The sequence below is a fragment of the Hevea brasiliensis genome, chromosome 12 (assembly GCF_030052815.1).
Source record: "Hevea brasiliensis isolate MT/VB/25A 57/8 chromosome 12, ASM3005281v1, whole genome shotgun sequence".
Lineage (NCBI taxonomy): Eukaryota > Viridiplantae > Streptophyta > Magnoliopsida > Malpighiales > Euphorbiaceae > Hevea > Hevea brasiliensis.
In genome coordinates this window covers 56,290,528-56,362,616 of record NC_079504.1, presented here as the reverse complement: position 1 = coordinate 56,362,616, position 72,089 = coordinate 56,290,528, and the positions used below count along the sequence as shown (strand labels likewise).

Below are 72,089 nucleotides of genomic sequence, written 5' to 3'. Positions count from 1 at the left end.
CCCAATTAGTAATAAGATTTACCTTAAATGAACCTATAATCATATGTTACCATGCACTAGAATCTCTCTATTACAAAATCCCAACTCAAGCCGAGTCATGGTTTATGTCAAACTCCATTTGCTATGAATATTATGTTCTCTTTTAATTCCAGCTTGATTAAAAGATTTTTCTCATCGTAAACTCTTTTCGAATAAATCTATCTGTCTGGCCAGAACTTGAAACATCAAGAACAATTAAATGAACATAGATTTTAACTCTATTTACTTAGAGGAACATATTCCATCTTGATCAACACCTACCTCCATATATAACTAGCAGAGCCAACACATGCCCATATACCCATACATAGTACAAGTATGAAAGCAGTATCAAACTCAAACTACCTATATACAAGATAATTGTGCTATCTCAAGTCTAAAGATTATATGCACTGATATGATTTATGACAAAACATTGACAAGAGTAAACTCCATGTGCTTGTCATAAGTGTCACTGGTTCGGCCTACTTATCATTTATAAGTGCCTATCAAGTTTGTTATATGGCATAAGACTCACCATTCCATCTTATTTATATCTCATATAAATAACTTGGGAACAAACATGAATACAATCTTTCTGGATAAGTCATGTCCTTATTATGAAGTATCCTCGATTGTGAACCTATTTATGATACTTTGTGCTAGAAATATTGTCACTCATATTCTTAACAACTTAAGAATAATATTTCTAACAAAATATCAATGGACCTTTTCTATTACACATAAATATATTATGTAAACGGAAAAGTGGAAATGCCTTTTATTATTAAAAATATATACAAGATACATACTAAATGATATGCTCTAGGGCATACTACTAACAAACACTTCTCCATAGAAGGAATCAAAATTCAAAACTAATTACCCCCACTAGTCGTGCTATTGAGGTGTTCAAATATATGGTCATGACACTGTGGTTTCAAAACTTATCTTAACAATTTGCTAAACGTTGCTATTTCAAATATACACAATAACTTTCACAATTTAAGTCAAAACATCATAAATAATGTCACAATTAAACTTTCAACAATTCCAAAGCACAAGTAAAATACATATTTCGTTCACTTTATCAATGAATTTTAAAGCATGGAGATGTTGTACACAAACCTCAAGCGAGTCGTCCCTTAGCCTCGACTCGGTTCCTCGGGTTCCTTCTCGATATTCTTTTCAACTGAAACACACAATTTTACAATGTTTCATTACTAGAACTTAACACAAATCCAAAATAAATTTACCTTCACATTTACCTAGTTCTAACTTGTTAAATTCGACGTTCTCAAAATTTTTGTGTTTCGGGTTACTATTCACTATACTATTCAAGTCAAATAGTTGACTTTCTAAGGCTTAATAGGTATGGGAACTCCAACTTCACCCACATACCACATTTTGATCATTAAATTTGTTGGTTTTGGTCATTTTCTCAAAGCTTAAATCCTTTTGGCCAAATTTTCAGTTTTGGTGCTCCAAGTTGCACTTTTCCATTGGCTCTTTTACTGTTGGAATTTGGCAAAACTTCCTTCATAGAAAATGTTCCTTATTGTCTTAAGTATATTCTCATTTTTAGATCACCCCAATTGGAGTTTTTTATCTCAAGTTATAGCCAAAATACAATTACTGTTTACGTGCACTGTTCATGCCGTAATTTAGGTTCTGACAGATTTTTTATCCAAATTCATTCAATAATTTGACCAAGTTAAGTCCATAATTTGGTCTAATTTCCTTCATAAGAAATGTTCTACTATGTCTTAGGTTTCCATCGGTTCAATAATCGCCTAAATCGGAGTTTTCTAGAGAGAGTTATAGCCATTGGAACTTTACTGTTCAAATGGAAATCTGCAGTTTTGCAGGTTCAGTAACTCAACTTTGCTCAATCATTTGATTAGGTTAATTGCATAATTTGGGTTGGTGTTCTTCATGAAAGTTTTAGATCTATATCTTATCTAACTACTGGTAAAATTTCAGGTCATTTTGACCTTCCTAGCTCGAGTTATGACCAAATGAACAATTACTGTTCATTTGGTCAGTGTGTGCAGTGGCAGCCTGCTCTCATTTCACTTTGGTCAATTGGTTCACTAAGTTTTGGTCAGTTTTTGGCCATGGTTCCTTAATGAAAATTGTGCTATTTTATGTCTATTTTCATCCCCAATTAGTGGCATATCAATTGGACTTGTAAAATTTCCGTTTTGGTCCTTCAAAGTTGGCTTGGCAGCATGACCATTTAACCTACGAATTTGACTCCCATTCTAATAATTCCCACACATCTCCTTTGGTCATTATTGACCATTTTTCACTTCATAATAGGTCAAAGTCATCATTTATGCATTTCTCCTAAATTTGCCTCAAAATCCTAGGCCTCCAAACCCTAATCTCACTTAATTGTTATAATTAATCACATTTATGCTTTTCCACCTTACTACCATACTCATGCAAGTTTACTAACACCTTTAATTCATTTAAAATACATCCACTCTCATACATCCATGGCTGGCCTAAAATTCCCTCTCTTCCTAATCATGCAATATTTTTCAATTTCTTCATATAATCTCATTCATTTCTACCCTAAATCCATCATATATACTAAAAGAAAAGTTGGATTAGCTTACCTTAAGTGAGCAGAATTTGTCTATCCAATTCTTCAAACTTTGCTTGATTTATTTACTCCCAACCTTCTTATCAAAGTTCAAACACAAGTTTTAGTTATGGAATGTAAAGATTTCATGGCAAGATTTAGGGTTTAAAGGAAGCTTTAGGTGGCTTCAATGGAGGTTTTCATGAAATAAATGGAAGGGATGGGAGAGAGAGTGGACGGCTTGAAGTTAATGAAGAAGACAAAATTTTTTTTTCTCTTTTTTCTTTTTATTTGTTAGTAATTATCCCTTTTTGAAGACTAAAAATCCTAATTACTAAATAAATTAATTAATTTATTTATGACATCTTACATGATGTCATCACCTTTGACTTTTCCATCTTCTTCTTCTCTTTTTTTTTATTTATTTATTTTTCTATTAGTTCTTTAATTTAATTCTCGATTCCGAAATTTTCTTTTCTCTGATTTTATTTGACATTTGGGTCAGGGGTCAGCTCTCGGGGTCAATTGACCAAATTGCCCCTCGCCGGTTCATCCCGGTTTGCAAATAATTCCATATTTCTTTCGGTTCCCTGACCTAATTATTTGACTGACTTAACAGTTCTTTTTCGTGATTTTCTCTTTTCCACTGTGTCCATAAGGGTCCTAAGGACGCAGCGTCACTTTTTACGGTTTGAAATTTGAGTTTAAAATGACTTCGCAGTCATTCCCGAGAAGGTCACCCATCGCTGTGACTCTCGGCTCGTTTAACTTCTTTTGTTCTGTTTTTCTTATTTATACTTAACTAATTGAACATTACTAATTATTTGTGTTTGTGGCTTATCTAGTTGTCTTAAGTGTGGTTCTAATCCCCTTAACTGTCCGGACCGATACCGGTCACCGGAACAGTGAAATCTACCAGGCTATGCAAACGGGGTGTTACAAAAACACTTTTCAAAATTAAGTTTTCATTTTTGAAAAATTTATTTAATTTTCCCTTGATAAAAAATTAGGTAAAAACTAAGTTGAACAAGATATTCTTAATACCACCTAGACTTGAGCCAACATAATTAATAAAATGAGATTTACAAGATATAAAATAAGTAAAAGTTACATTGTAGGTTCCCATAAATGTTTGCTTCCTTATGTTGCTCTTCCATAACCTTGATTTGAAGCAATTGGGCAATTTTGAGTCTATGGCCTACAAACTCAATACAAACACTTCCAAAATATATTAGTAGCACACTAATTGTTTATTATCATCAAAACATGGGTTAAGACACCTAGGTCAAACAGAAAGACAATACATCAGAAATTTACCAAAGAAGGAGAGGTGGAATGTGAGAATGACAAAATTCACTCCCTGGCATATATAGGCCTTGGCATTTAATGCTTACAGAACTCGAAGCATTTCATCGGTAAGTGGAGAATTTAATGCTCCACCATTATTCGAGGTTCACTGACATAGGGCAGATGAGGAGAAGAGATAGGTGTAACACCCTTATTGACATAGCCTGGTATATTTTACTATTCCAGTGACCGGTGTCGATTCGGACAAGTAAGAGGATTAGAACCACATCTAAGACACCTAGATAAGCCTTGAACACAAATAATTAGTAATCGCCAAATAGTTAAGTATAAATAAAAAAACAAAATACAAGAAGTTAAATGAGCCGGGAGTCACAGCGATGGGTGACCTTCTCGGGAATGACTGCGAGGTCAGTCTAAACTCAAATTTCGAACCATAAAATGTGATGTCGCGATCCTTAGGACTATTTTGAACACAGTGGAAAATAGAAAATCACAGAAAAGAATTGTTAAGCATATCAAATAATTAGGTCAGGGATCCAAAAGAAATATCGAATAACTTGTAAACCAGATTGAACCAACGAGGGGCAATTTGGTCAACTCACCCCTAGAGCTAACTCCTGACCTAACTGTCCAATAAAATTTGAGAAAAGAAAATTTTGGGATCAAAAATTAAATTAAAGAACTAATTAAAAAAAATAAATGAAAAAGAAAAAGAAAAAGGTTTATTTACATCATGCATGACATAAGCATGATGTAATAAACCTAATATTTAAAAAATTGAATTTATGGGATAAATCCTAATACTTAAAAGATAAAAATAAAAAGAAAAAAATTCATTTCTTCTTCTTCATGCAGCCGCCCCACCTCTCTCTCTTTTCTCTCTCTCAAAACTCCATTGAAACACAACTCCAAGCTTGTGCGAACCCAAAAATCAGCCATAAAACTTGTAGATTTCTTAAGTAAATCTTGTCCTTGAACCTTGTTCCATCTACTAATAATAAAAAAAAAAAGAGGAAAGAAGTGGAATTTGGGAAGAGGGAAAAGCTCTAATTTAGGTAAGTGATTGAATTTGAAAATCTTAGTTTATTTGTTGTGCATATAGCTCACTTAACTTAGAAATTGTAAAAAATCAAAACAAAACAATTGTTGGGATAGTAATATGGAATTTCATCCAGCTAGGGTTAGGGTTTGAAATGAATAAGTTTGAGGTGTTTGAATGGTTATTTGAGGTGAATGAGGTGTATAGATCTTGAATGTACACTTTGAAATGCATTAGATTAAACTTTATGTAATTTAGGGTTTTGAGCATGTGAAAAAATTGGAAATAAATTTGAGAATTGGTCAATTGATGTAGTTGACCTTATTTGATTTGAGAAATGGTCAATTGTGACCATTTGTGGTGTGTATGAATTGTTGGAAACAAGTTCCAATTCGGATTGGTTAGGATCAATCTGCAGGCAGCTTGACCTAGGTCCTTTTCGAGACCGAAACTAAAAATTTACTAACTCAATTGGTGTGAGGCAAATTGGGAATGAAACTAGACACAAAATGGACCATTTTTTATTCGGGAATCATGCCCAGAAAGTGACCATAACTTAGTGAACAATTAGGCCAAATCCAGAATTGGGCACACTGTCCTGTACAAAAATGACCAAATGAACAGTAGTTACATAAATGACCATAACTTGGTCTAGGAATGTCCAAATGACCTGAATTTTATATCGATAAAAAGCTGAGACATAGGCCTACAACTTTCATGAAGAAAACAAACCCAAATTTTGATCATAAGCTGTCCAAAAACTCACCTGCAGTCAGTGTATAAAAACTGCCATTATCCAGTAAATGCCCAAAATTCTAGATAACACCAAATCCGGCCAGCCATATTCAAATGGCCATAACTAGGGTTACAAAACTCCAAATGGAGTAATTCAAAAAGGGAAATAAAGTTAAGATAATAAGAAACAACTTTTATGAAGAAAACTTAGCCAAATTACCACAGCAACTTGACTAATGGAACAGTGTAAAATAGTACACCAAATATGAAATTTGGAATTTCACCTAAGAGACTTAAGATTTGAGGAAAACAACCAAAACTAACAAGTTAGGTACCCAAAATGTGGTATGCGGGTGAAATTAGAATTCCCATACCTATTAAGCATTAGAAAGTCAACAAATTAACTTAAATTGTCACACCCTACTCCTCGTAAGATGTAATATGTTCCCGTAGTATACCTAATGAATTACCGTACTTCACCTATCGGTAACCCATTAAATATACTACAAGGGATTTTAAAACCATTTTCTTACATTTTGGAAGTGGTGAGCATTTTGTTAGGAAATTAAAACATTTGATTGAAGTTTGAAAACTAGTTAAGATTTTTGTCCCATTTTATTTTTCCGTAATTTTTATAAAAATTTCGGCAGAGTGCCGTCTGTATTTTGAGAAAACAGTTCTTCAAAACCTGAAAATAGAAACACTCCCAATATGTTTCTCAATCACAACTCCATTTGCAACCACCAAACTTCAAATCAACAGCAATAGCAACACTTTAATTCAAAATTCAAATTTCAAATCAAGAATTAATATTTCAAAACATTTCATAACTCATGCACATTGCATTTTAAATCATTAATTTACAATCATAAGTTAATTTATAGATGCAAAATCTCAAAAATAATATTATTACAATTTTATCTGTACAACTGCTCAAATTACATAGATTCATATGCATACTATCACATTTACATCAAACTAAACTACCAGGATATAGACAAATACCCGTACAAAAATTCTTCAATTGTGCTCCTCTCTAACTGTGGCAGCTCGCTCTGCTGCTATGTCCTTTTCTTTATCTGCGACAGTAAGTTAAGCTATCGCTGAGTATATAAATACTCAGTGGTGCACAATAAAGCATAAAATGCATAATATAAAACATTTATGAACAAATCATCATTCAAAAATTTCATAATCGCATTTCACAATTTTTTTCTCAAATCATATTTATAACAAATCATAATTTTCAAAACTTAATATAGCACAACTTGATCAAACAATTTAATAAACATAGTGTTGCCAAATAATAACACAACTTAGGCCATGACACAAAATTTTTGAACATGTCGTGTGTACATCACGACAAGGCAAACTCACCCCACTAATCGAAATCAATGAGGGAGGTGGCTAGCTAGCTAATGAGTACTCATCTAAACTCACCCCTCAGACTGGGAAGCCAGAGAGGGAGGAATATAGTCAAATATCAAACTCACCCCACAAGTGGAGGAGGAACATATTAATATTGCCATGCCAAGTGTGAATTAAAAACAATTTAAATCAAGTTATTCAAACATTTCATATTATTTACAAATCATATTTCATTCCAAACTTTTCATTTACAAAGTAGGCAACACACTATTTTTCAAATAATATTTTCAAAGCCATAATAATCAAAATTATTCACAACATTTATTTCAAGAATTGTCAAGTAGAAACAAAGAATTTTAAGTTTGTTGTGCACAAACCTGACGTGAGTCGCCTCTAGGCCTTGACTCAATCCCTTATACCTTCCGGGTCTTTTTCAGCTGAAACACAAAATTTATAGTGTTTCAATATCTTATTTCACAATAAATTCAATAATTAATTCATAAATACTTAATTCTAGCCCAAATATGCTTAAACTAACATTCTTGGAATTTTTCATTTGGAGTTACTATTCATGATACTATTCAAGTCAATTTGTTGACTTTCTAAGGCTTAATAGGTATGAGAACTCCAACTTCACTCACATACCACATTTTGATTACCAATTTTGTTGGTTTTAGTTGTTTTCTCAAAACTTAGGTCTTTTAGGCAAAATTGCAAATTTTCAGTTTTGGTGTCTTAAGTTGCACTGTTCCATTGGTCATTTTTCTATTAGAATTTGGAAAAACTCTCTTCATTCTCCTTTTTGAATCACTCCAATTAGAGTTTTGTAGCTCAAGTTATAGCTATTTGAACCATGGCTACCGGATTGGACTTAACCCAAATTTTCTGGGCAAATTTTGGTTCTGGCAGTTTTAGGTTACCAATTTTGGGTGGCCAAATGACTTGATTAATGGCATAATTTGGGTTTGTGTTCTTCATGAAAGTTTTAGGTATATATCTCATCTGTCCACTGGTAAAATTTCAGGTCATTTAGACCTGCCTAGCTCAAGTTATGGCTAAATGAACAAACACTATTCATTTGGTTAGTTTGTACAGGGCAGACTGAGAATTTCTGGATTTGGTCAATTTGTTCACTAGGTTTTGGTCACTTTTTGGGCATGATTCCTAAATGAAAATTGTGTCATTTTGTGTCTATTTTCATTCCCAATTGGTCTCATACCAATTGGACTTGTAAATTTTTAGTTTTGGTCCCTCAAAGGGACCTTGGTCCTGCTGCCTGCAGCATGACCACATAGAATTCGAATTTAACCTCAACTCCAACAATTCCAACACACTTCATTTGGTCAAAAATGACCATTTCTCACCTCAAACTAGGTCAACCACATCATTTCACCATTTCTCCACATTTTGTCTCCCAAACCCTAGGTGTCCAAAACCCTAACTCACTAAGTTGTTGCATTTAACCAAATCTAAGCATATCAATCTCACTACCACATTCATACAAGCTTGCCTAACATATTAAATTCAATCAAAACACAAGCATATGCATAGTAACCCTAGTTGGCCGAATTTTTAGTTTGGTCCTTCAACAATTGATTTCATTTCATTTCTTTAACTTCTAAGTTACTTTAAGCTACAAACACAACTAATAATCTAAAATTTTCAAATTAGAGTTCTTACCTGCACTTGGATTTGAATTCTCTAATTTCCTTCTTCTTTTCTCCTTTCTTTTTTTGTCAAGTCCTCTATCAAGGCTTGAAATCAAGGTTTAATGTTGGAGGTTTAACTTTCTATGGTGGAATTGTGGATTTGATCAAGCTCAAAATGAGCTTTAATGGAGGTTTTGGTGAGGGAGAGGGAGAGTGAGAGTGAGGCGGCAACTTAGGGAAAGAAGTAGACTTTTTTTTTCTTTTCTTTTTATGTCTTAGGAAGACCATAAATTATTATAATTAAATTTATTAATTATAATATTTATGGCATCGTGCATGATGTCATGCATGATGTCATCTCCCTTCACTTTTTCATTTTCTTTTTTTTTTATTTATTTTTTTATTAGTTCTTTAATTTATTTCCCAACTCCGAAATTTTCTTTTCTCTGATTTTATTTGACAGTTAGGTCAGGAGTCAGCTCTCGGGGTCAATTGACCAAATTGCCCCTCGCCGGTTCAATCCGATTTGCAAATAATTTAATATTTCTTCCGGCTTTCTGACCTAATTATTTGACTGGCTTAACAACCTTTTTCCATGATTTTCTCTTTTCCACTGTGTTCGTAATAGTCCTAAGGACCGTGGCGTCACATTTTACGATTCGAAATTTGAGTTTAAATCGACCTCGCAGTCCTTCCCGAAAAGGTCACCCATTGCTGTGACTCTCAGCTCATTTAACCTCTTATGTTCTATTTTTCTTATTTATACTTAACTATTTAGCAATTACTAATTATTCGTGTTCAGGGCTTCTCTAGGTATCTTAGATGTGGTTCTAATTCTCTTAATTGTTTGGACTGACATCGGTCACCGGAACAGGGAAATATACCTAGCTATACAAATAGGGGTATTACATAAATAGTATCGTGAATAGTAACTCTGAAATGAAAATTTTCAAGAACGTTAGTTTAAGCATATCGAGGCTAGAATTAAGTATTTATGAATTAATTATTGGATTTATTGTGAGATAAGATACTGAAACACTATAAATTGCGTGTTTCAGCTGAAAAAGACCAGGAAAAGGATAGGGCAAATTGAGTCAAGGCCTAGAGGTGACTCACATCAGGTTTGTGCACAACAAACTTAAAATTCTTTATTTCTACTTGACAATTCTTGAAATAAATGTTGTGAATAATTTTGATTGTTATGGCTTTGAAAATCTTATTTGAAAAATAGTGTGTTGCCTACTTTGTAAATGAAAAGTTTGGAATGAAATATGATTTGTGAATTGTATGAAATATCACTATGTTCTTCCTCCATTTATGGGGTGAGTTTGACTATATTCTTCCCTCTCTAACTTGCCAATCTGAGGTGAGTTTGGATGAATACTCATTAGCTAGCTAGCCACCTCCCTCATTGATTTCGATTAGTGGGGTGAGTTTACCTTATTGTGGTGTACAACACGGTATGTTTGGAAATTTTGTGTCATGGCCTAAGTTGTGTTATTGATTGGCAACACTATGATTATTAAATTGTTTGATCAAATTTGTGTTATATTAAGCTTTGAAAATTGTAAAATATTTAAATTGTGATTTGTTATAAATGTGATTTGAAAAATTGTGAAATGTGATTGTGAAATATTTGAACTGTGAATTAATGACAAATGTTTTATATTTTGCATTTTATATTTTATTGTGCACCACTGAGTATTTTTATACTCAGCAATAGCTTTCTTTGCTGTCGCAGATAGAGACAAGGAAAAAGCAGTAGAGTGAGCTATTGATTTTGGGACTACACTGAGGCTTTTGTATGGGTATTTAGTTATACCCTTATAGTTTATTTTGATGTAAATAGTTTAGTGTCATATGTGTTAATGTAAAATTTAGCAGTTGTACATTAAGTTGTAATAATATTATTTTTTATTTTTCTTTTGTAAATTAATATTTGTGTATGTAAATTTAATTTAATGAAATGTTTATGAGTTATCGATTTGTTTTGAAAAATTTTTAAGTTGTTAAATTTGAGTTGAAATTTAGTTGAATTGTACTGATTTGAGGATATATTGGCGGTTGGGGTTGAGAAATGAAATGAACTATTTGAAAGTGTTTTTCACAGGTTTTGAAAAACTGTTTTTCCAAAATATAGATGGCACTCTGCCGAAAATTTTCTAAAATTTACGTAAAATAAAAATATACAAAAATTTTAACTAGTTTTTAAACTTTAAGTAAATATTTTTAATACCTACTGTAAAAGCTCACCATTTTCAAAAAGTAAGAAAATTGTTTTAAAATCCCTTATAGTATATTTAATAGGTTACCGATAGACGAAGTACGGTAAATCACTAGATGTACTACGGGATCATGTTACATCTTACTGAGGGGTAGGGTGTGACAATAGGAAAGAGATCAGAAAGCGAGAAGAGTTCGGAAGTGGAAAGAGTTGGTCGAAGAGATCGGAATAGAAGATCTCAAAGTTACCAGCCTTAATGAAAGATCAGGTAGACCGAGAAATGGCCAATAGAGATCGGAAGATTTAGGGAATCGAGTCATTTTCAATCGTGACCCTTAATCTATAAAAATTAACTCCCCTCACCATCGGATTTGAGTTGGTTAAAGCATTTAGGGTATGATCCAATCTCCACCATCCATCCCATTCGAAAGGACGAACCCTAACCATTGGATCTGAAGCGGTTAAAGCATCCCAGTACACCTTAATCCACACCAATGATCTCACTTGTAAGAATGGGTTTTGGACCTTCAGATTAAAAGTAAATAACTGATTCGGCACTTTTCACTCCCAGCCTTTGGATCCATTCTGTAAGGCAAAACCCCTAACCTTTGGATTAGAGAAGAAAGGAAAGAAATTCTGAACTAGATCTCAAAAATTCTAAACTAAATCTCAAAAATTCTGAACTAAATCTCAACCCTCAATTTTGATTTCCTTTAATTCCTGGACATTAGATTATGTCCTTCTCTGTCACACCCTACCCCTCTGTAAGGCATGACATGATCCCGTAGTATACCTGATGAATTACCAACTCCGTCTACTGATAACCCATTAAATACACTACAAGGGATTTTAAAAACTTTCATACTTCTTTTACAGTGGTGAGCACTATTTACAGGTGTTAAAGACTTTGGTGAACTGAAGTGAAACAACTAACTCATTTGATTTATTTGGAATATCTGTAAAAATTTTGGCAAGGTGCCATTTGTATTTTGGACAAAACAGTTCTTCAGAAAACCTGTAAAAAGTACTTCAATTATTTTCCAAATCTCAACTCCAACATTTTTCTCAATACAACACATTTCTCAACTCAATTCCATAGAAATTTTTCAAAGTCTGAGATAAGGAAATATAATACAATTTTTATAAGTCAAATAACTCATAATAAATTTACAACTTCAAGGTACAATTTGAATTTACAACTGCTCAAAACCAAAAACAAAATGTACATACAGTGTCATACATTCTGATTACAAAATGCAAAATATTGGTATACTCATTATACTGTAATCCCTCATGATGTATTAGCGGCCTAGTCTGTCTGTCTCTCTACTGCGCGATAATAAAAGCTATCGAGACAATGTCTCGATGGTGCACAACATTAACCAAATACAATTTTAATTCACAATTCATAAATCATATCAATAGTGGATACTTAAAACCATAGTTAAATTCAAGACAATGAATGTCATAAGGAATTTAAACTCCAATTCACAAATTATCAAAATTCATAATAACACAATTTAGTCAAATAGTTTAAGAATACCGTATTGCCAATTCATGCACAATTTGATCAAATAACTGAATAATACCTTTTTGCAAATCAATAACACAATTCGATCAAATAACTGAATAATATCGTTTTGCAAATCAATAACACAATTCAATCAAATAAATGAATAATATCTTTTGGCAAATCAATAACACAATTGATCAAATATGAATAATATCGTTTTGCAAATCAATAACACAATTGATCAAATAACTGAATAATATCGTTTTGCAAATCAATAACACAATTGATCAAATAACTGAATAATATCGTTTTGCAAATCAATAACACAATTGATCAAATAACTGAATAATATCATTTTGCAAATCAATAACACCATTCGATCAAATAATTGAACAATACAATGTTGCCAATCAATAACACAATTTAGGTCATGACACAAATTTTTCCATATATGCCGTGTTGTACACCACGACAAGACATACTCACCCCAATAATCAAAATCAATGAGGGAGGAAGCTAGCTATCTAATGAGTACTCATCCATACTCACCTCAGAAGTCAAAGAGGGAGGAACATAATCATACTCACCCTGTGATAAGTCAAAGAGGGAGGAATAATCACACTCACCCCATTAATGGAGGAGGAACATAATATCCGTGTCATGCCAATTGTGAGTCAAAACAATTCCAAACATTTTATTCAAATGATCCGTAAGAATCCAATAAATTTCCAAAGTTATAATTTCATTCACAAAATGGCAACACAATTCGTAATTCACTTCTATTTCCACAAAACCATTTGCTTTTCAATCAATAAGTATCCATCAATATCATTCAAACAATTTTTCACGATTTCAAACCATTCACAATGTTTTTCAATCAATAAGTGTCCACCAAACACATTTCCCCAATTTAAAACAATAATATACAAATAGTCATAATTTATTTCAATTGAAAAATTCAAAAGAAATAGCCGTTGTGCACAAACCTCTGATGACTGTCCCCCTAGTCTGGACTCAGTGTTTCCTTCCCTTTTGCTGAGTCCTTGTTAACTGAGAAACACAATTTGAAGTGTTTGATTACTAAATTAATCTCTATCGATGGTGTTTGGTAAATAATGTACTGAACTCAATTATTCACTTAATCACCTAATATACCGACCCTCGTTGCGTTTTAGGTAAATTAGGTTTTAGTGTCGTTAATATGTCACATTCGATAGGGTTTTAGGTTTGGTACGTTTTACCAAAGTCATTTTCTTGTTTAGTGCATTTTAATGCAAATTCTTTGGATTAGGGACCGGTTTGACCTAGCCGGACGATCTAGTTTCCTCGGTTTTCGGGTCTCGGTCAAAACTACAAACTTGGAGATCTAGGTCTTATGGACCGTGGTACAAAATTTTAGGTCAATCCGAGTTAAGTAGACCAAGTTATGGTCATTACACTATTGCTGGTCAATTGGTATCAAATTAGGTCAATTTTGGGTCAATTTGGTCAACTCTGGTTCGGCCAGTTTTTGGACCCGAAATTGTGCAAGTTGTTTGACTTTCTTATGGTCATTTCTGGGCTTTGGTGTCTTCATAAGACTTGTAGATATGGGTCTTAACTATTCATGGTTAAAATTTCAGGTCAATTGGACCTGTTTTGAGTGAGTTATGGCCTAAACACTCACTGCTGCCCAATTGGTCATTTTTCAGGTCCTAATTGCACCTAATCCGAATTGGTCATAGGTCACCTTGCAAGCAGAATTTTGGTATGTTTTCTCAATGAAAGTTGGCACATTTTGTGCCTAGTTCCACCTCCAATTGGTCTCATACCAATTGAGGTTACACATTTAAACTTATTTGCTAAAATGTACACTGCCCTTGGTTACTTTGCTTAACACACATCAATCACACACATTTACCTTGCAATTTGTTCACTTCCCTACCAATCTGTTTTGGTACATTACCAAAAGCATATTCTAGTTTACATTAACATTACTTTGGGCAGATTACAATTACCCTCAACATACCAAATATAATTCACATTTACAAATTCTAAGTACCATTACATACACACCTAACCATTACAAATCTTACATACACTTTACAATATCAATCTACATACATATCCATCAATCCTTCTAGGTCAATATTCTGCCTACACTTCCATGAATACATACATTTACTCAAGTGTTCCCAAGCTACCGAAAATTGTCCTTCAACATCAAAGTGCCCTACAATTTACCAATTCCCATCCAAGTGCATAAATCACCATATATATGTGAAATAATTCACTAGGATATTAAATCACCAAGATCAACATTATTTCTTATCAATTATATGCATAATAAATCATTAAATGCGTGACCCCATGGCTGTCCAAAAATAGCTATCTCAATAACTATTTAAACTTTAAAATTTCCTTCACCAAACTAACACCCATTACATGAACATAAAGTTTAACAAAGGAATTCTCAAAAATATAAACTTACCTTTGATTGTAATTTGCTAAACCTTCACCAAACTTCTCAAATTTGGTATCAATATCTTTCTTGTGATGTGTAGACCATTTTTGATGAAGGAACTCAAGTGATTAGAAGTGAAATGAGTGGTTAGATGAGCTTGCATGAAAAATGGCCATGGTGGTTCCCATTTTCTTCAATTCGGCAATGTTTATGAAATGAGGAAGATGAACATTCTGATGGGTTTAGTGGACTTACATCAGCCACATTTTATGTTTAATTTAATCCTTTAGTGGTCCACTTACTCATTTAATTATATAATAATGCTTAAATGTGTTATTTACACATTTTTCACTCCATTTTTGGCTATTTACTTTATGTACCACCAAATTAATCTTTCATTTCATTTTCTAAGTGTAATATTATTTATTTTTAATGGACATTTAGGTCAAAAGACACTTCGGGATGTCAAATGACCATAATGCCCCTGTTCAGGTGGCATTCCCGATTTTGGTTTTGTCTATTTTTCGATTTCTCACTTTTCTTTGTACTAATTATTTAATTTTTCTTTAATCTTTCTAATGAGATTTATACTTCAATAAGGGTCTATTTATGTCCTAAAAATGTTTTCGGTTCATCAATGGTCCACGCCGTGACTTCCCGGTGCGGTCACCCATCGCTAGGTTTCCCGGCTCACTTATTCGGTTACATTTCTTTGCTATGATTTTTCCTTTGTTTTTCTTGTATTTTCTTTTCTTGTATTTCATTATTTATGTCTCCTCTCTCATATCAAGGTGTGGTTCTAGGCATCCTAGCTGTCCGGACAGCACTGGTCACCGGAACAGCAGAACGCACTACCGAACTTAGGGGTGTTACATTCTCAATCCAGACTCTTCATCTTTTCCTCCCCAAATCCTGACCCTCCATTTTAAGACCTCGTTTCCTGTAAATACCTGAATGCTATAATGTAGAAGAGGTGGGAAGTCGCTAATCTTTAGTGAGAGTCTCTTAATTTGAATATTGCTCTAGCTTCATTGCCATCGCTCTGAGGTTCTTAAATTTTCTAAGGAACTTTAGAAACAAGTTTTCTAAAAGATAGTATTACCAGAACTCTTAATACGGCGACCAATATTTTCAGTAGATTCGTGCACTAGCTCGGTGGTCCAATCTTAGTTGGTCATCAAGGTCTTTTCCCTGTCACCTTCGATATCTCAAAAGTCACTTTTAGTCACCTTAGCTTTAGCGGTTCTAGCCTTGTGAGACATCGGTACTGGCTCTCCCATCACTTTAGCCCTCCATAGGTAAATGACTTAACTGATCCCTCTCTGATTGAATATGATTAATCTGTATTCATGATGTAAGAACTTTTAGGATACAGTATCATACCCAACTTTCAGGATAGATTAGTATCCAACTGACTTATCTCACAAGTATTAGCTTTGTCATGCTATTGTAACTCGTACGTCATCTCAAAAAAATTTTACTTTTATTAATGTAAGAATAAGAGTTCGGATGGTATAAATATTATTGGAATTTCAGGAAAATAATAAAGAGTTTGAAAGAAAGTTAGGTAAATATGAATCATGACATGGAGAGTTTGGATTCAACTAAAGAGGGGAAATAATAGGGGTGAATTGACATAGTTCAGGTAGATGTAGAAGGTTCGAGTAATTAACAAGAGGTCGAAAGTCAAGAGTAGAAGAGAAGAGTTTGGACAATAAGCTACGAAATTGAAAACCAAGAAAAAGCTCAGACAGTAATAAAAGGATTGGGAAATAATGCGCGTAACTTATCACATTCTTTATATTACCCCAGTCTTTTAGAAAGAGATCAGGAAAGAGTTTTTCTCTTAACCCCTGCATTTCTTATACCTTTATTAAAACTTGTTTTTCAAAATAGGGGAGATCGAGAGAGAGTCCTTTCTTTGAATTCTCATGGTTTTACATTTTATAAAGTCATTTGGTATAAATTGGGGAGATCGGGAGATAGTCCTTTCCTAGAAAACCCTGGCGCTTATCTTTACAAAATTCTACACTATTTAACAAATTTATCAAACACGCTTCAATGTTCAGCTTGTGGGAGAGTCCTTCCAAGAACTCTGAAGTTTATATTTTGGACTCAATGGAGAGTCCTTCTTGGAGTCCACACACTTATATCACTAAGGGAAAGTTCTTCCCGTCAATTCGGCCTAGCTAAACAAAATTCTATTGTTGTAAAACATAATATGAAACAGCATGGGTGAAAAGTTTATGGATAATTATGCTGATGATGAGACATTTCTTCTTTAACTGAGAGTCCTCATTAGTGAATGGAACTTTTTAGGTTTTAAATTAACGCATCCCTTTTGAATTAGAGTCCTAATTGAAAGGAATGAAAAATTCATACCCGTATCGGTTCTTGTATATCCATTACACACATCGCACCCTCAGTTATTTGAATGCCAATGATGAGGTACATAATGTGTGAGCCAAGAGTCCTCCTTACTCATTATGAACCTCTAGGGATCAAATAATACCTCTCCAGAATTAGAGTCCTAATTCAGGGAGGGAGGAATTTAATAAACACATAACAAACACAATATGAACTCACTTCGGTGTCATCCTATTTACTTGTGTTCTTGGGATGCCTAGAATAGTAAAATATCAAACGGTCCTTTAACAAATAACGAGAATCGACATCGTAATTTTAACCCCAAAATTTTCAACCTTAAATTATAAAGAGCACATTGTCAAATCTACTAACCCTCATTGAGGGACGATGTGAAGTGCCTAACACCTTCCTCACACATATACAGACCCCGAACCTATAATCTCTGTTTTAGAAGTGGTTTCATAAGTTTTTATTTTTACAAATGGTTTCCTTTAATTTCCCTTAAAATTAAAGTAACGACTCCTCACTTTTTTGCTTCGGTGAGAATCGTCTAGTGACCGCAAAACCCTTACGATAAAATAAAAGATCTCAAAAGCAATTAAAGCATTATCTGTGATAAGATGACCAAGGACAAATTGATGAAAAATAAGGTGAGGAAGCACATTTTTCAACCTATTAGCAAGGACTTTAGTGATAATTTTAAAGACCACGTTACACAAACTAATAAGCTTATGATGCCTTGATAACTACTGATAAAAAATATGCAACTGAATGAAGAAAATTATTATCCTCATTAAATTAAGAATGAAACAAGCCAACTGCCTATCTCGACTAAGCATAACAAACTTGCAGATTAAGAGTAGCTAATTAATAACTTTAGTAAATTAAGATGTGGTTTCGCATTGTTTTAATTTAGTTTGTGATAAAAAAAAGTATCTTATGATTTCATGCCATTAAAAAAGTGAATTTTTTTCCCTATAACGATGTCAAATATTTTTGATGTTTCATTAAATATTGAATTAAAAATAATTTTTTAATTAAAATGATGATCCCATTCAAAATTGAAAATAAAAAACTATTCCTCTCTCTTATCGCTCACCTTTCATTCTATTCTCTCTCCTCCTATAGTTAAGAACACCACCCTCTATAGCCCCTCACTTTCCCCCTCCGTCCTGAGTGGTTCTAAAACTTAAATGAAACCCTCTGCAACCTAGCAAATAGTAGATATCCCTTATAGTCATAGGCAATTGAAACCCTACAAGTTAGATACCTATAATAACCAGAAACACGACCTAATTTGGTTCGCAATCTTTGATTTTGCCTTAAGGGCTTTTATTTTCAGATTGAACAATAGAACTTATTTGATTGCTTTCTAGGCTCTTGAAATGGGATGAAAAAGATTATTGGGTTTGTGTGGGTTTCCTAGAGATCTTGCAATTGAGTTTTGATCCAGAGGAAATGATCCTTGACATCCTGCCATTATTTTATTTTTTTTGTTTTTTTTTTTTTTTGGAGTGTCTAGTTGTGAAGGTTTTTGCTTACTTAAAAATATGGTATGTCATAAAGGACATTGAAATGAAAGAATTTAGAATTGAGGAGATGAGATTATCCATGGGGACATGTGGAGCTAGAGTGTTTGATCGACAAGAAAATTCACTCTTGAGAGAGCTTAGAGAATATTAATATCTATCCAAAACAAGAATAAACTGGAAGGATTTTAATGCAATGTTATGCAGAATATTAAAATGTACTACACATTTGATTTTGAGTGGGATCCATAATTATAATTAAAAAACATTTTAAATTATATATTTAATGTAACATGGTAAATTTTTGCATTTTCTAATTTTTAATGTATTAAAAATTATGTAAATTTAATTAAATTTTTTCAAAATTTAATTTTTAATTTTGAAATTTAATTTATCTATTTCAATAATTCATTTTAAATTATTTAAAAACCATGTGACATGTTTTAAATGTTTTTAATGTTTAAAATATTATTTCAGATGTCCTTTTTTTTTAATTTAATTTAGGTCTTGAGGCAAAATGAAAAGACCAGTTTAAGAGTAAAAGACCCGAGTTCAAAAGGTTTTGTTAATGAGGATTTAAATTGAATTGAGAACCGATCCAACCCCAATTGAATTACTTCCCTCCCTCCTTCTTCCTTCAATTTTGGCCACACTCAGCCCCACCAATGCCGCCACCTCCTCTCCTCCATGGTGACCATTAGTGACTATCCAAGCTCTCCCTTCGAGAACAAAAATGCACCAGTGATGTAAAAAATGACCACAGGTTTAGATTTTATTTTTCGGCTAGATCTCCCTTCGCTAGCCACCTTAGCGCTTGTTCTTAGACTTTACAGGTTCACATCATCACAGGCTTTTATTCAAGACCAACCTCGCGTGCATTCATTTCCCAGTTTGCACGAATGAAGCTCCGAATGTTTTGGGCTTACGGACAGTTTTGATGAAATTCCTTTTGAATGGTTAAGCCAATCCAAAATCCAAGACCACCAACATTCTCCACTTCTAAGATTAATAATATGAACTCTCAATTTACTTATTTGTTTAATATTTATCTTGATGAAAAGGTGCATAGTATTTAAAATTATATAAATTCCATCTCTATTAATATATTAAATTCAATCACATTTAATTTGGGAACAATAAAAAATCCCAAACAAATAAAACCAGCTTCAAACTTAACTAAAGAATAAAGAAAAAGATTCATAAAACAAAGTACTTGGAGGCTTTCGCTTATTAATAAAGAAAAAGATATGCCTTAGATCAATAAGGGAATTATGGAACATAATATACCGACTTCGTTGCATATAAGGCTAGTCAAGCAAAAGAAGCATAGGTTCAAGACAAGAAGTAATCAAAGAATATTTTGTTGAAGTTGAATACCCAAAATGGCCAGCTAACATGATACCCATACCAAAGAAGAATGGAAGGGTCAGAATATGTGTCAAATATAGAGACCTTGATAAGGCTATCCCGAGAGATGACCTCCTTTTGCCTCACATCGGCGTACTGATACATAGTGCATCATAACAGGCCATGTATTCATTTATGGATTGTTTCTCTGGCTACAAGTAAATCCTTGTGGATTTAATAGACAAAATATAGACAATATTCATCATGGAATAAGGGACTTCCTGCTCTAAAGTAATGTTGTTTTGATTGAAGTGGAATGTATCAAAGGATGACAACCATGCTATCCAATGATACGAGTCACAGAGAATTGGAAGTGCATGTGGACAACATGGTGGTAAAATCAACAATAAGGGAAGGACACTTTGTAGGCTTAAAGAAGTTCCTTCAGTAAATGATCAAGTACAAGCTCCACCTAAACCCAAGCAAATGTGTCTTGGGATTATAACAGGGAAACTATTGGGACATTAGATAAGCCAGAGAGGAATTGAAATAGATCGAGACAAGGTTAAAGCAATTCAAGAAATGCCAATGCCTAGGATTGAAAAGGAGGTTATGGAGTTTTAAGGAAAGTTGCAATACATCAATTGCTTCATTGCAAGGCTCACCACAACATGTGAACTAATCTTCAAGTTCTTGAAGAAGAACCAACCTACGGAATGGAATAATAGATGTCAAAGGGCATTTGATAAGATTAAGGAATACCTCATGAACTCTCCAGTACTGTCACCATTGACACCTGGATTACCTTTAACAATATATTTGTGAATTGAGGAGGTAGCCTAGGGGGCAACGCCTCAAGATATGGATAATTTGGAGGAAGCAATTTATTACGTTGGAAATAAGTTGCTCACATATGAAAAGTACTTGCTGATTGAGAAGACTTGCCTTGTGTGGGCTAGGAGGTGTCGGCATTAGTGGGAAAGCTAGCAAAGTGGTTAATATCGTATGTAATGAAGAAGACCATTAACGTATTTAAAAATCCGATAAGGGATTAAGAAGAAATGGAGATAGGATTTCTTAATGAAGGGTTGGATCTAGTTGAAATACAGGAATGAAAGATGGGTTTCAATGGAGGTGTCAACAAGAATGAATCTATTTTAGATGTGTTTTTCATGCATTTAATATTTTATTTCAGCAGTTAAAGCATTCACAATCATGCTTAAATTACTGTATAAGAATGCTGGGAAGCCTTGAAGTGTTCAGGGTTTCAAAACCTTAAATGGAAGCATGGCCAAAGCACAAGCCCTTTGATATTGGTATATTTTGTTTATTCGCCCTAATTTGTTATTTCTTTCATGTATGGAACTAATGCCTTGATTTGTTAAAAGCAAGTTTATATTTTTTTAATGTCTTTTGGGTATGCTTAATATCTGTGCCAATCGGCAAGTGTAAAGTGCATCCATTTGGGTAAATCTTGTGCGATAACTTGGTTATAATAAGTTCAAATCAAACCATAGTTGTACTCGGGGTTTATATGATTATTAACTGAAGCACGAGGTGTCCGAATGAAGTTTGGAATGTGGACCAATATGACAGGACCAATATGACATATAAATGTGAAGGATCCTGAAACTGACCCCATTTTGTTAACTGCTTTTATGTCACTGCTGCACTTTTATATTCATCAACGTCTGACTCACATTCCCTAACCGCTCCCAAATAACTACTAAGTCCACACTGATTCTAGAAACATACAGAACTAGTCTTCAGAACTCACATGTCTGTACATTTGCTCGACTGTCACCTTAAAAATGAACCATGCATCTCAGCTTTTCAAGTCGTAAACCAAGCTGCACCCTAGTTATAATTACTTTGACCTTGAACCCAATATATTAATATAATCCACGATAAAAATTAATTATGGTGCAAAAAATTTCAATACCATTTGTTCGATCTAAAGAAGTGCTGCTCTAAACTTGGTGATCAGGCTGCTCTAAACAACTCACCACCGCATAGCATTGAAGCACCCCAAGATTCTAGCTTTAGGTAGGAAAGCATCTCCAAGTGCATTTCATGTATAATTGAATATGTTACAGGAATTACTCAAGGTATCATGCTGTTGAGTTCTGCATTTATTGGGATAGTGAAATAAACTTCAGCCACAATTAGAGATGATGTTGAATTCTAAAAAGAAATTTATTAACTCAGACTACAGAGAAGCAGATTTTATATTACATTTTTAACTGCATTCAGCAAATTTAACGACTAGGAAACCAACAATCACTCGATCCCAGCACCAGTAATTAGACTTTAGAAGCATCTATAATGAAGCATCCCCGATCGTCCGCTTCATCCACAATGATATGGCAGATATTATTTGTTCCGATACAGTTGACATCTCTCTCTCCTTATAGCAAACTGGAATCTTTGGTCTTGCTTTACCCCTCTGGATTGCATTACGAGATTCGTCGCTGCAAGCTTTGGGTACAGCAGTGCCGTTGTAGGCCTTGCAGATGTAGCTTATAAAATTTTCATAGTCCTGCAGCACAAGAATAACGATAATAGATCCCACCAATCAACCTTTTTAATAAAATCAAATCAACAACTTAGAAAGAATGGAGATAAAATATCATCTGTTGCATTGATATATTTGGATCACCCTAACCTTGATTGCTAAAGTACAAAATTGATAAACAAAACACTTTTCTTTTGACATAATTGACATGATTAAAGAAACAAACCTCATAAAGTGGTTGCCCATCCACCACTACCCAAGGCACATATCGATGAGGAGGCTGCAGGGCATTTGTTTCAGCTGCATATTGTAATTCAAGCTGCATGAAGGGATAATTTATAAATCCAATTAATCATACATTAATAAATCATACTGAACTGTAAAGAAATGGTTTTTTTGCGAACAGAATAGTAATTTAAATTTGTTGCAAAAGTTAGTGAACCAACCAAGGAATACAAGGACTCTATCCATGAGTGACAGAAACATCAAAAGAAGACAAGATCAACATAAACAAAATTTTTCAAAATAAGTTAAGATGCATAGATTTGCACTATTGCATGAACTTCTCCAGGCTACTTGATGCAAGGAACTCTTTCCTTCTGGGTTTTGTAATTAGATAATAAGGTTGAAGGTATTTGATGTATTGTGAGTGGTTTTGTCACGAGTTCTGAAATTATTTTACATGATTGTAAAAAGTACCACAACAAGAGACTTTTCCAGAGTTGTAAAACAGTTAAAAGCTCCCCCTAAAACACATTATTTCCACAAAGAAAGCCTCTTCAAGCACTAATATCCAAATATGAATCAATTAACATTTTTTCATATGAGTAAACTTTCCTGGACTAAAAGGGAATCTAAGCCAAGATTAACATAAAAGGTATCAGCACAAACTAATTAACTACATATGAGATTTTAGCCCTTCTTTTACCATTTCAATTTCTTTTCACCATCCATCTACATAAGTATAAATTGGACTGAACATCATCAAAGCTCAATTTGCTCAGCCTGAAACATTTGGGTTGAGTTAATGTGGACTCAGGTTGAACTACATTTAGTTGAGAAATGAAGCCTCCCAAATAAAGATATTTATATGAGTTTCTAATATTTATTAGTGCACATCTCTAATATGATTTTTTGTTTCTATGGTTAACATTTTATAGCATTTTTCAATTTTATATATATAGAAATATATCTTTATTCATGCAATATTTTTAGCTGATCCCATCTAATTTGAGATTAAAACTTGGTTGATTTGAGTTGAGAAACAAGATATAGAATAAAAATGAAGACTGACTTTACTTATTTTTACTCTTCTCCTATTATGAGATAGAAAAGTCAACTTTATATTCTTATTTTGTGCAGCATAATTTTAGAATGAACATAATTTTAGGGAGAATTATATACATACTAGGAGATTGATGGAAATTTCCTCTTCCAAAACTACATGGTATTAGAGCCATGTATGGAAAGGAAAATTTCTCAGCCCCCTCTGTTTTAGATTGAAAGCCTGAGTCTCTATTCCTCAATAAACCCACTGTAAACTCGGGTCACCTGCATAAGGTGACATTCCAACCTCACCGCCCACCTAAGGAGGTTGTCTAACCATCGAACCTACATGCAAAGTCCAGTCAAGTGACCATCACGCACTGCTACCAGTTTCTGCTGTCGTCCCACTCATCGACGCATGTAGTCGCATCTGATGTCACCTTCCACTCCATTTTCTCTCATTGATGTCACCTCGAGGTGAATAGTGCAGTCCTGTGACCTGCTTTATGGTTTGGTGCCTTCTAGAAGATGTTTTATTGCTGGTAAGCCACCGTGTTCTAACAAGTCTATGTTTTCTAATGTTATGGAAAGTCAATCATTATATTATTTCTGTGTATATTCTGTATTCTGTATTCCTATTTAGGATTTCTTATTTAGGATTTCTTCCTAATTAGTATAACACAATTATAGGAATCAATTGTATATAAATACCCATGTACAGATTAATTGAAATATATGAGAATCATCTCTTTCTACATGGTATCAGAGCAGGTCATCTATCTAGGGTGATTATTTGTTCTCACCACCCAGCTCAGGAGAGACCTTGGCCGCCGACCGGCCGTTTCGACTCCGATCAACATTGCCAGCGTCGCCTCAATCCCCTCATTCCACCAGTGTGTCTTTGTTGCACGATCCAAAGACACCATTAAAGGACTTCTGAGGTTTGGCTCTCAGATCCTATTTCGGTATTTGCTTGATTTGTGATTTTGGATTATTTTGTTGCTGTCAGCACTTTGGATTAGCGTTTCGGTTAGTTTTCTTTGTCTCAACAAATGGCAGACAATAAGAATGTTATTTCTGATGTGATTCCGATGATGACTAAGATCACGGAACACAAACTTAATGGTTCGAATTATCTGGAGTGGAGTAAGACTGTTAGGGTCTATTTGCGTAGCATTGATAAGGATGATCACCTTACTAAAGATCCACCTACTGATGATACACAACAAACTTGGCTAAGGGAGGATGCTCGGTTATTTTTGCAGCTTCGGAACTCGATTCACAGTGAGGTAATTAGTTTAATTAATCACTGTGAATTTGTTAAGGAATTGATGGATTACTTAGATTTTATGTATTACGGTAAAGGAATATCTCGTATTTATGATGTTTGTAAGGCATTCTACCGTCTTTGAGAAAGAGAATAAGTCTCTCACGGCTTATTTTATGGATTTTAAACGGGTATATGAGGAACTTAATGTATTGTTGCCTTTTAGTTCTGATGTGAAAGTTCAGCAAGCCCAACGGGAGCAACTGGTATTATGAGTTTTCTTGCGAGCCTTCCTTCAAAGTATGAGGCTGCTAAATCTCGAATTCTTTCGATTACGAGATTTCCTCTTTGCATGAAACATTCACACGGGTCCTTCGTGCAGAGTACCCAATCTTCACGACTGCCGGTAGTTCTCTTATTAGTCGTAATCCAAATGGACAACAGAGTAATAGAAGAGGAAGTAGATGAGGAATTACAGGCAATAGAAGTAATCAGTGTAATGGAGAGGCTAGTTCTAATCAGGACTCAAGATAAGTCATTTGTTATTATTGTCACGAGCCTGGCCATACAAAATATAATTGTCTGCAACTTCAGAGGAAAAATCAGCGATCACAGATGGCAAATATGGCAGCAGAGGATTCTCTGATATCTTCCTCGAGAAAGCTGTTTTGGTATCCGCAGAGGATTTTGCACGATTTTCCCGATATCGAGCATCTCTAAAGCCTACGGTTCCCCTATCAACTGCGATCACGAGTCGTAAATCCACTACATGCCTTGTGTCTTCCTCATCCAAATGGGTTATTGATTACGGTGCAACAGATCACATGACAGTAATTCTAGTCTTCTATCTACTTTTCGTCTAATCCCACTTCCTCTCATTACTTTAGTGATGGTTCTACTTCTTGTGTCATGGGTTAGGCTGAATCCGACCGTCAATTTCTTTGTCATCTGCTTTGTGTCTACCAAATTTCTCTTTTAATCTACTTTCTTAGTAAACTTACTCGTACCTTAAATTGTTCTATTTCCTTTTTTACGATCGGTGTTTATTTGAGGATCTTACGACCAGCGATTATTGGTAGAGGGCGTGAGTCGGTGGTCTCTACATTACGGAAAATCATGTACCGCGGTCGCTTGTTTGCTCCAGTACCTTAACACCTCTTGAAGCTCATTTTAGATTGGGCCATCCTTCTTTGTCTACCATGAAGAAGTTTTGTCCTCGATTTGATCTTTATCGGTACTAGAATGTGAGTCGTGTCGGTTTGCAAAACATCATCGTTTGCCTTACGTGTCTAGAGTCAATAAGCGGGCTTCATCCCCTTTTGAGTTAGTTCATTCGATGTTTGGGGTCCTTGTTCATTACTTCTAAAACTGGATTTCGTTATTTTGTTACTTTTGTTGATGATTACTCTCGTGTTACCTGGTTATATTTAATGAAGAATCGTTCTGAGTTGTTTTCTATCTTTTGTGCCTTTTGTAATGAAATCAAAACTCAATTTAATATTTAAATGCGCATATTAAGAAGTGACAATGCTAAAGAATATTTTTCAAGACAATTTCAATCTTATATGACACAAAATGGCATTCTTCATCGATCTTCTGTGTGGATACCCCATCCCAAAATGGCGTGGCGAAAGAAAAATCGGCATCTTCTTGAGGTAACTCGTGCTCTTCTTTTGGATGAAAGTTCCTAAACACTTTTGGGCGGATGCAGTTTCTCGGCATGTTTTTATCAATCGTATGCCTTCTTACATCCTTAATGGGGATATTCCTTATAACGCTTTGTTCCTACAAAATCTTTGTTTCCGTTGAACCCGTATTTTTGTTGTACTTGTTTTGTATGCGTGATGTTCGTCCATGAGTTACTAAATTGGATCCAAAGTCTCTCAAATGTGTCTTCCTTGGGTACTCCGGATCCAAAAAGGGTACCGTTGTTTCTCTCCTACTCTTAATCGTTATCTTGTTTCTGCAGATGTCACATTTTTGAGTCCACTCCATTTTTTCTCAATCATCCGTGTATGAGAGTCGGGGAGGAAGATGATATCTTAATATATCTTGTCAACCAATGTCTAGTCCTCTCTCACGACCTATTTCTTCCGTCTCTAGACCTACTCGGCCTCCGTTGTTCATGTTTATTCCAGAGATTGGAGATTCTGACTCGGATCCTCCACGGCTACTTCGTTGGGAGATCCTGCACCTCATCACGATCATGATTACGATCTAGACTTACCCATTGCTCTTCGTAAAGGTAAACGTTCATGTACTTACCCTATCTCTTCTTTTGTTTCTTATAATCAATTGTCTTCTTGTTCTCGGTGTTTTGTTACTTCTTTAGACTCTATTCCCATCCCTAATATGTTGGTGAGGCCTTTGTCTCATCTGGTGGTGTCTTTGCTATGAAAGAGGAAATGGAGGCTTTAGATGCTAATGGTACATGGGAGCTGTTGCCTTTACTTGGTAAGAAAGCTATTGGTTGCAAATGGGTATTCTGATGAGGTAAATCTGATGGTTCGTGGCTAGATTAAAAGCACGCCTTGTAGCAAAAGGATATGCTCGGACATATGGGGTTGATTATTCGACACTTTTTCTCCTGTAGCTAAACTTACTTACATTCGCTTATTTATCTCTTTAGCGACTACATATGATTGGCCCTGCACCAATTGGATATCAAGAATGCCTTCCTTCATGGTGATCTTCGGAGGAGGTGTATATGGAGCAACCACCGGGTTTGTTGCTCGGGGAGTTGGGTAAAGTTTGTAGGCTTGAAGTCTCTTTATGGCTTGAAACAAAGTCCTAGGGCACAGTTTGGGAGATTCGGTGAAGCGATCTGAGAATTTGGTATGCAAAAGAGTAAGTGTGATCACTCGGTATTTTATAAGCAATCTGAGGTGGTCTAATTCTCACAGTAGTCTATGTGGATGACATTATCATCACCGGGAGTGACTCTGCAGTATTTCATCTCTTAAAATCTTCCTCCAAATCCAGATTTGGACCAAAGACTTGGGATTATTAAAATATTTTTGGGTATTGAAGTTATGAGAAGTAAGAAGGGTATTTTCTTGTCTCAAAGAAAATATGTCCTTGATCTATTGTGAGACAGGAAAATTAGGTGCTAAGCCTTGTAGTGCACCAATGACTCCAAATTTACAAGCTGTTAGCGAGGATAGTGAGTTGTTTGAAGATCCAGAGAGATCTGAGGAGATTGGTAGGAAAATTGAACTACCTTCTGTCACTCGTCGACATTGCTTATGCCGTTAGTGTGGTAAGTCGGTTTATGTCTTCCCCAACCGTTGCTCATTGGGAAGCCTTGGGACAAATCTTGTGCTATCTGAAGGGAGCTCGGGAAGAGGTTTGTTATATGGTAATCATGGGCATTTAAATGTTGAATGTTTTTGGATGCCGACTAATTTGGATCTAAGGTTGATAGGAGGTCAACTCTGGATATTGCGTTTTTGTTGGAGGAAATTTGGTGTCTTGGAAAAGCAAGAAGCGAGTGTAGTTTCTCGGTCTAGTGCTGAATCCGAATCTGAGCCATGGCACAATCGGTATGTGAGGTAATGTGGATATTTCAATTACTAGATGAGACAGTTTTAAGACCCCACACTGCGAAATTGTGGTGTGATAATCAAGTTTGCTCTCCATATTGCTTCTAATCCGTATTTCATGAGCGGACCAAACATATTGAGATTGATTGTCATTTTGTTCGTGAAAAGATTCAACAACAGATCATCTCAACAGACATATCAAAGCGAGAGCGATTAGGAGATATTTTCACAAAAGCTCTGAATGGAGCTAGGATTGACTACATTTGTAACAAGTTGGGCATGATTAACATCTATGCTCCAACTTGAGGGGGAGTGTTATGGAAAGTCAATCATTATATTATTTCTGTGTATATTCTGTATTCTGTATTCTTATTTAGGATTTCTTCCTAATTAGTATAACACAATTATAGGAATCAATTGTATATAAATACCCATGTACAGATTAATTGAAATATATGAGAATCATCTCTTTCTACATCTAATATTCTCTGCATGTTTTGATGGTCTAGGGAAGACTTGAATTATAATCAAGTGCTCTGGTGTTGTGTACTGTGTGCCATTAACCCTAACCTGTTGCTGTTAAGTTTTTGTGAGAAACCTATTACTGTGATGGGGTTGTTTAAGTGTCAAAATTGTGAATTGGCCTGTGGTAGTCTTATAGTTATAAAATGATAGAAAGCAAGCCTATGGTAGAAAATGTGATTCCAGTGATGAAAAAAATCATGGAAGACAAACTTAATAAAGCAAACTTTCTCGACTAGATAAAACAGTCCATTTGCATCTGCAGAGTATAGATGTGATCTGCTTAAAGATGACACGGAGCAAACATGCTTGCGAGAAGATGCTAGATTACTTTTGCAAATTCATAATTCTATTGATAGTGAGGTCATTATTTTAATGAACCACTATGAATTTTTTGAAGAGCTAATGGATTACCTTGATTTCATGTATTCTAGTAAGAGAATGTTTCCGTGTCTATGATGCATGTAAAGCTTTTTATCGTTCAGAAAAACAGAATAGACCTCTTAATACTTATTTAATGGATTTTAAACGAATTTATGAACTTAATGTCCTACTTCTAGTACGGAGGTTAAAGTTCAACAATCACAACATGAACAAATGGCAGTTATGAGTTTTCTTGCTAGCTTACCTTAAGAGTTTGTCACTACTAGGTCTTAGATCCTCTCTATTTCTGAGCTTCCTTCCTTGCATAAGACTTTCACTAGAGTTCTCTGCATTGAAACATCCATCTTTGCGGCCTCATGCTAAAAGTGCTCTTGTAAGTCGAGGAAATTGGAATGAGGCTGGACAATAGGGCAACAAAGGTGGTAACAAAAGAGGGGGAACTACCAACCGCGAAAAAAGTGTTGATAGTAGCAATTAGAAGTCCAGAGGAATTGTGTGCTATTCCTGTAATGAGCTAGGCCATACAAAGCGCAAATACAGGAAACTTTAAAATAGGCCTCAGTAAGTTCAGTTGGCTAATGTTGCAGCTTCTAAAACTACAACTACCTTTATTGCCAACTTCAAAACAGGATCCATGTTCCCTTTTAAGTTAGTTCATTATGATGTTTAGGGTCTTTATCCTTTTGTCTCTAAGTCTAGTTTTAAATACTTTTGTAGAAAGAGATGATTCTCATTGATTTCAATTAATATGTACATGAGTGTATATATATATACAATTGATTCCTATAATTGTGTTCTACTAATTAGGAAGAAATCCTAAATAAGAAATCCTAAATAGAAATACAGAATACAAAATATACAGAGAAATAATATAGTGATTGGTTTTCCATAACATAGTGATTGACTTTCCATAACACTCCCCCTCAAGTTGGAGCATAGATGTTAATCATGCCCAACTTGTTACAAATGTAGTCAATCCTAGCTCCATTCAGAGCTTTTGTGAAAATATCTCCTAACTGCTCTCCAGTTTTGATGTGTCCTGTTGAGATGATCTGGTGTTGAATCTTTTCACAAATAAAGTGACAATCAATCTCAATATGTTTGGTCCGCTCATGAAACACCGGATTAGAAGCAATATGAAGAGCAGCTTGATTATCACACTACAATTTCGCAGGCAAGGAGGTCTTAAAACCTGTCTCATCTAGTAATTGAAGTATCCACATTACCTCACATACTGATTGTGCCATGGCTCTGTATTCGGATTCAGCATTAGATCGAGAAACTACACTCTGCTTCTTGCTTCTCCAAGACACCAAATTTCCTCCAATAAAAACGCAATATCCAGTAGTTGACCTCCTGTCAACCTTAGATCCAGCCCAGTCGGCATCTGAAAAATATTCAACATTCAAATGCCCATGATTATCATATAGCAAACCTCTTCCTGGAGCACCCTTCAGATAACACAAGATTTGTTCCAAGGCTTCCCAATGAGCAACAGTTGGGGAAGACATAAACTGGCTTACCACACTAACGGCATAAGCAATGTCAGGACGAGTGACTGTAAGGTAGTTCAATTTTCCTACCAATCTCTGATTCTCTCGGATCTTCAAACAACTCACTATCCCCTGCTAACAATTGTAAAGTTGGAGTCATTGGTGCGCTACAAGGCTTAGCACCTAATTTTCCTGTCTCTGTCAATAGATCGAGGACATATTTTCTTTGAGACAAGAAAATACCCTTCTTACTTCTCATAACTTCGATACCCAAGAAATACTTTAACAATCCCAAGTCTTTGGTCTGAAACTGAGTTTGGAGGAAGGTTTTAAGAGATGAAATACCTGCAGAGTCACTCCCAGTGATGACAATGTCATCCACATAGACTACCAAGAGAATTAGACCATCCTCAGATTGCCTATAAAATACTGAGTGATCACACTTACTCTTTTGCATACCAAATTCCTGTACTACTTCACTGAATCTCTCAAACCATGCCCTGGGACTTTGTTTCAAGCCATAAAGAGACTTTCGAAGCCTACAAACTTTACCCAACTCCCCCTGAGCAACAAACCCAGGTGGTTGCTCCATATAAACCTCCTCCTGAGGATCACCATAAAGGAAAGCATTCTTGATATCCAATTGATGCAGGGGCCAATCATATGTAACTGCTAAAGAGATAAACAAGCGAATAGAAGTAAGTTTAGCTACAGGAGAAAAAGTATCAGAGTAATCAACCCCATATGTCTGAGCATATCCTTTTGCTACAAGGCGTGCTTTTAACCTAGCCACAGAACCATCAGGATTTACCTCATCAGATATACCCATTTGCAACCAATAGCTTTCTTACTAGTGGGCAAAGGTAATAGTTCCCATGTACCATTAGCATCTAAAGCCTCCATTTCCTCTTTCATAGCATCACACCAGCCAGGATGAGACAGTGCCTCATCAACAGTATTAGGGATAGGAACAGAGTCTAAAGAAGTAACAAAACACCGAGAACAAGAAGACAATTGATTATAAGAAACAAAAGAAGAGATAGGGTAAGTACATGAACGTTTACTTTACGAAGAGTAATGGGTAAGTCTAGATCAGAATCATGATCAGTATGAGGTACAGGATCTCCCAACGAAGTAGCTGGTGGAGGATCTGAGTCAGGAATCTTCAATCTTCTGGAATAAACATGAACAACGGGAGGTCGAGTAGGTCTAGAGATAGAAGGAACAGGCTGTGGGAGAGGACTAGACATTGGTTGGACAGTATATATTAAGAGATCATCCTCCTCCCCCTGACTCTCATACACAGATGATGGAGGAAAAAATGGAGTGGACTCAAAAAATGTGACATCTGCAGAAATAAGATAACGATTAAGAGTAGGAGAGAAACAACGGTACCCTTTTTGGAGCCGGGAGTACCCAAGGAAGACACATTTGAGAGATTTTGGATCCAATTTAGTAACCTGTGGACGAACATCACGCACAAAACAGGTACAACCAAAAATACGGGGTTCAATAGGGAACAAAGATTTTGTAGGAAACAAAGTAGTATAAGGAATATCCCCATTAAAGACAGAAGACGGCATACGATTGATCAAAAAACATGCCGTAGAAACTGCATCCGCCCAAAAGTGTTTAGGTACTTTCATCTGAAAAAGAAGAGCACGAGTTACCTCAAGAAGATGACGATTTTTTCTTTCGGCCACGCCATTTTGGGATGGGGTATCCACACAGGAAGACTGATGAAGAATGCCATTTTGTGTCATATAAGGCTGAAATTGTGCTGAAAAGTATTCTTTGGCATTGTCACTTCTTAATATGTGCACAGGAATATTAAATTGAGTTTTGATTTCATTACAAAAGGCACAAAAGATAAAAAACAACTCAGAACGATTCTTCATTAAATATAACCAGGTAACACGAGAGTAATCATCAACAAAAGTAACAAAATAACGAAATCCAGTTTTAGATGTAACAGAACAAGGACCCCAAACATCAGAATGAACTAACTCAAAAGGAGATGAAGCCCATTTATTGAATCTAGACACAGAAGGCAAATGATGATGTTTTGCAAACTGACACGACTCACATTCTACTACTGATAAAGACTGAAATTAAGGACACAGCTTCTTCATGGTAGACAAAGAAGGATGACCCAATCTACAATGAGCTTCAAGAGGTGTTAAGGTACTGGAGCAAACAAGCGACCGCGGTACATGATTTTCCAGAATGTAGAGACCACCTGACTCGCTTCCTCTACCAATAATCGCTTCATCGTAAGATCCTCAAACAAACACCGTCAGAAAAAGGAAACAGAACAATTTAAGGTACGAGTAAGTTTACTAATGTAAAGTAGATTCAAAGAGAATTTTGATAGACACAAAATGTAAGACGAAGAAATTGATGAAGTCGGGTTCGCAGCCTGCAACCCATGACACAAGAAGTAGAACCATCGGCTAAAGTAACAGAGAGGAAGTGAGATTAGATCAAAAGCGGATAGAAGACTAGAATTACTGTCATGTGATCTGCTGCACCGTAATCAATAACCCATTTGAATGAAGAAGACACAAGACATGTAGTGGATTTACCTGACTCAGCGATCGCAGTGACAGGGGAACTGGTAGGCTTTAGAGATGCCTGATACTGGAAAAATTGTGCAAAATCCTCTGCAGATACCAAAATAGTTTTCTCGAGAGGAAGATATCAGTAGAATTCTCTCACGCCATATTTGCTATCTGTGATCGCTGATTTTTTCTCAAGTTGCGACAATTATATTTTGTATGGCCGTGCTCATGGAAAAAAAAACAAATGACTCCTCTTGAATCTCGATTAGAACTAGCCTCTCCATTACGCTGATTACTTGCTGCTGTAATTCCTCTACTTCCTCTTCTATTAACCTCGTTGTCCATTTGGATTACGCTAATAAGAGCACTACCGCGTGTGTGAAGATTGAGTACTCTCTGTACGAAGGACCCGTGTGAACGTTTCATGTAAAGAGGAAATCTCAGAACTGGAGAGAATCTAAGATTTAGCAGTCTCATACTCTGAAGGAAGGCCTGCAAGAAAACTCATAACAGCCAGTTGCTCCCGTTGGGCATGCTGAACTTTCACATCAGGACTAAAAGGCAACAATACATTAAGTTCCTCATATACCCGTTTAAAATCCATAAAATAAGCCGTGAGAGACTTATCATCTTTCTCAGCACGATAGAATGCCTTACAAACATCATAAATACGGGAGATATTCCCTTTACCAGAATACAGAAAATCTAAGTAATCCATCAATTCCTTAACAAATTCACAGTGATTAATTAAACTAATTACCTCACTATGAATCGAGTTTCGAAGCTGCAAAAACAACCGAGCATCCTCCCCTAGCCAAGTTGGTCATGTATCATCAGTGGGTGGATCTTTAGTAAGGTGATCATCCTTATCAATGCTACGCAAATAAACCCTAACAGTCTTACTCCACTCCAAGTAATTCGAACCATTAAGTTTGTGTTCCGTGATCTTAGTCATCACCGGAATCACATCAGAAATAACATTCTTATTGTCTGCCATTTGTTGAGACAAAGAAAACTAACCAAAACGCTAATCCAAAGTGCTTATAGCAGCAAAATAACCCAAAATCAGAAATCAAGCAAATACCGAAATAGGATCTGAGAGCCAAACCTCAGAAGTCCTTTAATGGTTATACTGGATCAGGCAACAGCACACAATGGTGAAATGAGGGGGTTGAGACGACGCCGGCGTTGTTGATCGGGGTTGAAACGGCCGGTCGGCGGCCAAGGTCTCTCCTGAGCTGGGTAGTGAGAACAAATAGTCACCCTAGATTGATGACCTGCTCTGATACCATGTAGAAAAAGATGATTCTCATTGATTTCAATTAATCTGTACATGGGTATATATATACAATTGATTCATATAATTGTGTTCTACTAATTAGGAAGAAATCCTAAATAAGAAATCCTAAATAGGAATACAGAATACAAAATATACAGAGAAATAATATAGTGATTGACTTTCCATAACATAGTGATTGACTTTCCATAACAACTTTGTTACTTTTGTTAACGATTATTCTTGTGTAACTTGGTTATGTTTAATGAAAAGCCGTTTTGAGTTATTTTCCATCTTTTATGCTAAAATAAAAACGTAATTTAATGTTTTTGTGCATACATTACGAAGTGATAAAGCCAAAGAATTTTTTTAGCTACCTTCAGTCTTATACAACACAAAAGTGGCATTCTTCCTTAATCTTCATGTGTTAATAGAACCTCTCAAAATGGGGTTGTGGAAAGAAGAAAAAAAAATCTTCTTGAGGCAATCTGGGCACTTATGTTCCAAATGAAAGTCCCTAAACTATTTTGGACTGATATTGTCTCCACAACTTGTTTTTTGATCAATAGAATGCCTACTTCTATTCTTAAGGGTGATATTCTTATATTGTTCTCTTTCCTTCTAAGTCAAAGTTTCAAATTGAACCCTTTATGTTTGGTAATACTTGTTTTATTCGTGATGTTCGTCCTCATGCAACCAAATTTGACGCAAAATCTCTCGAGTGTGTTTTCTTTAGTTACTCTTTTTGTAAAAAAGGTTACAAGTGCTTCTCTCCTACTCTTAATCGCTTTTTTGTCTCCCTAGATGTCACCATCCTTGAAAATACTCTATCCTTTCCCTCTTTTATTTATGCGTGTCAAGGGGAGGAAGATTATCTACCTATTTATATTTTAACCCATTTTATTAGTTTTATTAGTTCACCAGATATTCCTGCAGTAGCTCCAACACCTACTCAACCACCTATTGTCCATGTCTAGTCTCGACGACTGGAGAGTCATGACTCATGTCCTCTACCAACCTCTTTGTTGTTGGATACAATATCCAATGATCATGATCCTAGTTTTGATCTTCCTATTTCTCCTTGAAAAGGTAAACATCAGTGTACTTATCCTATTTCCTCCTTTATTTCTTATTATCAACTATCTTCTTCTTTTAGCTCCTTTATTGCATTATAGATTTTGTTTTAAATCTAAAACTGTTAATGAAGCTTAGCTCATCTTGGCTAGTGTGCAACTATAGAAGAGGATATGGTAGCCTTGGATGGTAATGGTACTTGGGATTTGGTAACTTTACCTTTACCTGTAGGAAAGAAAGCTATTGCATATAAGTAGATGAAAAAGGGTGTTTGCAGTAAGGTTTAATTTTGATGGTTCAATGGCTTATCTTAAAGCCCGTCTTATTGCTAAAGGGTACCCTCATACTTATGATATTGATTATTCTAACACTCTGTCTAGTAGCAAAACTTGTCTCCGTTCGTCTATTCATCTCTATGGTAGCCACCTATAACTAGCTTTTACACCAGTTAGATATCAAAGATGCTTTTCGGCATGGTGATTTTCAAGAGAACATCTATATAGAGCAAGCATCAGAGTTTGTTACTTAGGTAAGTATGAGAAAGTTTCTTGACTTCATAAATCAATGGATGGTTTGAAATAAAATCCTCGTACTTGATTTGGGAAATTCAATGAGTCGGTTCAAGAATTTAAAATGAAGAAGAACAAGTGTAATCCCTCGGTGTTTTATAAACAGTATGAGGCTAGCATAGTCTTACTAGTTATACATATTAATTCATATTGTTATTACTGACACTACAGGTATTTCATCTCTAAAATCATTTCTTCACATCTAGCTTCAAACAAAGGACTCAGGGTGGATGAAGTATTTCTTGATTATTAAGGTGGTAAGGTGTAAGAAAAGTATCTTCTTGTCTCAAAGAAAAATGTTCTTAACTTGTTGGCCAAGACAATAAAATTGAGTGCTAAGCCGTGTAATGCACGTGCACCAATGACTCCCAATTTGCAACGTACAAAAGAAGATGGTAAATCTTTTGAAGATCCTAAAAGGTATAGGAGATTGATTGATAAACTAAACTATCTTACAGTGACTCATCTTGACATTGCATACTCTGTCAGTGTTAAATTAGTTAATGTCTTCTCCAACAGTTAATCAATGGGGCATCTTTAGAGCAAATCTTATGTTACTTGAAGGGAGCTCCAAGACGGTGTTTACTATATTAGAATAATGATCATTCTAATATTAAATGATTTTTAAATGCAAATTGGGCAAGATCCTAAATTGATAGAAAATCTACTACCAGGTATTGTGTCTTTATTGAAGAAAATTTGGTGTCATAGAAATGTAAGAAGCAAAATCTAGCCTCTTGATCCAGTGCATAATCACAGTACAAAGCTATCGCATATTCTGTGTGTGAAATAATGTGGACATATCAATTATTGAATGAAGTTGGTCTTAAGTCTTCATCACCAACTAATCTATGATGTGATAATCAAACTACCTTTCATATTGCCTCTAATCTTATGTTTCACGAACAAGCCAAACAAATTGATAATGACTGTCACTTCATTCCTAACAAAATTCAGGGAAAAAAGCTTTGTTTCCATAGTTTATATTAAAACAGAACCATTGAGAGATATCTTTACAAAGCTCTAAATAAAGCTCCGTTGACTACATTTATAACAAGCTACACATGACTAACATCTACATTCAAACTTGAGGGGGAGTGTTATGAGATAGGAAAGTCAACTCATGTATTCTAGTGTAGCATAACTTTAGGATAAACATAATTTTAGGGATTTGTATATGTTCCTAATTAGGAAGGAATTATAGGAGAATTATGCATATATTGTGAGATTGATGAATAAAATTAAGTTTTTCCTCCTCCAAAACTACATCTCCGAATAGGTATTATAGTTGAAATTAAAATTTTAGGCTAAAAAGGAGTTCAAACAAACTTATAAGGGAAATTTTAAGAAAATGAAGAGAAAAAGGCAAGCCTAAACTCAATGTGAACATCAAATTGTGGTTGCTGTTAGGTTTTAAAATTTAATCACGCTAATCTCCAACTTGAGATCAACCAATTTGTTATGCATTAGCTTGAACTTGCCCTTAGCTTGACTTAGCCTAACCTGGTGGCAAGCTTGTCCAATTGTGACTTGGCAATGGAATCATTCCAGAAGTTAAAATAGCCCTCGCCCAAGCATCAATCTTACAGTTGCCAAATTTTCATAAGGAATTCATTGTGGAATGCGATGCTTCAAGAAGAGGAATTAGGGTGGTTCTTCAACAACAAGGATGCCTTATTACATTCTTTAGTCAGAAATTAGCAAAACACCATTTTAAATCGGCTGCCTATGAACAGGAACTGATTGGTCTAGCAAAGGCAGTGCGACATTGGCCCCCTTATTTATGGGCAGACCTTTACTCATTAGCGCAGATCACTACAGCCTCAAACATCTCCTCAATCAACAACTCAGTACCTCTCCACGACAACATTGAGTCAGTAAACTATTGGGCTGTGATTTTCGAGTAGAACATAAATCAGGCCAACTAAACAGAGTTGCTAATGCAATATCATGGCGGGATGAAGTGGAAGGCACTTTATGTGCCATATCCAAGGCTTTAGTGCAGCTATTTATGCAATTAGGGAAGAAATTGAGAACAATGCCACCCTCTCAACTTCAAGATGGAATTCTAAAGGGAGAAATGGGTGGAGATTGGTCTGTTCTTAATGGCCTGATTTTGTGTCGACAGCAAATTTATTTACCGCCCACTTCTACTCTAATTCCTATAGTTATTGCTGGCATTCACAATGGGACTCACGAAGGAACTTAGAAAACTCTCCAATGGTTAAGAAGTGATTTTTACTAGAAGGGAATGAAAGGTACTATTCCGGACTTTGTTGCAGCCTGTGTCATGTGTCACCAAAACAAGACTCAAAATTTGTATCCCACCAGCCTTTTACAACCTTTGGCTCTTCCCACCCAATTTGGGCTGACATTTCAATGGATTTCACATATGATTTGCCAAAAGTTCAAGGGAAAACTGTTTTGTTTGTAGTGATTGACCGATTTTCAAAGTATGACCATTTTATTCCCCCCTCTCATCCATATACAATAGTTAGTGTGGCACATGCTTTTTTCTCTCATGTTTTTTGTCTACATGGACTGCCTAAAACCATTGTCAGTGACTGTGATGTGGTATTTACAAGCCACCTCTGGTAAGAACTCTTTTGCCTCTATGGTACCAAATTGGCTTTTGCCTCTGCTTACCAGCCCTAGTCCAATGGGCAAACAGAGGTCATCAATCGCACCATTAAAATGTATTTGCGTTGCTTTGTAGGAGAAAAAAGTAAGAGTTGGGTGGATTGGCTTCCGTGGGCGAAATTCTGTTACAACAACTCCTTTCATACTGCCCTGAAAACTACACCATTTTAGGCTATGTTTGGGAGAGACCGCCCTCGGTTGCTGTCCTACAAGCTGGGTTCTACAAGGTTTGAGGCAGTAGATCATGCGTTGCAAGAGAGATGAGATTTTGGCTAACATCTGTCTTCGTTTGCAACAAGCCCAATCCTGTATGGAAGACTATTATGATAAGGGACATTGCGAAGTCGTTTTCACTCCAGAAGACTATGTGTGGCTGCGTCTTTTACCTTATCGAAGCCTGTCCATCATAAAGCATTCTAGTCATAAGCTTGCCCCACGATATTATGGTCCCTTCAAGTTCTTGCAACGCATTAGTGAAGTGGCTTACCAGCTAGAACTTCCTCCTTCCATCAAAATTCATGACATTTTCCATGCATCTCTTCCGAAGCCATTCGAAGGTGAGGTCCTTGTTGCTATTCCATCCTTACCACCTATTGTTAAGGGTCAAACATTGCCTATTCCTGCATAAATCCTTCGTGCTCGATTAAATTGCGACACTTGGGAAATTTTGATAGCTGACCTTCCTGAATTCAAAGCCACATGGGAACCTATAGACCAATTTCAAGTTGCCTATCCTTCAACAGAGCTTGTAGACAAGCACTTTCTCCAGGAGGGAAGTGATGTTGTGGATGCTTTCATTGGCAAGAGTTACAAAAGGCATAGGACCTCGGACCCATAGCTAGGAAGATATCCAAGTTGTCAAAGGATTCTATGTGACATAATTTTATTTCCTATGTATTTCCTACTCAATTGTTTATTTCCTTTTTGAAGTTATATTTCCTTTTGACTTTACGATTTCTACTAGTAATAGAATTTCAATAATTATTGTAAACCTCTCTTGTACAAGGAGTGCAATTTCATTAATAAAACAAGTAGCAATTTATCTCTAATTCGAGGTTTGAGACTTTCTCATTAAACAAGTCCTGAGGTTGAAAGGGCTCCCTCTAACAATCTCTTAATTATAGTCACAATAGGCTCTTCAAGGCGAAGAAAGAATCGTAACAAAGGAAAGGTGTCGGCTGAAGGGGAAGATTTCTTTGTCCATCGACTTGTGACACGATCCTTGTCTTAGGAACTTAACAGAAACCCAAACCTAATAGGAACAGAAAATTTATTCTTGACAAAATAAAATCTAAAATAATATGGAAATTTTCTAATTAAATGGAGAAAGAAGAAAAGTTGGGACATTGAAGTCACAAATATCAAATTCATTTTCTTTTTTTAGATTTTAAATGAAAAGTTAACCTTTATTTTTTTTTTTATAATACTTTTTAATAAAAAAGAAGTAACTTGAAAACAAAAAATGGAACAAGTTGCCAATCACTAGTGACACCTTTGGCATCCCTCTCCTTGAAGAGTTGCAGTAAAACGAAAAGAACTGAAAATTAAAGATAATAGGCAACTATGAATAATTCCAAAAATTCTTTCCCCTTGACTGACACACTCATCCATGAATAAATTAAACATCACAAATCACAACCCTGTCAAAATAGTTTTCCATTGGCCTGATTAAAACTCCCTTAGCTCTGGCTTTCTTAATTTCTTGTCTGAGTGATGTAGAACCAATAGACCACACTCAAAGAAGAAACAATGCTCTCAAATTTATTTAATTCTCAATTGTCTAATACAAAAATCTAATGTTAGAAACCCTTCACAAAACTTATGTACAGAAATAACCCCCACACTCAAAGAAGAAACAATGCTCTCAAATTTATTTAATTCTCAATTGTCTAATACAAAAATCTAATGTTAGAAACCCTTCACAAAACTTATGTACAGAAATAACCCTAACCTTAATAATAAATTCAAATACCAAAATACCCTAAATAGTTAAAATACACATAACAAATTGTTTCCTACATTTCTTCCTGAAGTACGTTGACCTAAAATCTCTAGTAGAAGAAGGTCCCACATCACTAAGCTTTCAGGCCGAGTTGATAGCAATATGCTGTAATTAAAGCTTCTTAATAGGGTAAAGGAAAAAAAAAAAGTTTGTTACTGGGTGATAACTATTCAAGTTAACATATCACAGTAGTGAATGTCACAACATTTAGATCTCTAAAAGTAATCATTTTGATTGAAGTTGTTTCCCAGCTTGTGCCAAAAAAGAACTGATATCTCTTTCAAGGTAGTGAACCTGAATTGTCATATCCATGAGAAACCAATTATAACAATGTTGACCCCGTGTAGCTCAAAATGAGCATTGATTTTGATGATAACAAAACTCAAAGAGAATCTATCTAACCCAACCTTAAAGTGATGTGTAGATTCTTTGTCTTATGCATAAAGAACCTTTGAAGTTGTATCTAAGAAGAAAGGATACTCAAAGGTATTTCAAGACAAATACAAAATGAGAAAAAGGCTATGGAAATCAAGACTCAAAGCAAAGGTATGAGAAGCATAGTGTTAGAGTCTTAGGTCTTTTTGTGAAAAAGAATAGATGAGAATTTAGTCATATGGAGCTCAAAAATGAAAATTTATTTTCTGATTACTTTTTCTCATCATGACCTTGAACACAACTATTGAAACATTTTTTAAAGGTCTAAATCATTTTGCATTGCAAGTTGAGACATGCAGCTGTTGACTTAGTTTCCTAACTGGTTTGCTAAAATTTTCGGTTTGCTAATGTGTTTGCTAAAAACATTAGTTTACTAACCAGTTTGCTGACTGCTCCTAAAATTTTATTAGTTTGCTAACTGACCAGAGCTGCTCAACTTCGCACAAAAGGACAAAATAACGGCTATTTTGTCTTGGGCAGTGTGTGTAACGTTCCAAAAGGGTTTCAAACGGTCTAAAATGATTTGGGACTATAAATTAACATTCTCTACTTCATTTACACTTAATGAAAGCTTACATTTGAACTCCAACATTGATTTTTCATTTATTGCTTTCATTCAAGAGCTTTAAAGATTTTGAGCTTCCATTGGCAAATCAACTCATCTCTTCTTTATAGTTTGATTTGTATTGAGTAAGAGTGAGTGTTGAAATATTGAATTGCATTCAAGAGAGGTTGTACAAGCACCTATTGAAGCTTGAGAGAGAAAGTGCTTGTGATAGCACTTGTGAAGGTTTCAAGCTACCTTGGTGTAAAAGCTTGGTGTTGAGAAATTGTAAAGGGCTTTTGGTCTCTTGCCTTCAAAAGAGCAAATAGTGGAGAGAAGACTCAAAGAGGGTTCTTTGAGAGAGTGGATGTAGGCTAGTTAAGCCGAACCACTATAAAATCCTTGTGTTTGATCTCTCTATCCTTTACCTTTTACTTTTGTGCAATTTTAAATTTTTCCTCATATACATGATATTGAATGTTGGTTAAATAGGTTGAGTTGATAAATTTGTGAACATATTGAGTGACTTGAGAAAATTGGTTGATAAATGCTTTGTTAGATATTGCCATATACATTGATTGAGAATTGAATTGCAACTTAGGAACACATTGTTGAAGCACATATTATTTTCTTTTTATATAGAGAAGCACATAGTTGAACGAAGCCACAATTTTTCATTAGGCTATAAGCAAGGGCCGAAAAATTGTTAAAGTCCAATTCACCCCCCTCTTGGACTATTTTGGGACAACAAACAATTTATTGAAGCTTAAAATCAAATAATCACAAATTTGAAAACTGCGATCCTTTTGCAATTATATGCAGGAAAGTGCTCTGGCTTATAAAAACTCACTTCCTCCAAACTGTGTATAATGTCCATATATTTATATAGTCAACTTAAAATGTAAAACTAATTACCGAATATTATAGCAATTAACTTAAATAGTGGAGATTCTCTCTTGATCAAATAATTTAACAAGCACAGTATTTCAGAAAACACACTTGCACAACTTGAATTAGTTGATTACAAAAAAAGTACAAGACAATTAGACAATTAGTATGGAAACCAACCTCTTTGCCATATCCACTACTGTAGCAATCAGCTATGGGTTTTGGGTCCAAACCCAATGTCTCAAAGCATGATTCCCATTGGGGGTATTTGCGCTCATACACCAGAGACTCAATGCAATGGATGAAACGAAAATGATCCTCCTGCATCAAATACATGATGTTGAGGATAATAACTTGAAATATAAAAAAAACTAAAAAAAAAAAAACAAAAACTTAAGCATTTCCATTTCTAAAACAAGCAATGCCACAAATTTTAGGCCACATTTGTTTTTATCTGGAAATGAAGTGGGCAATTCCCAGACAATTCCATTTTCTTGTTTAGTACACAAGGAATGCAAAAGTTCTTTTATCATCTTTTTATATTTAAATAACTAGAATTACTTGAAAGTGAAACACACTTTTTTAGTACAATTTTAAGACTACCATTAATCTAAAAAATGAAAATGGAAAGGTCATGTCGGAATAGTAGATATCAATTTCCATTCCCATTAAATCTCCCAAGCGAACCAAATGAACTCTTACGAGTTCCCACTTTCTAAGCAAAATACTCCACACACGTAATACATTTCTTCAATAATCAAACAAATAGTCTAGAAACTAGTATTGAATATTATGAAAATATACAAATATCTACTAAAAGGAAATTCTATAGCTACTCTGTGCTTACTGAATGTCAAAAGACACAACAATTTCACAATTTCTGCTAAAGTAACAACAAAGCAAAACATGGTAACAAAATTCTCTTCTGATATTTAAAAGTAACCATAAGATTTGCTAAAGGTGAAAGAACAGAAGGCTCACCAACTGAGGCCAAACATGAATTGCACAAGCTTCCACGGTATTCAAATGGCATTCGAAAGGACCATGCTGCGATAATAAAAAATAATCAAATTTCCCCTGAACCACCACCACCACAACAACAACAGATCATAATCGATCAAGAAAAACAAAAATTTTACACACCTGGCAAACGAAGGAGTCATTGCCGTTGAGTCTGGCATTACCCCAAGGGGAGAGGTAGAGATCTACAATGGAAAAGAGCTCATCATCTTCAAAGAGCTCAATCAGATCATTGACAATGAAATTGGCGCTGTAAGGACACAGGGATTCATAGTATAATCCCAAGGAGACTTTTCCTGAATCTGAAGAAGTCGAAGAGGAGAAGCTAAATAATAATAAAAGGTAAAACAAACAAGAGAAGGTTTTTGCTGCACCACAAACTGAAGCCATTTGGGACTTTTGGAGGGAGGGGATGAGCAATCAGACTCCTTACACAATTTTCATGTTTAAAAAATAAAGAAATAAATAAAAAGAAAAAGAAAATTTGGAAAAAAAAATAAAATAAAATAAAATCTTGCATGATTTTGCAGGTGTTTGCTGGCATAACCAGCCACCACAGGAAGCTTTAGCTTCGTGACAAAATATCTGTATTTTTTTCTTTTAAATAAGATACTGCTCTTTTTTTTAACGGAAAATTTAGATTTTCTTATATAAAGAATGTAAAATTTAAATTTTTTATTAAAAATTAGATTTTTATTTAAATATATTTATACTAATTAAAAAGTTACAGAAAAATAAATAAAAAAATAAAACGTTAATAAATTATTAATTTTATTTAAAAATATAAATAAATAATATTAACTTTATTAAATAACTTACACTTAATAATAATTAAAGTTATTTATTTCATATAAAATAATTTATAAATAATATTTTTTATGTAATATTTATATAGATGTTTTTAATTTCAATAAAATTATTCAAAATTTAAAAAATAAAAAATAATTTAAAAAAATATTAACTTATTTTTTAAGTGTTTTAAATATTAAAAAATATTAAAAATATCTTTTAAAAATAAAATAAATAGAGCCTTAATCTCATCATTTCTCCATTTTTATTATTGGTAAATTTGTTAAATGGCTGCCTATTCCATATATAGGTAGATTTTTAATACTTATAAAATATATAATTATCATATGCAATCACTCAAATTTTATGAAAATTACTAAATTTTAATTTCTTTTATAAAACTCACTTAATTTCAATTTGATTTCATAAAAGTAACTATAATATGTAATTAAAAGTTTTAAGTTAACATACTAACTTGTCAACTATTTGACGGTAAAGGTGGTAGTTGGATGCGTATTTTGTGTATCCCATTTTCTTTTTTTTTTTCTTTTAAGAAACTCTCCGAAATCTTTAATTTCTAATCACATTAATTTGTATGAAATCAAATTGAAATTCAATCATTTTTATTTAGTGACTTCTATGAAATACTCGTAAAGTTGAGTGACCATGTGTGAAATTTAGTCCATATTTTATATATCATTTTCTTAGTTAGTAATAGATGATATTCTATCTTATCCAGGTTGATATGTATGCCACGATAGGCCAAATTAACAACACAAACATATGGATCAGTTTCATTTTTCAAATATATTATTTCAAATAGAGATGATAGGTTGTGCTTGTGCTTGTAGACACCTGAAATGTATAAAGCTATGTAATACCCCTATTTACATAGCCTGGTATATTTCACTGTTTCGATGACCGGTGTCAATCCGGATAATTAAGGGGATTAGAACCACACTTAAGATAACTAGATAAGCCCTGAATACAAATAATTCGTAATTGTCAATTGGTTAAGTATAAATAAGAAAAACAGAAAATAAGAAGTTAAATGAGCCGAGAGTCACAGTGATGGGTGACCTTCTCGGGAATGACTGCGAGGTCAATTTAAACTCAAATTTCAAATCGTAAAATGTGATGTTGCGGTCCTTAGGACTATTACGAACACAGTGAAAAAGAGAAAATCACGAAAAAGAATTGTTAAGTCAGTCAAATAATTAAGTCAGGGATCCAGAAGAAATATTAAATTATTTATAAACCAGGTCGAACCGGTGAGGGGCAATTTGGTCAATTGACCCTGAGAGCTGACTCCTGACCTAACTGTCAAATAAAATCGAAGAAAAGAAAATTTCAGAATCGTGAATTAAATTTAAGAACTAAAGAAAAATAAATGAAGAAGAAAAAGGAAAAAAGATGAAAAATTATGACATCATAGGGTGACATAAGCCATGACATCATAATTAAATTTTAAATTAATGGAAAATTTGACGAAGTCAAAAAGCTTTGATAAATATACAAAAAGTAAAAGAAACAAAAAATAAAATCATCATCTTCTTCTTGCAAGGTTGCCGTCCCTCTCACTCTCACCCTTTCCCTCTCAAAACCTCTATTAGAGCTCTTTTGTGAGCTTGAAGAAACTAAATTTCAGCCATAGAAATTTTAAGTTCCCTAATTAATGTTTGTTTGGGCAACTAGAAAACAAGAGTTAAGGAGAAAGAAAGAAGAAAGTAAGGAGTTGAAGAGGAAGAAAATTCTGCAATTCAAGATTAGTGAGTTCACTTTAAATTTTTACTTTAATTAAAGTATTTATAGCATGAAGAACTTGGAAATATGCTTAAAATGAAATGAAAATAATTGTTGGAGGATTAGAAGTAAATTTGGCCAGCTAGGGTTTGATGGGTGTATACATGTGTTTTGATTGAATTAAAAGTGTAGGTAAGTTTGTATGAATGTGAAAGTGATGTTGGTATGCTTAAAATTAATTAAGTGTAACAAATTGTGAATTAGGGTTTGGCACCTAGGGTTTGGAAGAAAAAAATGTGAGAATGTGTTAAATGGTGTGTTGGACTTGGTTTGAGGTGAGAAATGGTCATTTGTGACTAATTGGAGTATGTTAGAAGTGTTGAAACCAAATGCAAATTCGGATTGCTTAGGGTCATGCTGCAGGCAGCAGGACCAAGGTCCCTTTCAGGGACCAAAACTAAAAATTTACAAGTCCAATTGGTGTGAGCCCAATTGGGAATGAAAATAGACACAAAATGGAATATTTTTCATTTAGGAATCATGCCCAAAAAGTGACCAAAACTTAGTGAACAAATTGACCAAATCCGGAATTGGCAATCTGACCTGTACAAAAATAACCAAATGAACAGTGTGTCTGTTCATTTGGCCATAACTTGGGCTAGGCAGGTCTAAATGACTTGAAATTTTATCAGTGGAAAGCTGAGATATAGACCTAAAACTTTTATAAGAACACAAACTCAAATTATACCCTTAACCAAGTCATTTGGCCATCTAAAGTTGGTGACCTAAAACTGCCAGAACTAGAATTTGCCCAAAAAATCTGGGTAAGTCCAATCCGGCAGCCATAATTCAAATGGCTATAACTTGAACAAACTGTTGTTATGTTTGGTTTAGAATTATATGAGGAAATTAGTCTTACAAATTAGTCTTACTAATGAATGAGGCTATTAATAATTTTAATTTATATTTTTTAAAATTTTAATTTATAAAAATAATATAATGTCCTAAATTTTTATTAATTGTTGTATATTTTATTTTTATTATTTTTATTTTTCAATTTTTGAATGAACATTTCATAATATATATATGTTAGAATTATGACTCAAAATCCTAATAAGATTTAGAGAGACATTTTCCTAATTTGAGTGGGAGAAATATTCTTCAATAGGATAGAGGAATATTTCCTATATAAAGTAGAACTCTTATTTTTGTGTTATTCCTAAATTGAGTGGGACTCCTAATCAGATTAGGATTGAGGGAATTAACAATATAAATAGGAGAATGATGGAAAAGATTATTTAGCTTTTGCCGATTGAAAAGAATGGCTTTCAGCCCATGGAGTGAGGCTTTCACCCATTGTAGAGAGGGGCTTTGCCAATTGCTGAGGATTTGACTCTATCAATTGATGAGGGGCACTTACCCATTGCAGTGGAGAGAAGCTTCGACCTAAAGTAGAGTAAGGACATGGAATTCAAGAGGAAGAAATTCTTGTCCATTGGTGAGAGGGTTGTTGCCCATATAGTTGAAGACACCCTTTGTGGTTTAGTGTTATAATAATAAATATATTGGGATATGTCTAGAGGAGACTGAAAGGGACTAACTAATATATTTACTATGATCAGTTTGATATTGTATGGGTTCTCTTGGGTGTAATTGGGTTGATGGATAATATAGTTTGAGCTTGTAATTGATGATTCATTATTTCTGATAGTGGAAGATGGCATGCCCGTAGATGTAGCCCTATGTTGAGAGGGTGAACCATGCAAATATTAGTGTTTTATATGTTTATTTTATTTTCTTTGCAGTTTACACGCTTCTGCGTTGCACAATAAATTAGTATCAGAGCATGGGGATGATCTTGGTGAGTTTGGTTAAAAGTGGAGCTATTGCGATATGTAGAAAGTAGCACATGCAACAATGGTAATAGTAGAGAGTTGAATTCAAAGTGGAGCTCCTGATTCAAAATCAATATGGTTGATGGCGTGAAAATTTTTGGAAGAAAGAAACAAGTTACACACAAAATGAATATTGGAGAGATTGATGATTTGAAAGTTTCAAGCTCAAGCATGGAGATGTGATGATTGAAGGCACCCAAGAATTGGAGGTATGCAATGGTTGATGGATTTTGAGTCAAGATGGAGATTGTTAGAATTATGACTCAAAATGCTAGTAAGATTTAGAGAGACCTTTTCCTAATTTGAGTGGGAGAAATATTCCTCAATAGGATAGAGAAATATTTCCTATATAAAGTAGAACTCTTATTTTAGTGTTTTTCCTAAATTGAGTGAGACTCCTAATCAGATTAGGATTGAGGGAATTAACACTATAAATAGGAGAATGATGAAAAATATTATTTGGCTTTTGCCTATTGAAGAGAATAGCTTTCAGCCCATAGAGTGAGGCTGTCACCCATTGTAGAGAGGGGCTTTACCAATTACTAAGGATTTGACTATGCCCATTGATGAGGGGCACTTACCCATTGCAGTGAAGAGAAGCTTCGGCCTAAAGTAGAGTAAGGACATAGAATTCAAAAGGAAGGAATTCTTGTCCATTGGTGAGAAGGCTCTTGCCCATATAGTTGAAGACACCCTTTATGGTGTAGTGTTGTAATAGTAAATATATTGGGTTATATCTAGAAAAGACTGAAATGGACTAACTAATTTATTTACTATGAGCAGTTTGATATTGTATGGGTTCTCTTGGGTGTAATTGGGTTGACGGGTAGTATAGTTTAATCTTATAATTGATGATTCATTATTGATGGTAGTGAAAGATGGTATGCCCATGGATATAGCCCTATTTTGAGAGGATGAACCACGTAAATATTGATATTTTGTATATTTATTTTATTTTCTTTACAGTTTACACGTTTTTGAACAAACTGTTGTTATGTTTGGTTTAGAATTATATGAGAAAATTGGTCTTACTAATGTATGAGGCTATTAATAATTTTAATTTATATTTTTTAAAATTTTAATATATAAAAATAATATAATGTCTTAAATTTTTATTAATTATTGTATATTTTATTTTTATTATTTTTATTTTTCAATTTTTGAATGAAGATTTCATTATATATATATATATATATATATATATATATATATATATATATATATATATATGTAATTAATATATGTTAATATTGTTAGTAGCATGCCATAGAGCATATCATTTAGTATGTATCTTGTACACATTTTATTAATAAAAAGATATTTTCACTTTTTCGTTTACATAATATATTTATGTGTAATAGAAAATGTCCATTGATACTTTGTTAGAAATTATATTATTAAGTTGTTAAGAATATGAGTGATAGTATTTATAGTACAAAGTATCATAAATTGGTTCACAATCGAGGATGGTTCACAATCGAGGATACTTCACAATAAGGACATGACTTATCTAGAAAGATTGTAATCATGTTTGTTCCCAAGTTATTTATATGAGATGTAAATAAGATAGAATGGTGAGTCTCATGCCATATAACAAACATGATAGGCACTTATGCATGATCAGTAGGCCGAATAGTGACACTTATGACAAGCACGTGGAGTTTACTCTTGTCAATGCATTGTCATAAATCATATCAGTGCATATAATCTTTGGACCTGAGATAGCATGGTTATCTTGTATATAGGTGATTTGAGTTTGATACTGCTTTCATACTTGTACTGTGTATGAGTATATGGGCATGTATTAGCTCCTACTAGTTATATATGGAGGTATGTGTTGATCAAGATGGAATCTGTTACCCTAAGTAAATAGGGATAAAATCCTATGTTCATTTAATTGTTCTTGATGTCAAGTTCCTGGCCAGGACAGACAGATTTAGTCAGAAAAGAGTTTCTGACAAGAAAATCTTTTTAATCAAGAATTGGAATTAAAAGAGAACATAATATTCATAGCAAATGGGGTTTGACATAAACCATGACTCCAGCTCGAGTTAGGATTTTATAACAGAGAGATTATAGTGCATGGTAACATATGAATATAGGTTCATTAAAAGGTATTCCTTGTTATTGATTGGGTAGCCATGACATACAATGCTAGGTGTCAACCATGGTCTATGAGATGCCTAAAATGATTTAGAGAAATCATTTATGGCAAGAAAGAGTTCTGATAATATTAAGAGTTAGTATCATATCTCATTGCCAATTAGTGATGAGCCTAGTAAGTCACACACATACACAAGATAATCACCAAGTTAAATGTAATTTAATTGATTAATTAAAGAGTTTAATTGATTAATTAAATAGGTTTAGTTTGCAATAAGATTGCAAAATCCCTAGCATAGCTTGAAACCAAATCTAGGTTATTAGATGTATAATATAAGTTAAATTTATATTTAAAGTATTTAAATATGAATTTAATTATGATAAATTAATTAATAGAGATTAATTAATTAATTTATATTTGATATAAATTGATTAGAAGAGGAGAAATAATTATTTTGGATTGAGAACTCAAAATTAAAACACAAGGGTAATTTGGTCATTTCACAGGGTGACATGTGACACAATGAGATGGTGACACATGGCACCATATAAGTTTGACATTTGTCTTCCTATCATGCAAGGTGATCAAAATCAAGATTAAATCTAGCTTTGACACTTGGCTTAATGTGATTAGGTTAATTAAGATTAAGATGCAATCAGGTGATGACATGTGGCAAGGGTTTTAAGTGATGACCTAATTATATAAAGTGATGTTATGAGAAAACAAAAAATTAGCCAACACTCTTATTCTCTCTATGTGTGGCAGCATCTCTTCCTCCATCTCCTCTCTTCATCTTTTCTCATCAATTCAAAGAGAAATCAATTGTTTTCTTTGAATTAAAATTGCTAGAAATTGTTTCAATTGTCCTATACACTTCTACAACCTCTCTACAAGTAAATCCCTAATTTCTAATTAGTTGGCAAGGCTTGAGAAGTTGGTTTAGGGGCTGCCATTGGTGATCTTGTTGTGGACAAGCTAGAGGGACAACTCTTAGGGTCCTACGTGCTTCACAAAGGTACCAATTATATCTATAGTGCATCAAAAGATTAGTGCACGGTATCAATCTAGGGTTCAAATGAATTAATTTGTTAATTAAAAAATCTTAAATAGTAAATGTAGATCCTAATACATATTAAAACTGTTTTAATATGCAATTGAACATTGAAATCTATAACACCCTCCCTGTAGCAATTTCGTACATTCTACTGTTCCGGTGATCGGTGTCGGTCCGGACAGCTAGAACGTCCGGAAAAATATTTAAACTAAAGTGAGGAACCATAATTAACTCAAATAATAATAAGAAAAATTTAGTAAAAATTTAAGAAATAAAATACAACCAAGTTAAATGAGCCGGTGCCCTAGCGATGGGTAACCTAGTGAGAAGTTGCAGTTCTCGCAACTAGGAGCCCTAGACCCGGGGGAAAATTATAAAATAATTATTGGGACTCCAGAGAAGGGTTATTGAGGTTCTTATGGCATTAGAATGCCAAGGAAATGCTTAGAAAAAAATTTTCAATCGGTATAGACAATTTTGGCCCGTTAAGTCAAACGGAGGGCATTTTGGTCATTTCGTCTTCAGAGATGATTTCTGGCCGACCTATCCAGTTAAGTAAATAATTATTATGACATAAAATGTGAATAAATATTACTAAAAATTGAATTGAAAATGAGTAGAAAAGAAAAGAAAAAAAATGAATTAAATGGGAATTTATGACATCACATGATGTCATTAGTTTGCCTTCACCCAATTACATGGTGACACATGGCATAAACTAACTTAAAAGAGCCCAAATGGGCTGGAAAACAAAGAGGAAAATTCCAGCAACCATTTTCTTTCCAAACCAACGGGAATATTAGAGAAAGAGAAAGGGAAAGAGAAGAGAGACCTCCATGGGAGCTTAGGAAAGCTTGAGATAACCCATTAAACCTACTTGAAACTCATCTTGGTCTTCACAAAAAATTATTTCTACACTTTGGGAAAGCTAAATACAGCAAAAGGAAGAAGAAAGGAGGAGCTTTGATAAGTTTGAAATTCATTCCATTAGAGATTAGTGACTTAAATTCATGTCTCTCTTAAAATTTATGTTGAAAAAGTATTATTGAGTGCAAAATTACAAAGAAATTTGCTAAATATCTTGTGTATGCCCATCCCAAAGTTTTGGGTAGCCTTGAACCTAGTAGAGTTTTGAAGATTTCTTAGAGTTAAATTGCAAATTTGGCTGCCTTTAACATCAATACAATGCTTAGGACATTGGAAGATATGTAAATGCATGACTTGAGATATTAGGGTTAGGGTTTGGGTATAAATTGGAGACCTTAATCTTTTAATGGTGAAAGTATGTTTTAATGGTCAAATACTGACCATTTGGCTGTGTGTAACTTAGAAATGAAGTGGTTTATGTAGTGGGAATTGAGATTGGAGTGGTTGCCTTATGTGACCTGCAGGTTTGGATGTAAGTCCAGCCTATTTGGACAGCCATAACTTAAATTGTAGAGGTTCAATTGGTGTTTGGCCAATTGGACATGAAACTAGACACAAAATGGCACAACTTTGGTGAAGAAACCATGCCCATAAGACCAAACTAAGTGGACCAAAACCTTGCTCAAATCCTGGTGACCTGCAGGCTGTTTCTGCAGAATGACCAAATGAACAGTGATTGTTCATTTGGCCATAACTCAATGTAGGAAGGTCCAATTGACCTGAAATTTTACCAGCAACAAGCTGAGATATAGACCAACAACTTTCATGAAGAAACCTACCCCAAATTATGACCAGAACCTATCCAACAATTGAGTTGCAGTCACTGTTCACTGCACTGTAGATATGGTTAGCCTTGAAAATTTTTAATTCGGCCAGTTGTGGTTTTTGGACCATAACTTGAGCTACAAAACTCAAAATGGAGTGATTCAAAAAAGGAAATTCAACTAGACAAAATAAGGAACAACTTTCATGTTGATCATTTTTCCAAATTCCCACTGAAACAGTAACTAATGTAACAGTAAACCAAGGTATGAAAACTGAAATTTCTGCTCAATTAACTTTAAGCTTAGAGATGGTATTGGCAATCAATACCAACAAGTTTAAAATGCAAAATGTGGTATGTTGATGATATTTAAACTAATTTACCTATTGCCAATGCAAAAGTCAACATTTTGGTTGACCAATGAAATGAATAGTAATCATAAAAATTCAATTTCAAAGAATTACATAAATAAAAAGTGTTAAATGCCCTAGTAGGCCTAATGTGATTGGTTTGGATAGGTTGGCATGCCAATAGGGTTCTGTTAGCAGTACTGCATATGGCTTCATGCCATTCTGTATTTCATGGCTTCCCATGCCATTCTGTGACATAATAGCCTTTGGCTATGATATTGAGTTGTTATACTCGGGTTTAATCCCCGATAATTATCACAGCTTATTAGCTGTTCTGTTGCACACCGGGAGACACAATGTGACCGATGGTGTGATGGTCCGAGGTACTTAGTACCCAGTATCAGTTTACCCATTTATCTAGTCCAGTCAACTAGTATAGGTTACTTGGCAGTATTAATAAATTTTACTAAACTTCAATTGAATAATATTGCAATAAATATTTGAGACTTAGTTCACCCAAAAATGTAAACATACATTCTGTACACATGTTTTTATCTTATTTTATTTTATTATTTTTTTTTTATTGTCACCACTAAGCAGAATTGCTTAGCGCGTCGCTTTTGCCACGCGCAGGTACTGGAGACATAGCTGGGGAGTCTAGCCGACCTCATACAGGGTAAGCCTTCATATCTGCACTCAGAGTTCAGAGTCACCTCACATTGCAGTGCATTTGGTAGGACATTAGGCCACTTTTGATATTTTGATATTTTGTATTTTGTAACCTTCTGTAATGTATATTATAAATTCATGTAATTAAGCTTTTGATGTAAGTATCTATGAAATATGTTCAGTAATAAATTGAGCATTTTTCATTGAGTTGACTGTGTTTTGAATTGAATTGAATTTTGAGATACTGAAGTGAATTGAGAAATTGTTGAGAATATATTAGAGGTTGATTGAGAATAATGTGTTGATATTATTGGGAGTATTTTTAACAGGTTCAGAAGAACTGTTTTTCCAATTTATAGCCAGCACTCTGCCGAATTTTCTATGAAATTTGCGGAAAAATTTAAATTTATCAGAAATTATAAATAAATGAATTAAAAGGAATTAATTGAAATTGAAACATGAATTGGTGTTAGACACATCGAGTGGCATAACTTGCTCGACTACACCGTAGACGGGTAAGGGGTGTCACATTTAGTGGTATCAGAGCATCGGTTTAGGCGTTTCTGGGTCTAGATAGAGTACATACCATTGCATTGCATTTGTAAGTGTTGAGGTGACACTGATGCAGATCTATTTGTTTTCTTATTTTGAATAGGTTATGGATCCTGCTTCACAAAGAGCAGTTGATGAAGAGGTGGAGAGTCATGCTCCACCAAGGGCTGAGTCTGGGGCCAGGAGAGAATTTGCTCCACCAGCAGCTGAGGCACCTGCCCAACCTCAGTTTGCGCTATTTCAAGAAATGACCGAATTCTACCGCAAATGATGGGGCAATTCCACCACCACAACCACAGCCACAACCTCCACCAGCACCACAAAAATCTCCTCTGGAGAAATTGCAAAAACATGGGGCTGTAGACTTCTTTGGGAAGAGGGAGGATGATCCCATGGCTGCAGAAAATTGGTTGGACAGAACCATCAGAGTACTGAAACAGCTAAACTGCATCCCCGAAGTAGAACACAGTAGGTCTTTGTGTCCCTACTTGAGGATGATGCATATCGGTGGTGGGACACAGAACAAAGTGAGGTGCAACCTGAACGGATCACCTGGGAATTCTTCCTCACAGAGTTCAGGAAGAAATATATTAGCAAAGTGTATTTAGAGGAGCGAATAAGGGAATTTATCAATCTGAGACAGAGACAGTTGTCAGTAGCTGAGTATGAGCATAAATTTGTCAGACTGAGTAGATATGGGAGGGAGATAGTCCCTACAGAGGTAGAGAGGTGCAGACGGTTTGAGGAAGGGCTCAATAACAACATCAAAGTCATGATCACAGCATTGGAGATTACGGATTTTGCTTAATTGGTAGATGCAGCATCAAAAGTGGAAAGGGTCAGAATCAATGAACAAAATAGAAGGGAAAGACAACAGAAGAGGGGTCCAGGTCAGTCCAGTGCATTTTCTGCTCCTAGTAAGAAGAGTAAGGGTCCTCCTGCTCAGAGTTCAGGACCACCACAAGGTCAGGGTCAGTCTTAGGGGCCTAGACCACAGTTTACACCTAGGAGAGGCCAGTCCACACCATCAATGGGCAGCTCTCTAGGGACGGTGTTTAGGGGACCACCACGCATCTTATGCTGTCAAGATCTTGTCAGAAGTGGCATAAAGGAGAGTGTTGGCGAGTGACCGGTGCATGCTTACAGTGTGGATCGATAGAACACCTGATCAAGAATTTTCCGAAAAGGACTACTACTGTTGCTCCAACACAAACTGACAGACCTATTCCTGCACCACAAAGAGGTAGGAAGCTTGGTAAACCTGAGGCAGCTGGTCCATCACTGAGGCCTACATCCGAGTCAACTGAGAGGCCAGACACTAGAATACCAGCCAGGGCTTATGCCATCAGAGATCAAGAGGAGCAAGATGCCCCGGATGTCATCAGGGGTACATTTTCCCTCTACAACACTTCTGTACATGCATTGGTGGATCCATGATCCACTCATTCCTACATTTGCATCAAACTACCCATAGAGAGGGGACTTCCAGTAGAGGAGAGTGATCAAGACATTCTGGTCACAAATCCACTAGGCCACAGTGTGGTAGTGAATAAGGTGTATAAAGATTGCTCGTTGAGAATTCAGGGGTATGAATTCTCGGCAGATCTAATTGAGTTGCCCTTCCACGAGTTTGACATGATTTTGGGAATGGATTGGTTGTCACGTCATCAGGCAATAGTTGATTGTAAATTGAAGAGAATTTCTCTGAAAACTTCTGAGGGTAATGAGATCACTGTTATGGGTGAAAGGACATATTTCCTGTCTAATGTTATCTCAGCCACAATTGCAAGAAGAATGATGAGAAAAGGCTGTGAAGTTTACCTAGCACACGTGGTTGATACTAGGCAAGCTAAGCCAAACCTGAGTGATATACCCACAGTAAGAGACTTCCCACATGTATTTCCTGAGGAGTTGCCTGGTTTCCCACCAGAAAGGAAAGTCGAGTTTGCTATTGAGGTAATGCCGGGTATAGCACCCATTTCCATTGCTCCTTACAGGATGGCACTCGCTGAATTGAGGGAGTTGAAAACTCAGTTGCAAGAGTTGCTTGATAAGGGGTTCATACGCCCTAGTGTTTCACCATGGGGAGCTCCGGTATTATTTGTGAAGAAAAAGGATGAAACCTTGAGATTGTGTATTGATTACCGGCAGTTGAACAAAGTAACTGTGAAGAATAAATATCCATTGCCCAGAATTGACGATCTGTTTGATCAGTTGAAGGGAGCCGGTGTATTTTCAAAAATTGACCTCAGATCAGGGTATCATCAGTTGAGGGTAAAGGATGCAGATGTGTCAAAATCGCATTCGTAACCCGGTATGGGCACTATGAATTTCTAGTGATGCCGTTTGGGTTAACAAATGCACCAGCATCATTTATGGACCTTATGAACCGTATCTTCCATCCATACTTAGATCGATTTGTAGTGGTCTTCATTGATGATATTCTGGTGTATTCCAAGACCAGGGAAGAACATGATGAACATTTGAGGATTGTTCTGCAAACCCTGCGAGAAAAGAAGCTGTATGCTAAGTTGTCCAAGTGTGACTTCTGGATGAGTGAAATCTCCTTCCTTGGACACATAGTATCAGCTGAGGGGATTAGAGTGGATCCCAAAAAGATAGAAGTAGTAATGGAGTGGAAGCCTCCCAGAAATACAATCGAGGTTAGAAGTTTCTTGGGGCTACTGGGTATTACGTAAGATTTGTAAAGGATTTTCCTTAATAGCCGCTCCAATGACCAAGTTGTTACACAAGAATGTCGATGAATCGAATGACAAATGTCGCCTGCTTTTGAGAGGTTAAAGGCTATGTTGATAGAGGCACCAGCAGCACACAAAGGTGTCGGAAAGGACTTTATGGTCTACAGTGATGCCTCACATAATGGGCTAGGTGTGTATTGATGCAAGAGGGGAAAGTGATCGCCTATGCTTCTGTGCGATTAAGGCCACATGAATGTAACTACCCTATTCATGACTGAGTTAGCGATTATCTTCGCACTGAAGATATGGAGACATTATTTATATGGTGAAAAATGCTACATCTATACAGACCACAAGAGTCTAAAATATTTGCCAACCCAGAAGGAGCTCAACCTTAGACAGAGGCGATGGATTGAGTTCCTGAAGAACTATGATTGTGTGATAGATTATCATCCTGAGAAGGCAAATGTAGTTGCTGATGCTTTGAGCAGGAAGTCCATCACAGCTTTAAGATCACTCAATGCACATGCATCCTTAGCTCAAGATGGAGCTATTTTGGCCGAGTTGCAAGTGAGGCCAACCCTACTACAAAGAAATACAAGATGGGCGTATGCGGATGAAAACTAATGGCAATTATGGCTAAAATTCTGAGGAAGGAAATCAATATGAGGTGAAAGCAAATGGGTGTCTATACTACAGAGGAAGAGTGTGTGTACGGATGATGGGGAATCAAGACTAGTATTCGAAAGAAGCACACACGAGTGTTTATGCTATGCACCGGGAGCACAAAAATGTATAATGATTTGAAGCCTCATTATTGGTGGCACAGTATGAAGAGGGATATAGTGACAATGTGACTAAATGCTTGACATGTCGACAAGTTAAGGCGAACATCAAGTTCCATCGGGTTTGTTACTGACTATAAACATACCGAATGGAAATGGGACCGGTCACTATGGATTTTGTTAGTGGTCTACCTCTCACCCAAAGGAAGCATGATGTAGTGTGGGTGATAGTGGATGATTGACGGTCAAGACTTTTTCTCGCCGATTAGGACCGACTACTCACCTGGAGAAGCTAGCGTAATTGTATATCGCTGAGATAGTTAGGTGCATGGAATCCCACTTTCCATCATATCCGATCGAGACCCAAGGTTTACATCAAGATTTTGGAAAAAGTTGCAAGAAGCCTTGGGCACACAACTCCGCTTTAGCACGCTTTCCATCCTCGCATGATGGGCAATCGTAAAGAGTAATCCAAGTAAACAATCAAACCAATTGAACTAATGCAAATATTGAATCAAATGATAATAATAACATGAAATATATGTCGATCCGAGGATATGCTAAGGAGTTGTGTCATTGAGTTTGAGGAGTTGGGATAGATATCTCCTCCCACCGCACTCGATACAATAATAGCTACCAAGCTAGCATTCAAATGGCTCGTATGAAGCAATCGTATGGGAGGAAATATAGAACTCCAGCAGTCTTTGGATGAATTGGGCGAAGACAAACTGTAGGGCTGCACCTAGTGAAATAGATCGAGGAAAAAGTGAAAATAATCAAAGCTAACTCAAGATTGCCTCAGATGTAAGTGTTATGCCGACTTGAAGAGAAAAGAGATAGAGTATGCGCTGGTGATAAAGTGTTTCTCAAAGTCTCACCATGGAAGAAAATATTGAGGTTCGAAGAAAAGGTAAGTTGAGCCCTAGGTTTATTGGCCCATATGAAATCATTGAACGTGTGGGACCGTGAGCCTCTGAGCTAGCTTTACCACCGTAATCGACAAGATCCACAATGTGTTCCACGTGTCCATGCTCGTAAGATACCTCGAGATCCTTCACATGTCATCTCCATGGAAGAAATTGAAGTACAACCGGATTTGACATATGAAGAAGAACCCATACGGATCTGGCAGGAAGTGAAAGAGTTGAGAAACAAACAGATCCCACTGGTGAAAGTGCTTTGGAGGCACCACAACATTGAAGAGGCAACTTGGGAAAGTGAAGAGACGATGAGGCAACAGTTTCCTCAATTATTTGTATCAGGTAAATTTCGAGGACGAAATTTAAATTAGAGGGGAAGAGTTGTAACACCCTCCCTGTAGCAATTTCGTACATTCTACTGTTCCGGTGATCGGTCATCCCATGACCTAGAACGTCGGAAAAATATTTAAACTAAAGTGAAGAACCATAATTAACTCAAATATTAATAAGAAAAATTTAGTAAAAATTTAAGAAATAAAATACAACCAAGTTAAATGGCTAGGTGCCTAGCGATGGGTAACCTAGTGAGAAGTTGCGCTTCGCAACTAGGAGCCCTAGACCCGAGGGAAAAATTATAAAATAATTATTGGGACTCCAGAGAAGGGTTATTGAGGTTCTTATGGCATTAGAATGCCAAGGAAATGCTTAGAAAAATTTTTCAATCGGTACAGACAATTTTGGCCCGTTAAGTCAAACGGAGGGCATTTTGGTCATTTCGTCTTCAGAGATGATTTCTGGCCGACCTATCCAGTTAAGTAAATAATTATTATGACATAAAATGTGAATAAATATTACTAAAAATTGAATTGAAAATGAGTAGAAAAGAAAAGAAAAAAAATGAATTAAATGGGAATTTATGACATCACATGATGTCATTAGTGTGCCTTCACCCAATTACATGGTGACACATGGCATAAACTCACTTAAAAGAGCCCAAATGGGCTGGAAAACAAAGAGGAAAATTCCAGCAACCATTTTCTTTCCAAACCAACGGGAATATTAGAGAAAGAGAAAGGGAAAGAGAAGAGAAACCTCCATGGGAGCTTAGGAAAGCTTGAGATAACCCATTAAACCTCCTTGAAACTCATCTTGGTCTTCACAAAAAATTATTTCTACACTTTGGGAAAGCTAAATACAGCAAAAGGAAGAAGAAAGGAGGAGCTTTGATAAGTTTGAAATTCATTCCATTAGAGGTTAGTGACTTAAATTCATGTCTCTCTTAAAATTTATGTTGAAAAAGTATAATTGAGTGCAAAATTACAAAGAAATTTGTTAAATATCTTGTGTATGCCCATCCCAAAGTTTTGGGCAGCCTTGAACCTAGTAGAGTTTTGAAGATTTCTTAGAGTTAAATTGCAAATTTGTCTGCCTTTAACATCAATACAATGCTTAGGACATTGGAAGATATGTAAATGCATGACTTGAGATATTAGGGTTAGGGTTTGGATATAAATTGGAGACCTTAATCTTTTAATGGTGAAAGTATGTTTTAATGGTCAAATACTGACCATTTAGCTGTGTGTAACTTAGAAATGAAGTGGTTTATGTAGTGCGAATTGAGATTAGAGTGGCTGCCTTATGTGACCTGCAGGTTTGGATGTAAGTCCAGCCTGTTTGAACAGCCATAACTTAAATTGTAGAGGTTCAATTGGTGTTTGGCCAATTGGACATGAAACTAGACACAAAATGGCACAACTTTGGTGAAGAAACCATGCCCATAAGACCAAACTAAGTGGACCAAAACCTTGCTTAAATCCGGGTGACCTGCAGGCTGTTTCTGCAGAATGACCAAATGAACAATTTCATTTGGCCATAACTCAATGTAGGAAGGTCCAATTGACCTGAAATTTTACCAGCAACAAGCTGAGATATAGACCAACAACTTTCATGAAGAAACCTTCCCCAAATTATGACCAGAACCTATCCAAAAATTGAGTTGCAGTCACTGTTCACTGCACTGTAGATATGGTCAGCCCTGAAAATTTTTAATCCGGCCAATTGTGGTTTTTGGACCATAACTTGAGTTACAAAACTCAAAATAGAGTGATTCAGAAAAGAAAATTCAACTAGACAAAATAAGGAACAACTTTCATGTTGATCATTTTTTCAAATTCCCACTGAAACAGTAACTAATGTAACAGTAAAACCAAGGTATGAAAACTGAAATTTCTACTCAATTAACTTTAAGCTTAGAGATGGTATTGGCAATCAATACCAACAAGTTTAAAATGTAAAATGTGGTATGTTGATGATATTTAAACTAATTTACCTATTGCCAATGCAAAAGTCAACATTTTTGTTGACCAATGAAATGAATAGTAATCATAAAAATTCAATTTCAAAGAATTACATAAATAAAAAGTGTTAAATGCCCTAGTAGGCCTAATGTGATTGGTTTGGATAGGTTGGCATGCGAATAGGGTTCTGTTAGCAGTACTGCATATGGCTTCATGCCATTCTGTAATTCATGGCTTCCCATGCCATTCTGTGACATAATACCCTTTGGCTATGATATTGAGTTGTTATACTCGGGTTTAATCCCCGATAATTATCACAGCTTATTAGCTATTCTGTTGCACACCGGGAGACACAATGTGACCGATGGTGTGATGGTCCGAGGTACTTAGTACCCAGTACCAGTTTACCCGTTTATCCAGTCCAGTCAACTAGTATAGGTTACTCGGGCAGTATTAATAAATTTTATCAAACTTCAATTGAATAATATTGCAATAAATATTTGAGATTTAGTTCACCCAAAAATGTAAACATACATTATGTACACATGTTTTTATCTTTTTTTATTTTATTTTTTTTATTGTCACCACTAAGCAGAATTGCTTAGCGCATCGCTTTTGCCACGCGCAGGTACTAGAGACATAGCTGGGGAGTCCAGCCGACCTCATACAGGGTGAGCCTTCATATCTGCACTCAGAGTTCAGAGTCACCTCACATTGCAGTGTATTTGGTAGGACATTAGGCCACTTTTGATATTTTGATATTTTGTATTTTGTAACTTTCTGTAATGTATATTATAAATTCATGTAATTAAGCTTTTGATGTAAGTATCTGTGAAATATGTTCAGTAATAAATTGAGCATTTTTCATTGAGTTGACTGTGTTTTGAATTGAATTGAATTTTGAGATACTGAAGTGAATTGAGAAATTGTTGAGAATATATTGGAGGTTGTTTGAGAATAATGTGATGATATTATTGGGAGTGTTTTTAACAGGTTCAGAAGAACTGTTTTTCCAATTTATAGCCAAGATCACGGATTTTCTATAAAATTTATAAAAATTTAGATTTATCAGAAATTATAAATAAATGAATTAAAAGGGATTAATTGAAATTGAAACATGAATTGGTGTTCCGACACACTGAGTGGCATAACTTGCTCGGCTACACTGTAGACGGGTAAGGGGTGTCACAAAATCAATTAGGCACATATTAGATATGGCATGATGCATGAAACCTTATAAGAAAATTTTTGAATTCAATATTCTAATATAATAATTTTCATGCTTTCGCTACTTCAATTAGTATCAGAGCCACTATATTTGCCATTTAGATTATTTAATATCTGATTTAATTGTGTGATTTGATCAAAAGTTGATTGATTCATTGCTAGTTGGACCAACATTGTGGCGGCAAGGTGTAGAACACCATTGGTGCGCATGGTTTGGTTCATTCAACCATGCACATGGTTTTTGGGCTTGAGTGTGGGCTTGGTTTCAAGGCCCATAATTAGGCCCATGATTAATTAAAATGTTTAATTAGGAGTTTTAATCACACAATTAAATTTTGATTCAATTATTTGAATGAGATTCAAATCAAAATTTTTAAATTTATTTTGAATAAGATTCAAATCTGAATTTTTAAATTTGGTTGAATGAGATTCAAATCTGAATTTTTAAATTTGGTTGAATGAGATTCAAATATGAATATTTTAGTTGAATATGAGATATTCAATTTAATTTTAATATGTATATTTTATTTAATTGTTAAATGGTAATATGCATGATGGATGATCATAAACAATAAAAGACCAATGTGATTAGATTTATTTTTTTTATTTTTCTTTGTGTTATAAAATAATTAATTTTATTTTGGTGGTATTGTATTAAAATTGTTGTAATATTTTTGGGTTGTAATTTCATTTATTTGAGGACTTTAAAGTTCATGTTCTTATAAATTTGCCTTGGTATTGTAAGAAGATCAAAGAGGTCAAGAGCATTGGTGGGACCAGTGGGAGGAATTCAATATCAAGTATTGATTATGTACTCTTTCAGCAACTCTTGTAATATGAATGAATGAAATGCATCTAAGAATGTCCTGATTCAATTCTTGGTGGCTCAGAGTTGAATCCCTTAGAAAGTCCATGATCATACCATATTATATGTTTATTCATGTATGCATGAGATGTATGGGAATGTATGCAAGTATATGATATATACATGCTAATTGGATAATGTGCAAAGTGAGACCATAATAATAATTAAGCCGACCACTAAATCTTCTAAACAAATGATTAAGTTGAAAATGGTATAATTAAGGTAATTATATTATGGGCCCTCCATTGAGGCAATTATTTTAAGAAATTAAATACTTGCATATGATGCAATTAATTTAAGAGATTTTCTTAAGAATAATTGTTAAGCATGAGATGTTGTAAATATGTAAATGGTTTTGTGGCCAATAATGGATGTGCCTGAGGATATTAAAATTATTTGTATGTTTCCTGGCTCAATGGGATCAACTTAACTGATGTAAGATAAGTCAATAATGGATGTGCCTGAGATTTTGAGCATTAGGGGTTAGGTAAAAGGATTGAACCTCACATGAGATGTGATGGGCAAGGAGTTGCTCACTTACAGTTTATTGTAATTCCAATAATGGATGTGCCTGAGGATGATCAATAAGACTATAAGAATTCAGTAACCCACTAGAAATTCATCTAACTAGAATTTCCATTTCCTATTTTGGAAGTGTAGGATTCGCTAAGTTAGTGAGAGGACCGATTTGATTAAAAGATCATAATCATTTTGGTTAATTACTTGATACATTTACTAATTAATCTAGTTATTTTCTGCAGTTATTCTTCTGATAATAATGAGCACACAACAACCACCACCATCCAATATCCTTGCGAGCATATTTGATCACAATAGGTTGACAGGACCTAATCTTTCTGATTGACTAAGAAATTTAAAACTTGTCCTGAACTTAGAACGTATTGGATATATTATAGACTCAAAGGTTTTTGGTCCCTTACCTTCAGAGGCCACTCAAGAGGAACATGATACTTTGGACAAGTGGAAGGGGCACGATATGAGAGCCAAGTGTTACATGCTTGCTTCAATGAGTAATGAGTTACAGAAGCAACATGAAAATATGCAATATGCAAGTGAGATCCTCCTTCACCTACAAGAGTTGTATGGTGAGCACAGCAGGAATACTAGGTATGAGATATTTAGACAGCTATTCAGCATGAGAATGTCTGAGGGGCAGAATGTTGGGGATCATGTCCATAAGATGATTCGGCTTATTGAGCAGCTGGAACATCTTGACTTTCACATAGATTTCCAACTGTAGAAAGATTTGATCCTTCAGTCCCTACCTGAGTCATTTGGGAATTTTGTGACAAATTTCCAAATGACTAAGTAGAAATATACCTTGGCTGGTTTACTTAACATGCTTGTTATTGCCTAAAAGAATATGTCGGGCAATAAAGGAAAATAGGTAGCTTTGATTGTATCTTCTTCTGCTGGAAAGTCCAACAAGAAGAAGGGCAATAAGAAAAAGAAACTTCAAATTCCTGGTCCTTCTAAGAAGATAGCTAAACAGAAAGGGAAGACCAAAGCTGATGGAGGCAAAGGAAAGTGTTTCCATTGCCAAAAGGATGGGCACTGGAAAAGGAATTGCCCAGAGTATCTTGCTTCTCTGAAGGACAAGAAGGATACACCTTCAGAAGGTATGTTTATATCTTATTATTTAGATGTTGATGATGCTCATAATTCAACACAGCTTGGGTTTTAGATACTGGTGCCAGTTCTCATATTTCTTATGATATGCAGGAACTAGCAAACATTAGCAACTTGCATTCTCGAGATATTAGACTCCGAATTGGCGATGGCTCAACTGTTAAAGCTTTAGCCATAGGATCTAAATCTTTTTACATGTGTGGACATGTTTTGTGTTTGAATAATATTTTGTATGTGCCTGATGCTTTTAAGAACATCATTTCTATATCTAGTTTGACTAGAAATGGTTTATGAATTTCAATTCACAGATGATGTTTGCAATATTTATTTTAGAAATAAATATGTTGACTCAGGTTATATGCATGATGGTCTTTAATACTTGGATAATAATGATAAACACAAAATGAATGCAAGCAATCTAAAAGAATGCAATGCCATGGTGAAAATCAACTCAAGTTCAAAATATATTTTGCACTTAAGATTAGGTCATGTTGCAGAAGATAGGATTGCAAAACTGGAGAAAATGAGGATTTTATCTTCATTGGGTTCTGAACCTACTCCAAGTTGTGAATCCTGCCTTCAAGGCAAAATGACTAGATCACCCTTTGATAGATAAGGACTAAGAGCTGAAAATATTTTGGAGCTAATACATAGTGATGTATGTGGTCCATTTAAGAAAATGGCTAGAGGTGGTTTTTATTACTTTATAACCTTTACTGATGATAAATCAAGATTTGAGTATTTGTATTTGATGAAATACAAACATGAATCCTTTGAAAAGTTCAAAGAATTTAAATCTAAAGTAGAAAATCAAAAAGGAAAAGGTATTAAAGCTCTTCGATCAGATCGTGGAGGTGAATACTTGAGTACTAAATTTGATGAATACTTGAAAGAGCATGGCATTGTTTCCCTGCTAACTCCTCCAGGAATGCCACAGTTGAATGGTGTATCTGAAAGGAGAAATCATACCCTATTAGATATAGTACGTAGTATGATGAGCTATATTGATATGCCAATCTTTTTTTGGGGATTTGCATTAGAATTAGCTTTGCATATTCTGAATAGGATTCCATCAATATCAGTTTCTTCCATTAGATATGGCATGGAAGAAAACCAAGTCTTAAGCATGTTAAGATTTGGGGTTGTCCAGCTTATATCAAAATACTGAACACTAATAAATTGGAAACCAGATCAGAAAAGGGTAGATTTGTTGGATATCCAAAAGAGAGTTTTTGATATTATTTTTATTTACCTACATCACAAAAGGTTATGGTAAGTAGAGATGTCACATTTCTTGAACAACATTTCGTTTAAGAAGGAGGCAAAGAAAGGCAAATAGAGTTAGAATTGGAGAATTCTGACCAACCAACAGATCAAATGGATATAGATCCATCTAGTTAATCTATACCTACTGATGAAACATCTATAGTAATTTCTCGCAGATCAACCAGGATATCTCACCCACCAGTGAGATATGGTTTTCTTTATGAAGAAGAATAAGAGTTGTTTACTTATGAAGAAGTAGATCATGGAGATGATCCACTTACCTATGAGAAAGTTATATCAGATATAGACTCTTCAAAATGGATTGATGCTATGAAATCCAAAATTGATTCCATGTATAAGAATCAAGTTTGGGATCTTATTGACCCACCTGAAGGTATTGTACCTATAGAGAATAAATGGATTTTCAAGAAGAAAATTGATTCTGATGGAAAAGTAGAGACCTATAAAGCAAGGTTAGTAGCGAAAGAGTTTCGCCAAAGGCAAGGAATCGACTATGAGGAGACTTTCTCGCCTGTTGCCATGCTTAAATCAATTAGGATTCTATTAGCAATAGCTGCATACTATGATTATGAGATTTGGCAGATGGATGTCAAAACAACTTTTCTCAATAGATACATTGAGAAAAATATTTTCATGGAACAACCTAGGGGTTTTGAATCCCAAGATGGTTCTAAGGTATGCAAGCTAAAGCGATCCATTTATGGGTTGAAACAAGCTTCGAGGAGTTGGAACATCTGTTTTGATGAAGCCATTAAGTCATTTAATTTTATAAAAAATGAGGATGAGCCATGTGTATATAAGAAGGTTAGTGATAGTGCTATCACTTTTCTTGTCTTATATGTGGATAACATTTTATTGATGGGTAATGACGTAGGTATGTTGACAACTGTAAAGGTATGATTGTTAAATACATTCTCCATGAAAGACTTAATGGAGGCAACCTATATTCTTGGGATTCACATCTATAGAGATAGAGCGAAAAGAATAATTGATTTATCCCAAAGTCTATACTTGGAAAATGTGTTAAAGAGGTTTAACATTCTTGATTCCAAGAGAGGATTGTTACCAGTAAGACATGGTATCCACCTTTCTAAAGAGATGTCTCCAAAGATACCTGAAGAAAGAGATAAAATGGCTAGGATTCCATATACTTCAGCTATTGGAAGTTTGATGTATGCAATATTGTGTACTAGGCCAGATATCACATATACCGTTAGTTTGACTAGCAGGTTTCAATCCAATCCAAGTTTGGAACACTAGATAGCTGTCAAAAATATCCTTAAGTACTTAAGAAGAACTAAGAATTTATTCTTTATATATGGAGGTAGTGACTTGCAATTGGATGGTTATATTTATTCTGATTTCCGATCAGATATCGATGATAGAAAGTCTACCTCTGGGTATGTGTTCATTTGTAATGGCGGTGCAGTCAATTGGAAGAGTTCCAAATAGAGTACGACTGCAGATTCCACTACAAACGCTGAGTATATTACTGCATCAGGTATGTGTTCATTTGTAATGGAGGTGCAGTAAGTTGGAAGAGTTCCAAACAGAGTATGACTGCAGATTCCACTACAGAGGCTGAGTATATTGCTGCATCAGATACTGCAAAGGAAGCTGTTTGGATAAAGAAGTTTGTGAAAAAACTTGCAGTAGTTCCTTCTATTGAGTCAGCAGTTCCACTCCACTGTGACAACAATGGAGCAATCATACTGGCTAAGGAACCCCGGTCTCACCAGAAATCCAAACACATAGAAAGGCGCTACCACATTATCAGAGAGATAGTTGGGCGAGGCGATGTAGCCATGCAGAAAATAGCATCAGCTAAAAATCTAGCTGATCCATTCACTAAGCTTATGTCACAAGCTCAACTAGACCGATATCTTGAGAAAATGGGTCTAAGATTTTGTAATGAATGGCTCTAGTGCTAGTGGGAGATTGTTAGTAGTATACCCTAGAGCATATCATTTAGTATGTATCTTGTACATGTTTTATTAATAAAAAGGCATTTTTACTTTTCCGTTTACATAATATATTTATGTGCAATAGAAAAAGTCCATTTATACTTTGTTAGAAATTCTATTCTTAAGTTATTAAGAATATGAGTGATAGTATTTTTAGCACAAAGTATTGGTTCACAGTCGAGGATACTTCACAATAAGGACATGACTTATCCAGAAAGATTGTAATCATGTTTGTTCCCAAGTTATTTATATGAGATGTAAATAAGATAGAATGGTGAGTCTCATACCATATAACAAACATGATAGGCACTTATGTATTATAAGTAGGCCGAACCAGTGACACTTATGACAAGCACGTAGAGTTTACTCTTGTCAATGCATTGTCATAAATCATATCAGTGCATATAATCTTTAGACCTGAGATAACACAGTTATCTTGTATATAGGTGATTTGAGTTTGATACTGCTTTCATACTTGTACTATGTATGAGTATATAGGCATTTGTTAGCTCCTACTAGTTATATATGGAGGTAGGTGTTGATCAAGATGGAATCTGTTACCCTAAGTAAATAGGGATAAAATCCTATATTCATTTAATTGTTTTTGATATTTCAAGTTCCTGGCCAGGACAGATAGATTTAGTCAGAAAAGAGTTTCTGACAAGAAAATCTTTTTAACCAAGAATTGGAATTAAAAGAGAATATAATATTCATAACAAATGGGGTTTGACATAAACCATTACCCCAGCTCGAGTTGAGATTTTGTAATAGAGAGATTCTAGTGCATGGTAGCATATGATTATAGGTTCGTTTAAAGGTGTTCCTTGTTACTGATTGGGTGGCCATGGCATGCTATGCTAGGTGTCAACCATGGTCTACGAGATGCCTAAAATGATTTCGAGAAATCATTTATGGTAAGAAAGAGTTCTGATGATATTAAGAGTTAATGTAACACCCTCATTGTAGCAATTCCGTACATTCTACTGTTCCGGTGACTGGTGTCGGTCTGGATAGCTAGAACGTCTGGAAAAATATTTAGACTAGAGAGAGGAGTCATAAATAACTCAAATAATGATAAGAAAAATTTAGGAAAAATTTTAGAAATAAAATACAATCAAGTTAAATGAGCTAGTGCCCTAGCGATGGGTAAATCAGTGGGAAGTTGCGGTCTTCGTAGCTAGGAGCCCTCAACCCATGAGAAAATTCATGAAATAATTTTTGGGACTCTAGAGAAGATTCATTGAGGTTTCGATGGAATTAGAATGCCAAGAAAATGCTTCTGGAATTTTATCAATCAGTACAAACGATTTTGGCTCGATAAGCCAAACAGAGGGCATTTTGGTCATTTTATCTGCAGAGATGATTTTGGGCGACTTGTCCAATTAAGTAAATAATTATTATGACATAAAATATAAATAAATATTGCTAAAAATTTAATTGAAAATGGGTAGTAAAGAAAAGAAAAGAAAATGAAAGAAAAGAAAAGAAAATGAAAGAAAATTGGAAATATGACATCACATGATGTGATTAGTTAGGTCTCTACCAATCACAACTCAACAAGCCAATTAAAAAGAGATAAAATGGGAAAAAAATGAAAACAAAATCTGCCTTCTTCCTTGAGTGACCAGCCGAAACCCATAGAGAGAGAGGAAGACCACCATTAAAGCTCCAAATGAGCTTTTGATTCCCTAGCCAATCTTACCCCATAACCCTAGGATCTCTTCACTAAAAATTATCCCTATACCTTGAAGAAGCTTGTGGCAGCCAAGAAGTAAAGAAATTCTTGAGGTTTTATAAGACCAAGCTTGGCTCCAAGGAGGTTAATGCTAAATCTCTTACTTCTCTCTTTATATTTTTTATTTGAACTTTGAGTTAAGTTAGAAAATGGAGAAAATTTAAAGAAAATATGCATGTTAGGAACATTCTAATTTTTGGCAGCCATGGGAGAAAGTTGAGAATTATTGATTTGATTGAATTAAATTGCTTGGGAATGATGTTTGATAATTACATTGGAGTTAGATGTTGATTTGTGTTTGTTAGGTGAAGTGATAGATTGTTAGGGTTAGGGTTTGGGCAATAAATTTATGATTTTGCTCATATATAATAGTGAAAGGAAGTTCTAATGGTCAATTAGTGACCATTTGGTTGTGTTTGAGTAGGAAATGAAGTGAATTGTGCCATAGGAATTGAGGTTAGAGGTGCTGCCTTGAGTGACCTGCAGGGCTGGATGTGAGTCCAGCAAGGTTGGGCAGCTTTAACTTTAGTTGTGTAGGTTCAATTAGTACAAGGCTAATTGGATATAAAATTAGACACATAATGGCACAACTTTGATGGAGAAATATTGCCCAAAAAATAAACTTAGGATACCTTAAAAATTGACCAAATCCGGGTAACCAACCTGCCGGTCCTGGAAATTGACCAAATGAACAGTATTTGTTCAAATGGTCATAACTCAGTGTAGAAATGTCTAAATGACCTAAGTTTTATATCAATGGAAAGATTAGACAATTTAGAACAAATTTCATGAAGAACATAACTCCAAATTTTGACCAAAACTTAATGAAATTGTCCACCAAAGTCAAGATACCAAATCTGGCAGAACTAGGATTGCCTAGAAATTCTGGGTATAGGTCAATCCGGCCAGTTATGGCAAAATGGCCATAACTTGAGATAGAAAACTCCAAATGGAGTGATTCAAAAAGGAAATTAAAGAAGACACATAAAGGAACAACTTTGATGAAGACAAGTTTGTCAAATTCTCATTGTAGTTTAGATCAATGGAATAGTAAACTTAAGGTATAAAATCTGAAAATTTTGAATAATATAAAATAAGCTTTGAAATGGTATTGGAAATCAATACCAACAAAAATAAAATATAAAATGTGGTATATTGGAGAACTTAGGCTTAAAAAATCTATTATGAATAAAAAAGTCAACCTTTGAATGGAAAGATTAGACAATTTAGAACAAATTTCATGAAGAACATAACTCCAAATTTTGACCAAAACTTAATGAAATTGTCCATCAAAGTCAAGATACCAAATCTGGCAGAACTAGGATTGCCTAGAAATTCTGGGTATAGGTCAATCCGGCCAGTTATGGCAAAATGGTCATAACTTGAGATAGAAAACTCCAAATGGAGTGATTCAAAAAGAAAATTAAAGAAGACACATAAAGGAACAACTTTGATGAAGACAAGTTTGTCAAATTCTCATTGTAGTTTAGATCAATGGAATAGTAAACTTAAGGTATAAAATCTGAAAATTTTGAATAATATAAAATAAGCTTTGAAATGGTATTGGAAATCAATACCAACAAAAATAAAATATAAAATGTGGTATATTGGAGAACTTAGGCTTAAAAAATCTATTATGAATAAAAAAGTCAACCTTTGAATGGAAATGGTCAAATAAATAGTAAC

General features: G+C 35.0%; 1 protein-coding gene across 1 annotated transcript; it reads right to left on the bottom strand.

Moving 5' to 3' along the window:
- Positions 1 to 22,171: 22,171 nt before the first annotated feature.
- Positions 22,172 to 44,587, bottom strand: LOC110653904 (gamma-interferon-responsive lysosomal thiol protein). The gene is made up of 5 exons (XM_021809742.2): positions 44,252 to 44,587; positions 44,090 to 44,155; positions 43,289 to 43,429; positions 22,872 to 22,964; positions 22,172 to 22,669 (listed from the first exon to the last, which is right to left on the bottom strand). The coding sequence occupies exons 1-5, from the start codon at positions 44,516 to 44,518 to the stop codon at positions 22,451 to 22,453; spliced, it is 786 nt and encodes a 261-aa protein (XP_021665434.1). The 5' UTR covers positions 44,519 to 44,587; the 3' UTR covers positions 22,172 to 22,450.
- Between the last annotated feature and the right edge of the window lie 27,502 nt (positions 44,588 to 72,089).

Coding starts and splice junctions, on each gene's coding strand:
- LOC110653904 (XM_021809742.2), bottom strand. CDS start 44,518: ATGGCTTCAGTTTGTGGTGCAGCAAAAACCTTCTCTTGTTTGTTTTAC. Junction 43,430..44,089: donor TTCATGTTTGGCCTCAGTTG/GTGAGCCTTCTG, acceptor TATTTGATGCAG/GAGGATCATTTTCGTTTCAT. Junction 22,670..22,871: donor ATGGGCAACCACTTTATGAG/GTTTGTTTCTTT, acceptor CTTGTGCTGCAG/GACTATGAAAATTTTATAAG.